Consider the following 71,795-nt stretch of genomic DNA (forward strand, 5'->3'; position numbering starts at 1 on the left):
CCAAAGTCATTCCCAAGGGAATGCAGAGCTGAATAACCACCTAAGTAAAAGGTGAAGAGACTCCAAAGTCGTTCCTAAGGGGATGCAGAGTCTGGGTGCGCGTTTGCGTGAGTTTTTTTACCTTCGACATACATGTGCATACTTCATCACGTCATCTTTTGCATTCATATAAACATACATTAGGCATTTGTAGATCCATCATCATGACATAAAGCATAAAGCATTAACAGGAAAAGCGAGGATTTTTGTTTTCAATGAGAAAATACTTCGTATATACGAAGATGCTTTGACTTAAATGAAATTTCGTTGGTTATAGGAACCTATCTTTAATTTTACTCAAGATGTCCTTCGATGTGAGTGAAAAGAAGGGAAGGTGTTTTTTCCTTCAGCTCAAAAAGCTACACACATAGGTTTCGTCCACAACAAAGCAGACGACACACAGATGAAAGGTAAAATAGCATTACAAAGTATTTACAAACATTTACAATTGTCCGTTCACATTCAATTACAATCCTTTGCCAAATAATACATTTCTCTTGCATAAAGAGTTTCCAAAAAAATGTTTCTACAGATAAGGGCAGCCTCTAAAGCCTTCTTCAAAGGTTCAGACTTAGCTTCAATTCACTAACTTTTGCCACCATCACCCTGAAGAATGACAAAGGTAAGGATAATGAGGAATGTGGTAAGAAAGAATGCAAAACAAAAGAATAGAGGTATAGAGTTGTACTTTGTTGAACAGATTTCAAGCTTCGTTTCCAGCCAATTCTCGGCCGCCTTTTGCCTAGATTTGGGTGATAAACCTGTTGCCTATGCTTCGAGCTTCGGCTGGAATATCAACTAGGTCTGATGGCGAAAGGTTGAAATTTGGTCTGTTAACAGCCCTTGCGTGATTGCACCCAGCTTTTATGAAAGCGGCGACCGTACCACGAGAAGCCACTAGCGCACAGAAGTCACTGTGACCAGTTATGACTTCGTCGAGGACGTCAACCTCTTTCTCGATGCATTCAAGTGGTCCGGGGACATCTTCGGCAGAGAGGCTAGCTTCCTCGGATGTAGCTCCAACTGAAATGAATATACTCTTTAATCGAGCAGTGCATTGGCTTGCAAAGTTAAAACATTTATCGTTGAGAATTCTGAGTGCCTCACTGTGCTTCAGGTTTTTCTCAGCCTCAACCTTGAGTGTCATGTTCAAAGCTTCGATTTCACGGTTGAATTGGTTGGAGTTCTCTTCCTGAAGCGTCTGGGCCTCTTTCAGCTCCTTGCTCAATTTCTTATTCTGAGCCTGAGATTCGACAAGCGATCCTTTGGCTGAATGCAGTAAATCATCTTTTTATTTTAGAGAATCTTCAAGTTTCTTGATTTTATCTTCGAAGCCCTTGACAACAATTTCGTTCTTTCTGTCTTCATCATCTTGTTGCATTTTCAAAGCTTTGCTTAATAACAAACTCTGTAAAAATGAATTAAAGTTAGAATACTTAAGTCAACACGAAGATATCAACGACAACTCACAAAGGGACCTTACTTTAAAGTTCGAGTAAAATAAGTTGCCTATGATGTGTTGGCATCTGTAGCAGCTGATGTCTTTTTCAAGCTTTGGGAAACCAATACTCTTGGACATGCTTATAATTTTAGCACAGATGCGGTCACGGATGCATCCCATAATTTCTTCATCGACCCCGTCGAAGAGCATTGACCTCGACTGGTAGCCGCAGGAAATAGCAAATTCTTTTAGCTCTGATATGTCCTCTTCGAAGAGCTGTTGGCCGCCCAAGTGTCGTAGGTAGAAATTCACACCTTCCGAAGAGGTTTCTTCAATTTTCTTCCCCTTGTCGAAAACTACTGCGCCTACCTCTTTCTCTGCAACCACGTCTGATATAAGTCTGTCGATTTCAGACAACGTGGCTGTGAGATTTTCGTCTTCGGCTGCAATGGTACCTTCGGCATCAGTTGATTTAGCAGCCTTGTCTGCCGAAGCTGAGGGCGGGGTCTGTTCAATGGCTTCTAGTATATTCATCATACGTCGTTTCTTCTGGCCCCTATCTCTCCCCTCGACAACCGAAGAGATTTCCCTTGTCTGTAAGAGGCTAGTCGGTTCCAACCTCAGAGGACTTAGTAGTGCAAATGGGAAAGACTCAGTCATTACCTTCAAAATATCCGAGACCTCAGCACCAGAAGACGAAGGGCTTGCAGTCTGCTTCAGCACATTTTCCAATTTCGCCTTCTCTGAGGACATTTCGACAAGCTTCCGTTTTTTGGGAGATGATACTTTCGGCTCCGGTACAATTTTTCGCTTCTTCAAATCCTCTTGGTCTTCTTTAACCGACCGGACAACTTGCTTACTAAGGATACTAACAATTCTCTTCCTCTTGACTCCTCTGTCCCCTTCATCAAGCCTCTTGTAATCAGGATACTCAAAGTTAAGAGCATCCATTACATGGTTCAGCCTTCGTTTCGGCCGGGTGCCGAATGCAGCAGTCAGTAGCTGATCTTCTTTCTTCGTATAGTTTCTAGGAATTTCATTGCACATGGTTTCTATCAATTCTAACCATTCAGTGCATGGTTCTTTAAATCTTTTCTGAAATTTGAAGTGGTACGATAGAACAAGCTCGTATTTCTTCCCCTCTTCTTTCTTTTTTGGCATTCCCCAGCCGCCAGAAGTTGGGAATGTCCAGTTTGCCAGATATTCTTGTACAAAATCTCTTGTGCTGATATGTTCAACCACAACCCTAAATTCTACTTCAGCTAGCTCGCAAGGAGACCCCAGCTGCATGTTGCACAGGGGCCGAGTCATGACGAAGTTTAGTCGCAGTGGACACATCACCATGCTCATAAGCTTATCCCTTTTCTTCTCGTCTGCCTTGACATAGAACCATTCACTCGTCCAACCAGTGGGCCACTTGGTCCGATAGCCTATCACGAGAGCCTTCGTATCCTTTCGGTATGCAAAGTTGTAGCATCCAAAATTTTTTGTGCAGACCGTCAGCCCTTGCCTTTGTCTGATAATGAAGTTCATGAACCCAGCAGAAACCTTTGGCATTAGCACTCTTCCCTTGGCTTCGGAGAGCCCAGATGTAAACGATAAGCCTAACGATAGCGGTCGGGGTCAGCTGATGGAGATATATCTCAAATTTTTAAAAACTTCCCCTACCATCTCGTAAAGGGGGAACCGAAGCCCCGCCCTGAAGAAGGTCTTGAACACCACAACTTCATATTCCTTTGGCTCTGGAATTATTTCTTCTAAAGCAATGCGAATCAATTCATTATCATTCTCTCCAAAATAACCCAGTTTCTACATCACAACCAGATCCTCTGCTTTTACCGTGGATTTTCCAAATTCAACATGACTAGGCTTAGTTGGGAACAGAATAATATCATCCTCTTCACTTTCGTTGTCACTCTCAACTTTGGCCATAGCTTGTTCAGCTTCGACGTTAGAGGTACCTTCGGCAATAGCTCCCTCTTGTACAACTAGCCCTGACCGCCTCATCATTTCTGATATGGGTGTTGTCTCAGTTACTTCAGTTTCATCTCCCTCACGGGTCACCCTTGCAGTGGGTCTTACTCTGGCCATTTCAATGTTCAGCTTCTTTTAGACGAAGTTGATCTTAAGTGACAAAGTGCTTGTTTGAAAGTACAATGCAGAGAGCTTCGGCTTTTTGTTTAAAATTTTCAACAGCACAACGGTGCAATAGCAATGAATGTTGTGGTAACTTCTCACCAAACTGTCTGTTTATATAGCCCTGCAGGAGAAGAAGGCGAACTGCCAAAGCGTGTATACTGGCTCAGCGGTGGACCGGCCAACGTTCGAAATATTTTAAACGTTTTTTATAACAAGCTCAGGGAATGTGTTTTTCGGGCATTCGGCATTCCGTAGCCTTCATGTTTTTCGGTGATCGAGCTCGTTATAAAAAAACGATCTAGCACCGCGAAGGGGCTACTATTGGGGGTCTTCTTCTCCGTTGAAGGTCCTCAAGACAAAAACACCTTTGGCAAAGTGATACTGAATTCTTCCCTCCTTCTGCTGAAGGTTCTCAAGATGAAGATCTAGCTTAGAAGCAACAACGCCAAGTGCCGAAGCTACCATCAGATTCGGTTTGGATCGAGCAAAGGATGAAAAGACTATATATTCCCTAGTAATTTAAGTTATGCCTATAAACAGATGTTGAGGGTCATGAATGTAATTTTACCCGGGCTGTGCCCCGTACCTATAAATAGATGAACAGTAGCACCGTACTGTTCACGCTGGATTGTAATCACTCCCTTGTGTCTTCACCTTCGTGCAAGCCGAAGGTATCAATGTTATATGAATTTTATTGATATTCATATAAACCTTATGGAATGCAAATATCAATAAATCAATAACTTGTACCTTTTATAGTGATATTTGTGTATTTTGGTCTATTGATAACATCATGAAGGCATGTCCTTCATGACCTTCGTCCAATGGTCATTGAATCCAAAAGGAAACAATGCCTCGAAGGACGAAGGTCTTTAATTCTTGACAATTGTGTTGCCTTGTTCTTGATTCACAGTATTTGAGAATAAGTGACCAACAGGCGACAATGGAACGGAGTTCAAGAACTCTCAAATTGAAGGATTTCTTGAGGAGGTGGGCATCAAGCATGAGTTCCCTTCTCCCTACACACCTCAACCAAATGGTGTAGTGGAGAGGAAGAATATAACTCTTTTGGATATGGTAAGGACCATGCTTGATGAGTACAAGACACCAGGATCGATTTTGGGCGGTAGCGATTAACACCGCTTGCTACTCCATCAACCGACTCTACCTTCACCGAATCCTCAAGAAAACATCATATGAACTCCTCACTGGTAAAAGCCCAATGTTTCTTAATTTAGAGTTTTTGGGAGCAAATGCTTTATTCTTATTAAGAGAGGTAGAAATTCTAAATTTGCTCCTAAAGCAGTAGAAGGCTTTTTACTTGGTTATGACTCAAATACAAGTGCATATAGAGTCTTCAACAAGTCCACTGGATTAGCCAAAGTTTCTTGTGACATTGTGTTTGATGAGACTAATGGCTCTCAAGTAGAGCAAGTTGATCTTGATGAACTTGATGAATAAGAGGCTCCATGCGTCGCTCTAAGGAACATGTCCATTGGGGATGTGTGTCCAAAATAATTCGAAGAGCTTCCACAAGCACAAGATCAACCATCATCTTCCATACAAGCATCTCCACCAACTCAAAATGAGGAAATGGCTCAAGAAGATATAGGATGCACTAAGAGATCCGGACTGGGTGGTGGCAATGCAAGAGGAGCTCAACAACTTCACAAAGAATGAGGTATGACTATTTGCAAAAGAATTTGAAAAGACTTTTCCAAAATATTTGCAAAAACAAGTAAAGTGGTGCAAATGTGGTCCAAAATTTCAAACTAGAAGAAAGCAACCATGTATATTTAGAATTACTTTCAATTGGTTTAACTCAAAGTAACTTAAGCACATCTGTCAAATTGCAAACTAGTTACATTCCTATACTTTATATTTGCTTTGGTTTGTGTTGGCATCAATCACTAAAAAGGGTGAGATTGAAAGGGAAATGGGCTTAAACATTTCCTATAATCGATTTTGGTGTTTGACGTCACAAACCACGTGGACTAACTAGTTTGCCTAGTTGTCATTTATCTCTGGTGCATAAAGTTCAACATAAACCAACAAAAAAATGAGTTGGGGAACTCTATAAAGTTTGGAGCAAAAACAAGTATTGGTGCTGCCAATGGCGCACCGGACATTGTTTGGTGCCCAGGCCGAGGCACCTCGCAAACTAGCCGCTCTCGGTTTTTCTCAGAGTCACTCCGCTATAATACACTGGACTGTCTGGTGTGTCATAGGACTGTTCGGTCAGCCAACGGAGCAACAGTCAACTGCGCCCAACGGTCAACTGCGGTGAACAGTGGACGGTGGATAGTGCAGAAGTCAGAAGTCAGAACTGCAAAGTCAGAACACAGCGGACTGTCCGATGTGCCACCGGACTGTCTGGTGTCGCAGAGGAGAAAGGACTTCATCAGTCAACCGCTCCAAACCCTAACGATCGGCTGACGTGGAACTCACCGAACAGTGAACAGTGTCATGTTCGGTGCACCACCGGACTGTCCAGTGTGCCTATCGACAACAACGACTGGAATAGTGGTTGGGGCTAAAAGTACCCCCAACCACCACCATTCAAGCCATCCAAGTTTTTAGACCTTCACATTCAATACAAGATAAAAAACATACACTCCAAGACACAATCAAAAGATCAAATCCTCTCCAAGCCTAAAAATCAACTCAATTGCTTAGTGACTTGAGAGAGGGTGTTTTGTGTTTTATTTTGTTGCTCTTGTTGCTTGGATTGCTCTCTTCTTCTCACTCTAGTCTTTCTAAGTGCTTTGTAAAGCTAGCAAGAGACACCTAAGTGTGTGGTGATCCTTACGGGGTCTTAGTGACCCAAGTGATTAAGGAGAAGCACTCGACTGGTCTGTGTGATCGATTGAGAGAGAGAAAGGGTTGGAATAGATCCGACCTTTGTGGCCTCCTCAACAGGGACTAGGTTCTTTGGAACCGAACCTCGGTAAACAAATTGTCGAACTTGTGTTGATTTTCACTCAATTTCTTTCATCCCTCTCCTCTCTCTCTTTAAAGTTCTCTTGCTCACATCTTTTTGAGTTTGCTCCCAAAGTTATCCGTATTGATTGAGCAACTCATAGCAAGAGAATCTTTCTTCCGCACTCCGAATTATTTCTAACACTAATCCCGGGTATAGCGTGTGTTCAAAGTTTATAATTTTTAGGTTTCACCTATTCACCCCCTCTAGGCGACTTTCACGCGCACACGCCCGCGTCGCGCTGACAGGTGGACCCCACCTGTCAGCGACAACCCACGCTGGCGCCCGCGTGCTCTCTCTCCCTCTCTCCCTCCTGCTACTCGGTGAGACCGGCCTGTTGGCGCCGATCCGTCCATGCATGCGCCCGTTCTCTCTCGCTGCTCGGCGAGCCCTCCCTGTCAGTGCTGACCGCCCATCCGCACGCTCGCCCTTGCTGGCCTATGGACCCGCCTGTCAGCCTCTACACTTTCCGTAACCTCTTACCTGCTCACTCCGTCGTGGACGTGCCCACGACCGCGTGTTTCCCAGCCACACCCCACACGCCCGAGCCCTTTTCTGGAGCCCGCCCACACTCACTCGCTCCCCTTGCTTAGTTGCACCCTCAGCCGAACACTCTCGCTCGCTCTCTCTCTCTCTCTCGCCCTGCGCGCGCGTCCGCGAAGCTCCGCTGTGGTCCACCGCCCGTTCCATGGCCGTCATCGAGCGTCTGCCGCATCCGTTGCCTCAATGAGCTCCACCTCTTTGCCAGCAACGCGGGACACCCTCTGGTTTGCCCCCAAACCCCTCTGTTTTGCCCGGTCCGCGCTCACTGGCGTTCTCCCCGTGTAGCCGAAGCCCTGCCACCGTCGACCTGAGGCCTCCCTGCGTCCCCGCCATTGCTCAAGCGCTCTATAGTCTCCACTCGAGGTAAGCAACTTCCCCACGCCCCTATTTCCTCGTGTGTTGCCTTGTCCTTCGCGCAATTGCTCGCCGGAGCGGGTCTGCGCCACCGTAGGGCCGCTCCGCCGCGGACTGCGCCCTCTGCTGCCCTCGCGTCGGTGTCGTGCCTGAGTTTGAGTCCGTTGTGTCACCCGAGCGCGTTCGAGCCCTTCCCCAGTGCTCTAGACCCTAGCCGTGCCCTCGCCTCCGGTGAAACCTCGCCACGGAGACGGGCGGCGCCGCCGCGAGTAGACCAGCCACCTAGCCCGTGCTTGCCGATTGGATCTCAAGCGTTCATCCAAGATCGGGTGACCTAGGTTTAACTAGATCAGAGCTAATCCCAACCGTTCATTCCGGATTTGACCGCCCGGATCCGTGCCCTTGCCCGTGCTCTGCAGCTGGGCCCAGCCAGTCAGTCCTGCCTCAGGTCACTGACGCCCCTGGCCCGCCTGTCAGCGCTCGACGCGCATCTGCGCGCGCGCTCGTCCGTGGGATCTGATCTCGGTCGTTCTTTTGCGATCGTGCGATTGAGATGACTCGATACCCATTCGCGTGTAATTTTGTTAAAGAGACCCTCGAAATTCCAAAAATCAACCTTTCGTCCCTCTGTTTCGTGCGCAGGCCCCTATATTCTTGCAGACATACCTTGACCTTTTATTTAATCATAGATTTGAACCTAATTTTGTATTTTAAACTCCAAAACTTGTTTATTTCATATCTTTTGCATATATGAACTCCAAATTGAGTGATTCAAATTGCAAAATGTTCATAAGATTATTCTCTATCTATGTAAATTATATTCATTCACTGTCTGTACACATTAATTTTATGCCTAGACTATAGGTTAGTTTAGGTAATGGTTTAATTATTAATAAGAAAAATAAAAAGGAAAACCCTAATGATGATTAGATGTGTAACTTTGTAATATGTGAGTTTATCCCTGGTAGAATTTTTGTGTCCCATTAAGATGATGCATTTAATTTATGTAATCCATGGAGATAGATGATACTTAGAGAATCACAAACCTCTAAGTGTGCCAGTTCACCCTAAAACCTGAGTTTACCTTTTGGTGTTTATACTGTTCAGTCAAACTTGTGTGCACTTGATTGTATATGGTTGGTGTATTTTTCATTTGTCTTTATCCAAATGTATTGAATGCACGATCGCTTTGTTTAGACAACGAGCAGCTCGTGGTTCCTGAGTGTGTTGCCAAAGCTCTTCCTGAGCAACAACCTGGTGAAGGCAAGTGTCGTCTGACCTATTATGTCCTACTCACTTTATAATTCATTGTTTCCGCATTACTTTATTGAAACCTAAGGATTGACTAGTCTATATTTACCTTATCCTTGTTTACCTTTTGGGTTATCCTGGTTAGCTTTATGCTATTGCTTTACCTTAATCAACGAACATGATGTGAATATTTATGATACGATGATGTTATCCCGATGATGATCTTGTGATACTTTAGGGGACTCAGCTTGTTTCCTGAGTACCTCTCCGTAAGGACCTGTTCGTTGAGTGACCACCCGGGATAACAGTGCAACCATGAGGGTGGAATGAGACACCCTTAGCTGATTAATTAGAGGAACTTGAGGAGTAGTTGGCTTCGCCGTAGGGCCGTCAATGGGGTCCGGGCACAGTACTTGCTCTGCTGAGGCTAATTGCCGAGGTTCTTTCGATTTGGTTTTGTGAGTCACTCTTCATGTGGGGAGAAGTACTATGTTTATCAAACTGGAGAAACCTAACAGGCGGCTATGACCTCTGGGGAATCTTTGTAAAGGCTACATAATGTATCCCTAACCATTCACCTCGGTAGTGAAGATCGGGTCTGTACAACCCAGGCTGGAAAGGGATCATGACTTGTGGGTAAAGTGTGTAACCTCTGCAGAGTTTTAAAAACTGGTATATCAACTGTGCTCATGGTTAAGAGCAGCCTTGGGATCCTCTTTGACTAGAAGAACTTTGGATACTCTTATAAGATGATGATTAATATTGATGATTATAATACTGGTCTCTGGTATTTCCTCTTAGAGGGAGTACTTTTGGGTAATAACTGAGTTTATTACTAAAACTTGACTATACTATTAGTAATAAATACTTGACCAACTAAAAGCAACTAATTAACCTTAACTCCACATACAGCTAGTCCACCTTAGCCAAACGAGACATTTGCTGAGTACGTTGATGTGTACTCACCCTTGCTTTAAAAACCACCCACCCCAGGTTGTCCCCACTGTATTAAGTGCTTAGGAGGAGACGCATACAACATGAAGGACTTTGAGGAGTTCCTGGACTACGACAAGTTCTAGCTATGTTAGTGGCAACCCCCAGTCAGCTATCTGCGAAGGCCTTATCTGCTATGTTCGCATTTCCGCACTCTGATGATGTTAATGACTATGTTAAGTAATGACTCTGTAGATGTCTTGGACATCTTGATGTAATAAAGTACCATTTCCGCTATTTACTTTGAGCAATGTGTGATGATGTCCAATTATGTAATCGCTGTGTATGTTAGTTTCTGATCATGGCACGCACACGGTTCGCATTCGGTTTGCCTTCCAAAACCGGGTGTGACATGGTTAGCCGACTCAAATTTAGAACAAAAGCCACAAGAGGTATCTCCAAATCCAATTTTTTGACCAAATTCTCTTTAGTCAGCAACACATTGTTTTCAAGCAACCACATGAAAATTTCAATTTTCGGAGAAATTTTCCTTTTCCAAATATGTTTCATGTAGGGGTCGTACGTAATATTAGTAAGATTATCATAAAGAGTTTTCACATTAAACTCCTTATTTTCCCCATTTCCAAGCGACATAATCTCCTAATTCTTGAAAATAAAAAACGAAGATTCTCCAGGATTTTTTCTCAATTACTTCTGTCATCATCCCTTAACCACCTTCTAAAATCTAGCTGACCATCCCTCTCCCGGACAGTCTTAACGAGAATATTTTTATCATTGCAAATGTCATATAAGTCAGGTTCAGACTGATGGAAACAGGTGACGCCTAAAAGGGGGGTGAATTAGGACTTCTAAAACTTTCTCTAAACTAGGCCACAAATAAATCCCTAGAGCAAAACCTATGCAAATAATCAATCTAAAATGTACAAACTAGGTTTTGTCTAAGTATTGCTATCTCTACCGCAATGTCTAAGTTTCAATCCTAAACAATCTAAGTATAAAGACAAGATTGAAACATAAATGGTTAATATAAATGCGGAAGCTAAACAACAAGGTAGAGATGCAAACTCTCGTGGATGACGCCGGTATTTTTACCAAGCTATTCAGAACCACGCAAGGTTCTGACTAATACTCGTTGGTGCCCCTACGTAAAGGGAAGCCCACATGAGGGCCAAGCACCACGGCCGAGTAACTCCGTAGAGAGCCGCGAGCCTTCTCCACGCGCAAGTGGTGCTCCGCTTCCGGCTCCTCTCGGACGCTCCCCGCCGTCTCCACTATCGAGCTTCCAGCCGAAAATGTTGTGGGCCTCGTTCCCTGCGGTACACGGTGGCGGTCATGACACAAACTCAGTTGTCACGATCTCGCAAGACTCTCGCCCCACTCGGTATAATTACAACAGTTCACGCAAGAGCCGAGGGGTTGTGTGATTTTTCTAAACTCACTCAACTAACTGGGATTCACCTAGAGCAAGCGCTAAAGTGGTCTAACTAACCTAAGCACTTCGCAAAGCACCTACGCTAACCACCGAGTAATTCTATTAAGCACTTGGGTGTATGAGCACTTGGAAATGTCTATACTATGCCTTGGTATGTTGTTTGGGCTCCCACACCTTCAAATGCCCGGTTGGGGGGTATTTATAGACTCCCCCACACTTCTATCCGTTGGACAGAAAGCAACAACTTTCTGTGGACGGGCGCACAGGACAGTCCGGTGCACACCAGACAAGCATTGTTCACTATCTGGTGTCCTGCCACGTCAGCCGTTCGTTGAGGTCTGTAGCAGTAGACCGTTGGATCTGACCGTTGCCAGACTGTCCGGTGCTATAGCCCGAGAGCGTCCGTTGTGGGTCTCTCTGTGTAGACTGTCCGGGTATCCCACCGGACAGTCCGGTGCACACCGGACAAGGTACTGTTCATTATTCGGTGCACCACGAGGGCGCTAGCTGACTGCCCACTTCATGGATTTCTTTGCTGATTCTTTGGGATTGTTTTGTTCTTGAGTCTTGGACTTTTAAGCTCTTTTTATGTCTTTTTTTTGAGGTGTTGCATCCTCAGTGCCTTAGTCCAATCCTCTTCGCATTCTGTGAACTATAAACATAAACACTAGCAAACACATTAGTCCACAGGTTATGTTGATCATCAAACACCAAAACCTTTTGAGCCAAATGGCTCGGGGTCAATTTTCCTTACAATCTCCCCCATTTTTGTGATTGATGACAACACAACCAAAGTAAACAAATATAACAAACATTTGAATGAAAATATGCAATCTACTTGCTAGGATGCATGAGTGTCCCCACAAAGTGATATTATGGACTTAAGCTTCTCCCTAACTCCATAATTCACTTGCTTCCTATTTTATACCAAAAGACCAAAACCATCTGCAAGATCAAAATTTTAATTTGGTGGTGTTTGGTGTTTGATATCTTTTTCATTGCTTTGATCCCTAACACTTCTCCCCCTTTGGCATTAATCACCGAAAAGGAAGACATGAAAAGTATATAGGAAGCAAATAAAACTTGCCCTCTTAAAAGATTTAACAATTTAAGCACTAAAAGATTACTCCCCCTAAACGCGTGTTCTCCTTTTGGAAGAAATTTCTCCCCTTTAGAGACGAAGAAATACTTCCCCTGACATAGATCTTCTACTTAGGTAAAAGCATGTGAGAAATAGAGGAACAAGACATGATTTGATTAGATTAACTTCCCTTATGCATATGTAACAAAATATGATTTAACAGCATATGCATTTATAGCAACATGGGAAGTATAGGATGTGAGATATAGTCTAACCAAATATTGGAGAAGACATGTAAATGATACCAAATGTAGTCTCAAAGATGCCACTTGAAGGCCAAATGAAGGCCAATTGTAGACTTGTGAGACATAGCAATACTTGTAGATTTGCAGTGGAAGCTTATTGTCTTTCTCTGGGGACTCCATTTTCCTTTCAATGAGACTACTACATATAATAGACTTGAAAATAGGTATTAGTCTCAAAGACTTAGATTATAGAGTAACCTCCCCCTGTAAGTGTGCATACAAGTTTTGAATACTTGTAGCAGACATGCATTTTGATTTGATATCAAGAGAGGCAAATTATCTATAATCCGAGCTTTGACACATATAAGTTAAATGATACCAATTGAAACACAATTGAAGTATTATACCACTTGTAGTACATGTCATATGGGAATATCAATTGATGTATCATTTTCTTAGGAATGTTAAATAAGCTATGTGTCGTGCTTAACATTTTAAACCATGTAGGTTTGCTCAAGAATATGAATTGAAGGTGAGCAATCCTACCATATGATTGACCTAGTATGCATGCATTTTTAATCAAAGGTAAATATCAATCGTAGCACTAGGTATGGAAGGTAAAAACTAGATATTGGAAAATAGATACGCATATCTAAAAACAAGAAATACAACAAATCTAGTTACCTTAGGCATGGGTGGGGAAATTTGGGTCCAAAGTATGCACTAACCCACTTGACAGTAGACTTGATCCAATATGATGCATCCCAAGATATACATCACAATTTTGTCGAGTTTCCAAATTTCCCGTGGTCCTTCGGACTTCTCACTTCCCTCTCGGGATCCAAACCTTCTTGGTGCTTTTCATGGTTTAAATAATTTCCTTTGGCAGTAGTTCACTGTCCGGTGCGTCACCAGGGCGCTGGCTAGCTGCCCACTTTATGGATTTCTTTGATGATTCTTTGAGCTTCTTTTGTTCTTGAGACTTGGACTTCTAAGCTCTCTTTATGTCTTCTTTTGAGGTGTTGCATCCTCAGTGCCTTAGTCCAATCCTCTTCACATCCCGTGAACTATAAACATAAACACTATCAAACACATTAGTCCACATGTTATGTTGATCATCAAACACCAAAACCTTTTGAGCCAAATGGTCCGGGGTCCATTTTCCTTACACAGACATAACTAGAGGTATCTCATAGAGCCAGAGATCTTCCCAAAATCTAATTTTGTCACCCGATCGGGTGATAATCTGTCTCCCAATGGCATAATACATCCTGGCTTTCAACAAGTCACTCCAGACATGAGAGTCAAACGTCTTGGGGCCAACATTCATAATATTGTTCCCATGAATATACTTTTTGTTCACAATGTCTTGCTAAGTCCTCTTTTCATATTCAAGCTTCCACCACCATTTACACATTAAATAGATATTCATCACTCTCAAATCATTGATTCCAAGCCAACCTTTTTTTGTTAGCACAAACTCTGTCCCAATTAACAAGATGATGTTTTTTCCTATCTCCCCAACCTTGCTAGAGGAATTTCTTCCTATTTTTGTCCAAATTTTTAATAGTGGTATTAGGAAGAAGATACATTGACATATGATAAATTGGAGAGTTGGATAAACAAGAATTAATCAAAGTAATCCTCCCAGCACTGGACAAAGAACCCCCCTTCCAGCTATAAAGCCTTTTATCAAATTTCTCTTCAAGTCTTATCCAATCTTCAATACGCAGACAATAAGGGCTAACAGTACCCCAAGATACATCATTGGGAAAGTGCCAATTTGACAATAAAAAGGTTAGCATATTGCATATTAATATCTTCATCTCCATTATTCACAAAAGGATCACTTTTCATAAAGTTGATCTTCAAGCCTACCATCATTTCATAGATGTACAACAACATTTTAAGATTTCTAGCCTTCGATAGATCATTGTCCAGGCAAATGATAGTATTATCGGTATAGCAATAAGATTACTCCATTGGGGATCAAATGCATACCCAAACTTTTTAAAACATTATTTTCATAGGCTTTATCCATCATTTTAGCAAGACTATCAGCCACAAAATTAAAAAGAATAGGTGAGAGTGGGTCTTACTGTCTCACACCTTTGTAAACGGAGAAAGTACATATTTAATATTTTATCAGATTTGAATTTGATTCAATATTAAAAAACGAGATTTACGTCCCTCTCGCTCTCGGACTCGGACCGAAGGAGCACTTCCAGTAATAACAGAGTAAAATAAATAATTATATATCTATACTACCTATTAAGACTCTAAGGGGTAGGCTGCCCCATTCCTGGTTCTGCCATTCCCATTCCGAACTCTTGTGTGTTTTCATTCTCATTCCCTGTCTTTCTCATTTCCTCTCCCCGCAAAGCTCATTCCCATTCCCACGTGCATCCCACGCCTAGCTAAAATTAAATTAAAAAAACACAAATGTGGCCCTAATGAGATTCGAACCCGCGACCTCTCAAGTAAATGTGCTTGTAGCTACCACTACACCACATGTGTGTTTATGTTAATATTTGTTACAGTAAAAATATCTACTACATCTTTCCCAAAGCCCACCTGCTACCCTTACACAATGTGTATTAGTAGATAATTATCAACGAGATTCCCGAATTATATTTTTGGATGGAGAGAGTAGTATTTAAAGAAGAGCCTTGCATGCAACTTCTTTTGTTTGAATAAGTTTTCAACTTAAATTCCTTTTTTATATGTGTGACATTTATTCTCTGTAATATTTTGTCCATGGATCTGACTTGTGAGTCATTTTTATAAACTAACGCCAAAGATGAATCCATGTTTCTTACTTGGAAACCCCGAACAAACACCACTGGCAGGAGGCGCTCGCGTTGGCGTCGCTCATCGACGATGAGAAGAAGCTTGACAACTGCCAGTTCGACCTCTGGAAGCAGTCCTACTTGGCCGCATGCGTCGCTATGTTCAGCAAGCTCCGGCGCAGCCGTCGCTTGGACGCGGTCCAGAGCGGCTACACCGCTGTCCATATTCAAACGAGGGACCTCATAGTCGTTGCCAACGCCGGCGACTCTCGGGTTGTTCTGGGCACCGCATCCGACGACGACGCCGTCACACCATCTAGCTCATCATCCGATGAAGCTCAACCGGCCACGTAAGTCGCTACTGACCGGCCATAAATTCTTGTGCGCTGGGACGGCGGTTGTTGTTGATGTTGTGTGAGTGTCCTCGAACAAGATGTATGTAGAGGAGTAGCACATCTGGAGGTGCAACGGCTAGGTGTACTACCTCGCTGATGAGCCCGGGATGCACTTCGTTTAGCAGCCCAGCCAAAAGTCATCGGTACTCGCCATGTCACGCGCGTTCGACGACTACTATATCAAAGACTGTGGCGTCATCTTAGCGACAGAGGTGACGCAGAGGAGGACCGACAACAATGACCACTTGCCATCGCCGAGGTAGCTTTTGTGCTGGCCTGCCTTTAATTCTCTTCGCAAACGCACACACTTGCCTTTTTATTTAAGCAAACATGTATGGTTGTGCGTGCCTGATGACTGACGATGTACGAGGGAACTTCTACCGATAGGTGTGGCACGTGCTCTCCAATGATGAGACCATGCAAATCATAGTATATATCGAAGTCTGTATGATACTGATGGTTGTAATGTAGTAGTGAAACAGTTAAATTAAAATAACAAAATTTATATATGGCTAGGATCACAAATGAATTATGAAACATTTTCTTATAACAATATAAGACACATCTCTACTAAATATTAAGGGTGCAATGTAGACTGCCCCCGCTCCCCCTCCCTGCCGCGGATCACGCCCCCCGCGATTGCCCTCCCCCCGCCGAGCACGCGCACGACCCCCCGCCGTCGCGATTCCCTCCCCCGCGGATCACGCGCACGACCCCCGCCGCCGCGATTCCCTCCCTACGCGCGCGGGAATCGCCCGCACAGCCCACCGCGACCCTTAAGCCCCCCTCCTCTCTCCTCGGCGCCGGAATGGCGAAAAGCTGCGGCGAGTACACTGTGGAGGTTGCGTCCTCCAGCTCCTCTCCTATTCCCGCTTCCGCGTCTCCATCGGCGGTCAAGAAACCTGCGTCATCTTCCCGACGCTGAGCCTCGCCTTCGACATCGGTCGATGCCCGCAGTGCGCCGTCTCGCAGGAGTTCCTCTTCGTCTCTCACGGGCACCTCGACCACATCGGGGGCCTTCCCATGTATGTGGCCAGCGGGGGCTCTTCAGGCTGCGTCCGCCCACCATCTTCGTCCCGGCGTGCCTCTGGGACCTCGTGGAGCGGCTATTTGAGGTGCACCGCCGCGCCATGGACCAGTCTGAGCTCAACCACAACCTGGTCCCCCTGGAGGTCAGGGAGGAGTACGAGCTCAGGAGGGACCTCAAGGTCAGGGCTTTCAGGACCTATCACGCCATACCCAGCCAGGTGAGATGAATTGGTTCACTTCACTTCTTGGAACTGTGTATGTTGTGAATCCATCTGTTATAATCCTGCAATGGTTGGATGGAGTCTCAATTAAATTGTGTGTATGCAGGGGTATGTGATATACTCGGTGAAGCAGAAGCTTAAGCAGGAGTTCATTGGCCTACCAGGGAGCGAGATCAAGCGGCTCAAGCTATCAGGTGTGGAGGTCTGTCTGGCTTGGTGGCTTTGGAGTTCAAAAATTGAAGCATGGTTTAGTAACTTGTTGAAGGGAGTATGGCCATCCAAGTTTAGAAGTTCATCATGTGTCCCCATTTCAACAAGATGGCCCTCCTCCATTACAGCTATATAATCAGCATTTTTAATGAGGCAAAGACGTTTAGCAATTATAATGGTTGACCTTCCCAACATCAGAACATCTAATGCTTCTTGTACAGCCTTCTCAACTTCAAAATCAAGTCCTCCGGTGACCTCATCAAGCAAAATAATGGATGGATTCGAAAGCACAGCACGAGCAATAGAAATTTTGATTTTATGTTCATCAGTGAGTGTTAGACCAGCTCGACCAACCTACAGAATTTCAAAAGGTGAGTACCAGAGATTCAATGCCTAAGCAGTCTAGCCTTGATAAACAATAAGATATATGGTAACCTCCTTTACCTAGGTTTCGTCCCCCTTTTCAAGTGAACTGATGAACCCATGGGCATGGGCTGTTTTTGCTGCCTCTTCTATCTGATCAAAGGTAGCAGATCTTCCATAAGCAATATTTTCCTGAATGCTCAAACTCAATAAGGCCGGTTCTTGTGTCACCAGACCAATTTGGCTTCTTAACCATTCTACTTTCAATTTTTTATGTTTTCCCCATCCAAAAGAACTTCACCTGAAAAATAATAGTAGTCTTTTGAGTGGAAATAGAAGTGGAAACCAAAAGATGCTTCTCAACGCTCTTACCTAATGTTGGGTCATAGAATCTCTCCATCAGAGGAATTACACTGCTTTTCCCGAGCCATTTCTACCAACAAGTGCCACAGTTTTTCTCGTCGGTACAGTGAGGAAGAAACCACTTAATATTGGGATTTCAGGACGAGACAGGTAGCTAAAGTACACATTTCGAAATTCAATATTCCCTTGCACCTGGGGTAAGGTTGTCCCTTCTTGATTGGTGCTGGAAGTTGAACAACTAATCATCTCATATAGTCTATATAAGCAGCAATGCGCCCTTGGTCGAATGAATAGAAGTTGGTAGCTGCTTGATTCAAACCACTACAAATTTTTTAAAAAAAACATAGATAAGGATACACATGACAGAACAATTTATATAGAGCAAAACATCTGTGTAATAAAGTCGCTTACAGGCCGCTCAGAATTACAGAGAATAAAGCTACCACAACTTCACCACCATCAGATTTTCCATGATGGATCAGATGTCTTCCAACCCAAAGTTGCAAAGCACAAGAGCATGTCTCAAACATCATTTATTTTGCCATCCCTCAAACATCCTTTATTTTGCTTACAAGTTAACAGTACTATTCCTGGTTTGATTCAGGAGGTCTCTGACAATAATTGTGTCTATCTAAACGAGGTGCACCACACTGCTAGGGAGCGAACACAGGTCTGTAGCTTTTGACCCAAATCTTCCTAGAACCAAGACTGTACGCCGCAATCTCTATGGGCATGCAGAGACTGTTTTCTTCCAGGTTTTTTTCTTGTTCTGTCTTGTCACATTTTCATGTGATATTGTTATGCAATTTGAATGACTTGTTAGACAAATTAAGTAGAATTGTATGCCAAAACTTTTTGTACCTTGTTGATGTTAACGTTGGATATTGCTACCCTTTCTTTTTGGTGTCATCTATCCTAAATGTCGAGGTCTGCATCTCTTTCTATGTTCTTCAAATTATCGTGTAAACTGAAAGGGCTTTGGTTCACATTCAGTATCTTGGACTCTTGGTAAATGAATGTGCTGCTAAAATGGTTGAACCTACAGGGTTGATTGTCTGTGGTAATCTCAGGCAAATCCAATGGAGTCGTGCCCCAGTAAAGAGGTGGAGAACTTGAGGGAGAAGCTGGTTGAAGAAAATTTCTACCTAATCACTGAGGTAAGCGGCAGCCAGATCGTGTCACCTACGGCCTACAGGAGCCAATCGTGTCTAAGCAGCCTCACGAGATCGAAGAGCAACAATATAATAGTGCACTCTTACTCCACATACATGCAGACTCCATTGCATCCCTCTGCTGAATACTTGGGTGCACCTTGATAGTCGACATCCTTTTTTTTAGGTTCTCAGATCCAGACTCACATGTATTCCCACACTAAACTACGGAGTCAACGCCTTACTGCTGGTTTTTATTTTCCCCTCTATTTTTCTAATCAGAAACTATCACTACTTTTTTTCCTTTCAAAGCAGCTAGGTGAACAAGGACGAGTACGTGTACTTCTGCTGAAGCTTGACGACCCCGTCCCTAGAAGAAAACCAGCTATCGTGTTCTTGCACAGCTCTTACAAGTGCAAAGAGTGGCTGCGCCCACTGCTTAAGGTGGGTAAACCAACCTCGCTCTGTCCCAACTCTGCACCACTGTAGACTTTTCAGTTGGTTTTCTCCCTGCTGACATACATGCTTATAAAGAAAATCAAACAATGGTTGGAGCTGGATTTCTTTTGTGAATTTTTAGGCTTACCTACAGAAATTGATATCGTTGGAGAAGTAACCCCACTATCATACTCTGGTTGTCCGTTGCATGGATGCTTTATTAGATACTGCCCCACATTTTAACTTCTGCCAAAGCCTATTGGCTAACGTGGTAAAAAATTTAAGCTCCTCAGATGATGTAGTAAGGTAAATACTCATTTTGTGTGTCAAAGTCAAGTCCTTGCCTGATCTGAATTTGTTTAAAATAATATAGTTGACCACTTTATAAATAAAACCATCATCCTTGTTTTTTATTGATTAGATACACCATGGTGCTAGGTAGCAGAATAACTTTATTGGTTCATCTTACAGTGGTCTAAATTGCATTTGAGTTTCCTTCTTTCCTTGAACTGGAAAGGATACGGGGCATGAATCATTTATTTGAGCAAATATATCATTATACCCAATAGCACTAATTGTGGTATTTGTTGTTATTCCTTGACAACATTCTCTTAGTAATTAGTAAACCAAGGAGTATTTCATGTGATAATAGTGTCCACAATTCTTACCTCGGCTCAGTTTTGTAGTCCATTGGTTCACTGAAGTACTCCACATATACCTAATTATCTTGTAGGAAAATGTGTTGTGAAGCAATAAGATCATTTTTTTATAAAAGAAGGAAAACATCGTGGTGAGGCAACAATAGGAGCAGTTAGGTTGATTGCAGATCATGTGGAGCTCAATGATTGCCAGCTTCATCCTGATAGCATTAAGCTATGGTGATTATCGTCTGTCTTATTTGTCATATGTATTTAATAATGTTCATTTTGTACCGTTTTCATGCAGTTTATTTCTAAAAGAAACTGAGCATGAATCAATATCCTATCATTGCTGACTATATAAAGGGATGTTTATCGTAGGTCTTCCTGTCTTTGAGATTTGATGAAGATATTGGAAAAGATGAGATTGAGGAGAAAAAGGTGAAACCAAAGAGGAATAAACATTGGCAAAAATGAGGAGGCTCCAAAGCAATTGCCAGTTAGTAATAAGAAGAAAACCAGACATGAACTGATCTCAAAAGCTAGACAGGAGGTAACATCAGATAAGACATTATTTACTTGAAGGCTGTGTGAGTTTGTATAGTCATTTCCATTGCATTTTTGCAGGTTGATGCAGATATTAGAGCAGTTTCCTTCACTCTTGATCCGAAGGAGAGAAAAGGGATAAAAAAGAAACAATTTCTGCTCTGTTTGAGACTTACTTTCGCATTCTGAAGCATAGATGACCACTTCTAATTCAAGGTCTGTCTTTGGTTTCTTTTGTTGTATCATAACTAATGATTCCTTTCTAGAATTATTTGGTCTGTCTTTTGTTCTGGATTTGACATATGTTGATTTAATGGCATGAAATTTCACTTCATTCTGGAATGAAGTTACTGTCGGTCATTCTATCGTTAAAAATCCAGGACCAAGGTGAATAATGTTATACACTAAATATTTCCATGGTGATAGTTATTGTCTATTTTTTCATCCCTGTCTTGATATTTGTGCCATTATCAATATATTTTGGATAATCTTAGGGATCATTTTCCTTCAATTAGCTTATCTCTACTAACTATTAAGGAGGTATTGTAGACTGCCCCCGCCGCTACCCAACGCCCCCCGCTACCGCATGCCAGCCCGCGCAAAACGTCCACACGCCCGCCTGTCCCCCGCATCCGCCGCGAATCTCGCACGCCCTCAGGCCCGCACACCCGCTGCAGCGAATACCTCCGCTCCCGAACCGCACGCACAGCCCGCACGCCAGCCCCGCGAAACCCGCCGCTACCGCACGCCTGCCGCCGCCGCGAACCGCCCGCACGCCAGCCTACCACCCATATCCGCACAATTCAGCCTCTTTGTGGTTAATCAAATTCACAACAAATCCACAATAAGAAAAGGTCCATTCTTTTATCTTGCCCTTGTTTTTCAACCTAACACATGTCAAGATATTGATTGGCTTCCATACTTTAGGGGCTGATCACATGTTATAATAGCAAGGAAAAAATTCTTATGTTGCTGCATTACTGCATACAAATCTTTGTTGGCACTTGCTTCATAGTCTCTGATGTTGTTCATATTGATTGATTAGTATCTCTTCTCTACTAACTATTAAGCGCTTAGTGTAGACCGCCCCCGCCCCTCCTTCGCCCGCCCGACCTCTGGAAACCTCGCCTCCGCAAACCACCGCGAGAGATCCCTCCGTGAATCTCGCCGCAGCCGTCGCAACCGCCGCCAACCACCCGCCCCATGCCGCACGCCCAGCTATGGAACCCCGCAGCCGCCCCTGAGCAAACCCCGTCGTGTCCCCGAGCACCCCCGCCGCAAACCGTTCGCCTCGTGAGCACATCGCGGCGGTGAAGAAGGATGTGTTCGGGTGGCCGCTCTGGCTCTCCGAGGCCGCCGGCGAGAGATCCCTCTGTGAATCTCACGGCAGCCGTCGCAACCGCCGCGAACCACCCGCCGCATGCCGCACGCCCAGCCGTGGAACCCCGCAGCCGCCCCTGAGCAAACCCCGCCGCGTCCCCGCCGCAAACCGTTCGCCCCGAGAGCACGTCGCGGCGGTGAAGAAGGATGCGTTCGGGTGGCCGCTCTGGCTGTCCGAGGCCGCCGGCGACGCGCTCTACGGCTAGGCGCCCCGAGAGCACATCGCGGCGGTGAAGAAGGATGCGTTCGGGTGGCCGCTCTGGCTCTCCGAGGCCGCCGGCAACGCGCTCTGCGGCTGGGCGCCCCTCGGTGCCGACGCCTTCCAGAAGCTCGAGAAGGTGAGGGCAATCCTTTCCCGCTGTGCGCCGCCTGTGCTTGCTTCTTGTTGTTGCTTCAACGGTGGTAGCAGTAGTTAATTACAGGAGAAGCTCGGCCTTTTCATGGGAACCGGAGGTTGTTGGGGAAAGATCTCGGCTTGCCTTTCTTTGCACCGATTCGTTCGTTCGTGCTTGTTGTAAGCTATCGTCGGTCGCGAAATTCGGCGAGTGATTTGAGCTCTTGCCTTTTCTGGCTGTCGTAATTGAGTTGTTAGCGTATCATCATATCACCTACTATGTCCTACTCGCACGAGAAGAAAAAGAACTCCTTTTATTGCTTTCTCTTAGTCGTAGGCATGAAAGGGAGGAAATAAAGCAGATGATGATCTCAACACATAAACAAGCTTTGAGTTATCTAGAAGTAGGTGTGTCTCTTAAAAAATGCTGAGATGAACTACTCAATTGCTTTTCTTCTGACTTTGAAAATGCCCTCACAACTCCACTATTTATGGTCATACTTTATATGTTGTCCGTGTCACAACTCACAACAACTCGTAATCCGTAAGGGACGAATGGGAAGTCAACTTACATGCGTTCGTATTGAATTGGAACACCTGTCAATGCTATCTTGCGTGGTATTTTCAAAGAAGCGAGTTGTCGTGGTTTTTTAATTAAAACAGTGGGCAGTGTGCAGCAATGTGACCCTGCCAAACAGATAAACAACAATGGGAGACTAGAAAGCAGCAACATGCAAACACACTATAAGCTGTTATATGACTGCAGTTGGCATAGCCAAAATTGACTAAACTTGTAGGGTAACAAAGATAATTCAAACAAACAGAGCATGAGAAGGAAAAATGAAAGACCGACAAACGCTGCAACCAGCGTACTCCATTGCCGGGTAAGGTTAGCCATCAAGCAGCTGCAGAGAGCAACAGGGCAAAAATATGTATGATTCATTAGACCAATAACACATGGTGTTGTCAAGCTCAATATTCAGTAGAATCAGAAGCTATCCACAAATAAGCCCTGGTGTCCGCTCATGTGTTATTTCTCAGCTAGAGACCAAATTCACTGAGTACACATTTGCACATACAATTTACTATGAAGAAAATTACAGATCTGCACATACAATTTACTATCAAGGAAAATACATCTGATGACAACCACCAGGTTTCCGCAGTATACATGTCTTGAGTGATCGCATAAATTGAACAGGCCGGAAGGAATTAAGGCAACGAACCAGGACTGGAGTAAATAGTAATACTGCATTTTGTGCTATTAAGGATGCGTGTTCCATCAGGTGACTTCACATCAAGATCGATTCCAATTTTACTGGTATTACTTGATTTTTTTACTGTGATGTTAGCTGCTTCTGCTGTGCTGTTTTCAATGTTTAAAATGCATTCATTTCCGTATTTTGATACTGCATTTTGTGCTACTAATTTGTGCCATTCTGATCTGACCTCAAGTTCTAGGAGCAGCTAAGTGAAATAATATTGTTTCTAAATATATCTTTTCTTTTGATGCTGACACATGTTTCCACTGTTTGATGGCCAGCTTATGGTTAAATAGAGGATAAGCTTGTATAATTAGTAACTAGCAGCATACCTGTTAGGGGGCACTTGCCTTCTGGAAAGATAATGTCGCAAGCTATCTCCACTATCTTATACTGCATAGGTACTAGGATATTTGACATTTGCAGAAGCGAGTTTTTTTTTCTAGAGTAGTCTTCTAGCTGCATAGGAGTATGTTGACATTGTGCTAACTTAGGCTGATATTTGCTTGCATTGTTCTGTCCATACTGCCTTAATACTGTATATTATGGCTGCATAATGGTATTTTCGGATTGACTCATTTATGCATAATGGTATTATCGTAAATCATATTGCCTTAATACAGAGGATTGGCATAATGATATTTGCTTGTGGGATATGCTTGTAGCCAGTCCGTTCTGATGATTCCAATAGGCTCTTTCTTAGGGTTGGATCTCCTCATGGTTTTCTTTTAATTAAATAAGTATGTGGTGCAGACACTAATTTATATGAATATAACCTATCCATAATTGCTTCACTTCAAGTCTGGCACTGCCATGTCTCTGTATGCTTGATAGTCTGTCTAAACCTTGGAGTAGCAGATTGCCATGGGTTGTTGTATCGATGATGCTTAAGTATGGGTAAGCTAAATAGGGATGCAAGTAGCAGATTATGCTAGATTCTTGCACAGGGAAAATTATGTAGTATTGTGGGGGTAACAAGTAGGTTCCTTTTTAAAGGTACACGTGAGCATGCCTATACTATGCCAGATGCTTGATCAGTTCAAAAACATTTGTGTGTGGGGGAGCTGTTTTATTCTTGTTTATTTATCAGTTCAAACAGATTGTCATGAACATGCTTGATTGCCTTCGTTTGACAGAGAAACCAATAGTATATAAAATCATGGGAAGAGGTCCCCAAACCATGGTGTACTATAGTGGGCCTTTGTACTCTGTATCTAATCATCTAACCTTAGATGCAGGCATTAGTTTATGTGTTGATACCGTCATACGCCGTTGTTTCATAACAACGCCCATCGGACAGATAGAGAGTGACGACGACACTAGCTCACATATGAAGTGCAAAGGTTTTCTTCCTTCTTGCATGTTGGTGTAAAGAGCAGGTAAACCTGCTTGCGCGATGGTACAAGCAGCAGCAACAGAGGTATAGGGAAATTTATGCGTTCGTGTACTTTCTGTTAATGGAATTCTTTTCGATATACCATGTTATTTTTCTTGTAAATAATCAATTGACATTTTTCATACAATTGCTAAATGAAATAGTTTTTGCCATAGCTTTTTTCAAAATTCTTCGAAGAGGCCGCCACTAAATGGCTCCATGAATAAATGGGTGTGAAGTCTTGGATTCTTGGTTTGCTCACAGGGATTGTATTCTCCTACTAGCCACATGATCAGCTATAGTGAGCCTTTGTACTCTGTTTCTAATCATCTAACCTTATATGCAAGCATTAGTTTATGTGTTGATACCGTCATACGCCGTTGTTTCATAACAACGCCCATCAGACAGATAGAGAGTGACGACGACACTAGCTCACATATGAAGTGCAAAGGTTTTCTTCCTTCTTGCATGTTGGTGTAAAGAGCAGGTAAACCTGCTTGCGCGATGGTACAAGCAGCAGCAACAGAGGTATAGGGAAATTTATGCGTTCGTGTACTTTCTGTTAATGGAATTCTTTTCGATATACCATGTTATTTTTCTTGTAAATAATCAATTGACCATTTTTCATACAATTGCTAAATGAAATAGTTTTTGCCATAGCTTTTTTCAAAACTCTTCGAAGAGGCCGCCACTAAATGGCTCCATGAATAAATGGGTGTGAAGTCTTGGATTCTTGGTTTGCTCACAGGGATTGTATTCTCCTACTAGCCACATGATCAGGTGTTTTTCTGTAATGCTCCTCTTTATCTTCTGTAATTTATTATTTATTCCATGTGGACGGTAGTTTCATCCTCCTTTTTTCACATGGATAACTTTCCTGGCAGGAAAGTCCCTCTGTTTTTAGATCCCCCAAGGGTTCTCTTTGATTCCTAATCAATTGTCTGCCATTTGTAGGCTGTGGAGTACGGAGTTCACAAAATCTAGGAGATGAACAACCTTGGGGTAACCCTCTCACTGTCTCATGCCAGCAGCCGCACCCACGCCCTGTTCCGTCTCGCACGCTCTCGCCAACTTGTGGTTGTCCATCTGCCGCCAAGCACCCGGCCCCAGCAGTCGCACTGTCAGTGTTTTTTCTTTTACAACAAGCTTCTGTTCTGAAATTATATTGTCTATGATTTGTAACTTGCTTGGTGGTATCAACAAGCTTTTGTCTGGTCCTTGATCGGGTAGGCGGTCGTGTTGTGCATGGCGGACTTGAGACAATTGATGGTTTGTCCGAAGCATTGGAAATCTGAGAGTGAGCTCCCTTGTATGATTGCTTTGGCTAATTTGGTTTTGATATGCCCGCAGCTGTAGGTGCTGTTATGCTCTTGTTTATTTATTGTGTTTTCTGTTATAGTTATAGAGTTTGATACTAGATCATTTAGTTCAGTGTAGTCCCTGATGAGCTAAGGGCGTCTTCCTTCCATATTTACTTCTTATTTCAACCAAACCAAGATGTTAGGTTTTAGGCCCAGAACCATGCATATGACTGATTGTAAGCTGTAGGCACAGATGCCAATGTGTGTTTTTTTTCGTTTTCAACTTTTAATGACTACATCTCTGCTGAGGGTGGCCGGTGATGAGCAACCTGTCTCTTTATTTATAACAAACTCATACCAAGAATGACATGTGTGTTTGCTTCTATATTTGTTGATCTACTGTATTTGCTTCTATATTCGGAGTTCAATATAACGATTTAGTAATATAAGTCTCGGGATATATTTTAGTTGATCTACTATATTTGTTGTCTGATTGGAATCCTAATACTTTTGTTAAGTTATTTTCGTTGACCTAATACTTTCAAGTAACTGCAGATTGCTTCTGTGAAAATTATACGGAACAAGCAGACTGGGCACTCAGAAGGCTATGGTTTTATTGAGTTTTCCTCTCGAGCTGCTGCAGAACATACTCGATGAACTTCAATGGGCAGATGATGCCGAATGTTGAGATGACTTTTAAGCTGAACTGAGCTTCTGCTAGCACTGGTGATAAGCGTGGAGATAGTGGTTCTAATCACACAATATTTGTTGGTGATTTGGCTCATGGTGTTACTGACTCCATGTTGGAAGATGTGTTCAGGGCTAAGTACCCTTCAGTTAGAGGAGCTAATGTTGTTGTTGATAGGATGACTGGATGGCCCAAAGGATATGGTTTGGTGCGTTTTGGAGATCTGAATAATGCATTGTGAAGATATACATTTGTGCTTATTTGATCTGAAAAGGGGACAACTTTTAGATATAGCATAATAGGATATGAAGATGAAAGATCTGTACTTAGGAATTTGTTCATTCACTTCGTATGTTGGCACCTCAGTGTATTAAGTGTTAATGTTACAGTTATTCTTGGATCAACATCATTCGAGTATTTGACTATTGCTTGTCACGTGCACCTGTTATTCTTGCATCACTATTTTGAACCAATTTTTAAGCTACCGTAGCAACGCACGGGCACGCACCTAGTTATATATATAAGTTATCATGGTATTGTGTGTTTCCGTTGCAACGCACGGGGCACTCATCTAGTAACCACAGAAAAAGGTAAAAAGCTTCATTCTCCATTCCCCCCCCCCCCCCCCCCCCCCCCCCCCCCCCCCCCTTCACAGCATCTTCTCTCTCTCCTCTTCCTCTCTCCTGACTCCGCCGCGTCGCGATCTCCCCACCTCTCCTGCCGCTCCCACCTCCCCGCACTGCCAAACCCCTCGCCCCCCCCCCCTCCTCCGCTGCGCTCCGATCCAGTCTGCCGCGTCCCCGGCGGCGCGCCCTGAGCTCGTCGCCCCGCGCGCACGCGAGTTGCCCTGCCCACCCTGACCCGCGCAGGCGAGCGAGCCCCCATTGAAGCGCGCCGCCTCCCCTGCGCGCGGCGGCAGGGCTCGGTGAACGAGGCCAGCGGTCCGCGCGCGCCTGGCCGTGATGGGGCGGTGCCGGCGCCGGGGCTGATGCGGAGGCCGCTGCCATGTCGGACGTCTCGTCGGATCTCGGCGGCATCCGGGCGGGGCCCGTGGAGCGTGACATCGAGCAGGTGCATGCCGCTAACCCTTCTCTGGGTGGATCGATTTTTCCTCCCCCGTCCCTGGTTCCACTGCGTGTGCAACTGAGATGAGGATTGGTAGATCATCATCCACCGCTTACGTCTCCTCCCGCGTGGCGCGGATCGATTTCCCCTCCCACGAGTGGATTGAAAGATCATCATCTATCACCTACGTGCTCTCCGCCCGCGTGGCGCGGAACTTCGGGCGAGCTCGTGCTCTTTGTGCGCCGACCTGAAATGGTGCTTGATTACGGCGGAATTCATGGGCGTTGTGCTGTTTTTCTTCTTCTTATGTGCTACAATGGAGCTCAGTCTGGATATTCCAGGCCGCTATTCCCCTTTCTCTGCTGAAATCCCGGGAGCTAGAATGGTGGTTGACTTGTTGGTCGTCCAACCACTAATTCGGGTGTTTAGAGGTCAAGCTGGGACTATTATACTTCCCATTCCCTGTTTTCTGGAGCTGAGGGGATCAGTCATCAGTGGGATGCTTTGGTGAACAGCAGATTCATTCTGGGAGCGAGGGCTCTTAGTTGATAGTTTAGTTCTTTCACTTGCACGCTCGTGCGTTCTCTTGCTGTGTTGGCCTTGGTGCTGTGCTTGTTCATTCTGTTCTAGCTGCTACATGACACTGAAATTGGGTGAGATTTTGATGGATGTCGGATTGGGTATCATGGATTTGTGAAGAATTGTATGAGGATGATTGTTGTGGATTTGTGGTTTTTTGGATCAAACTCCTGTATATTTTAGAGAGGCATGTCCGACCCATGCCTTGCAAACGGACAGTTTAAGCTGACTCTACCACTGTAGTCATATACTCCTATTTTTGGCACCAAGGAGGGCGATGCAGTGTGGGGGTTTGGAATCAAGCGATGATTGATTTGTTTTTTTCTTTATGTACAATATATGTCCAACATTCTGTTTGTGGCAAACTTATTAGACAGAGTGAAGATAAGGCTGGGTCATGATACTTGAATACAACCAGCATGCTTTAGTTGATTACGCCGACAAGTGACAAAATGGCATTTTCATTTGTTTCTTACCCAATAATGCATTCACATTTTTTTTTCTATTAAGGGTCTGCATTGATCATACCAGATGATGTGTAACGTAAGAGCTGCTGGGCACACTGATCAAAACTCTGTTTCAGTTCTGGAGTTTATAGTGAGATGCTTCATAAGCTCCCTTCCAAGTGCATCTGACAAGATGCTAATAATACAAAGCAGTTAAAAAACAAAGGCGATACAGGAAAATGTCATGCATAACTGAAAACATCACAATCATTGATATATTCTTATCAAACCAGCAAGCTTAGTGGCTGTAGTTGCAGTCATCACTAGAACTCGACTAGTGTGATAGGGTTTCTTTTGGTTTTATTCTTTGTTGTCGATAGGAAATCATAAAAGAAATGCACACATATCAGTCTGATGCTTACTGAAAAAGGTTGATATGAAGCATGAGCTGTATGGCGTCAGCAGCAAAGCAAAAGTAGCAAAACAATGTTCAATGTTCCATATTGTATATTGAAACATTAGCGCTGGCACTTGCTTTTGTACGTCTCTAGTGTTCTGTTTTATTATTATTGTTGTTATTATTATTTCATCAATATTATAAAATGAGTGATTCACCTCTGGTCTGTTTTATATCTTCAAAATGTAAGTATGGAAGTTGCATGCTCCTAGTTGCTTGTTTTTTTTCATATATTGATGATTGGATATGTTGATATTTGAGGCTTGACAGCATCCTTTTTTCAGGCTATCACTGCTCTCAAGAAAGGAGCATACTTACTGAAGTATGGGCGTAGAGGAAAGCCAAAGTTTTGTCCCTTTAGGTTATCCAATGTGAGTCTTATTTGGACTCTCCAACTTAACAGTGTTTCTGTGCCTTCACAATCACCTGGCTTATAAGGTGTATTTTATACGTTTTTGGCTCCTTCAGGATGAATCTGTACTGATATGGTTCTCAGGGAAAGAAGAGAAACATCTAAGGTTGAGCCATGTATCCAGGATAATTCCTGGGCAAAGGACTGTAAGTTAATGTTCTTAGGAGTTAGGAGGCCTAGACTCATTTTCTAGAAGATTATCCTGTCTAGCAATTTCTCCGTAATAATAAGTTGCTTTGGTCAGCAAGCTTCATATTAAAAATGTCTTGATACTTTTGTGAAATTTAAAATGACTAGAAGAACTCTTGTATATGTATATATGTCTTGCTACTTTTGACGCATATAACAAGGAGTTTAGGATTCGTGTCAGGATAGGGTTGAATTTCATTGTTGATGAACAAAAACATATGTTTTCTTAAAGTCTTCCATTTTCCATTTGTGACGAACTTGGTTGTCTGATTTTACTAACTAGACCTTTTTTGGATAATTCAGGCAATTTTTCAGAGGTATCCACGGCCTGAGAAGGAATGCCAGTCTTTTTCTCTAATTTCACATGATAGGTCATTGGATATAGTAAGTTTTCCCTGGTTTATATTTTTATATGTTATATCATTGTTGGCTCTGTTGCTACAGGTCTTCCTCCTTTCTTACTCTTAGTTTTATATTTACACAACAACATGATTTGCTTTGTTCATTAATATCAGATATGCAAAGATAAAGATGAAGCTGAAGTATGGTTCGCTGGGCTGAAAACACTGATTTCACGTTGTCACCAAAGAAAATGGAGAACTGAATCTAGAAGTGATATCCTTTCCTCTGGTGCAACTAGTCCGAGGACTTACACACGACGGAGTTCTCCTTTGAGTTCACCTTTCAGCAGCAATGACAGCATCCACAAGGTTTTACTAGCTCCATTGTATTACAATCCTAACTAGATGACTAAAAGACTAAAATAAAATATTCGAAATTCAACCCTTAGGGCTTATTCGGTTTGATGCTAATCCATATGGATTGGGTGGGATTGAGTCGGTTTAAACCAATAGTAAGTTAAAATCCACCTCAATCCACCCTAATCCCCTCCAATCCACATGGAATGACCCAATTATGCTTGTTGCACTCTTGGAAGACGGGGTTCTTCACCAAGGCCAAGATAGACTTGCTGTCCATCCTGATCTCCATCGCTTCAGTGTCTTTGCCAAGGAGATCACCCAACAACCGAATCAGCTAGAGAGTCTGAGTAGAGGCAGAAGTGGCAGCAGCGTACTTTGCCTCGCAACTGGACAAAGTCACCACTTGTTGCTTGACCGACTGCCAGCTGATCAAGCACGTCGAGGAAGAACAGAGTCCCGCTCGTGCTCTTGCTAGTATTGATCTCATTGGCGTGGTCACTGTTGTTGTAGTGTTGGGACTTGGGACACCTCGGGTAGTGCAAGCCATAGTAGGAGGTACCCACAACGTAGCGTAGGATCCTCTTGACGACATGCTGGTGCTCTGTCGTTGGTCGCTGCATGAAGTAACAGGCAAAGCCAATGGCGAACGCCAAGTCCAATCGCGTATGGACGAGGTAGCAAAGGCTGCCCACAATGCGATGATACCGCGTCACGTCCGCCTACGTCTTGTTGTCATGGCTTAGCTTTAACCCCTCCATGGGAGTGTAGGCTAGGTTGTAGTTGGTGCGCCCACCAGTGTTCTTAAGGCGCCTAGGCGAGCAAGTGCACCAGACAACCGCCTTAGCGCCTAGGCGACGCCTAGGTGGGTAAGGCGAGCAAGGCGGCCAGTTTTGCCCGAGCGCCTAGACGCCTAGGTGTCGCCTAGGCGACGCCTTAAGAACAGTGGCGCCCAACCAGCTTGACAACGCGCTTGGCGTAGACGGTCTGGCGGAATGAGATGCTGGAGTTGCCCTAGTGGACCTCGATCCCTAGGTAGGAAAGTGCCCCCAAGTCGCTCATCTGGAAGGCGGCCTTCATCATAGCCTTGAACGCCTCCATCTCTCCTTGGTGTCGGTGATCACCAAGTCGTCGACGTAGATGCCTACCAGTAGGGTAGAACCTTCTTGCCCCGTTGGTAGACAACAACCTTGTGAGCGCTCTACTGGAATCCCATATGCTTGAGTGGAGTCCAGCTCGGCGTTCCAAGCTCGAGGTGCCTGCCACAAGCCATAGAGGGCCTTGCGTAGGTGGAGAACCTTTTTCTGCTTGTTGGGAATGATGAATCCTAGCGTCTAGCAGGTGGACCTCCTTCAAGCCGTCATTGAGAAGGAGGGCTTGACGTTCATGTGGTGGACAGGCTAGCCCTCCTGGGCTACCAGTGCGAGGACACAGATATACTCCATGCGTGCGATGAGTACAAAGGTGTTGTTGAAGTCGACTCGCTCCTACTAAATGAACCCGCACGCCACTAGACGTGCCTTGTGCTTGATGACCACCTCGACCTCATCCTTCTTGAGGCCGAAGACCCATTTAAAGGTGATGACACTGTTAGACTACAACTAGACTACAAAAAAGGTTTGTTAGGGTTTTCCTCTATTTCCTTGTTTACACCTATTGTAATGGGCTTTGGCCCACCTAACTCTTCTATTTAATACACTCCCAACCTAGGATTAGGGTAAGGGTTTTACCCAGTCCAACAATATCCGCTGCCTTCTATTTTAGGTGTCTCTTCCTGCCAGCTATTGGGTAGAGGTCCTGAACACCGCTACCCATATTCTGAACCGCCTCCCCTCTAAGGGCTTGTTCGCTTTGGAGTGGATTGAGGGGGATTGGAGGGGATTAAATCCCCTCCTATACAAATTTGTATAGGAGGGGATTTAATCCCCTCCAATCCCCCTCAATCCACTCCAAAGCGAACAAGCCCTAAGGCGGTTAGTAACCCGCTCCCCACTTAGCTCTGTTTGGCACAACCCCTCTTCTATTCTCATCTTCGGGTCTTTGGCTGTGCCCGCTATCCCAACACCTCCGCCACTGTTCCTCACAAGCTCTTCGATTGTCACGATCATTGATAGCCTTGAGGTCAAACAACGTCTCCATCGCTAAGGCGATCTACGTGTATATCTTGGGGATGAGGAGGAATTTCTCGATGACTTTCTCCTCATCACTGTACCACGCCATATGCCGCATCAGGTTGGAGAGACAGAGCAAAGTCGTGACGTCCTTGCGTGGCCTGAATGTCAGTAAAAGCTGACTCTATGCAGCTTCTGCTAGGTGGCTATGTGGGCGCGGTCGTTGTTGATGCATTCCTGGGTGATGGTGTCCTAGGAGTTCTTGACAGTCCTTTTCGCGAGGACACGTGCCATCTCTGATGGAATCATGGAAGAACAACAAGGAGGGCCTCATGATCCTCATGGAAGTTGATGTTGTTGTACCACATCCCACACCTGTCATGCCTGCAACTTCACCTTCATCACCAAGCTCCACTCGTTGTAGTTGGTATTAGTGAGCATGTTCCGCTGCCGGACTCCTTGACGACGGACAACGGGGGAGTCACACCAGCCATGGCGACCATAACGTCTCTCTGGGGAAGGAGAAACATGGCGACACCTAGGTGGCATCCGCATGCATCTGCTTTGTGCCTCTTCCGTGTCTACTTCTGCACACAAGGTAGTAGCAGCGATCACCGCGACCTGGCGCACCATCTTGGCCATGCGCGTAGCCATTGCTTCCTCCTCCAGCACCGCCCGTGTGTCCGCGCCATGTGCAACTTGTGAGTCTGCCTCCCGAGCTGCCGCTGCCTTTACGCGCTGGTCATGCAACCGCTTGCCGCCGCCGCCCACTGGAGGTGGTCGACTCATGGGAGTGGCTGGGCCGGTTGGACATGGTGCCACAGGTCAAAACTTCATAGTGAAGAATTAGACTCTTCATACCATTTGTTAGAGATAAACACATGTTTTTGAGCTGATTTTTCTATTTCATTTAAACTGCTCAAACCATGGCAGGATTGAGGTACATATAAGGTAGCACACTTGGAACTGGAGAAAGCTGCAACATATTATAACTATTAAAGTAGATGCTAATCAAGATAAGATAGATGATAAGGTGCTGACTGCTGACATATGCACCAACTACTACTTGACTAGAAGCTGAAATCTAAGATAGGCACAATACTTATTCTATCAGCTAGAAAGGAAATATATTTTAAATTGCTAGTGTACTTAATTACTTTTAACGATTTCTCCTTCCCTTCCCATTACTTTGCATTATATGTCCTCTTTTGTGGTATTGCCATTTTTTTAAAATGATCTTTGCCAATTATCTTATCAGGATGGCAGTGACAACTACCGACTCCGTACTCCATATGGGAGCCCTCCAAAGAATGGATTGGAGAAGGCATTTTCTGATGTCATGTTGTATGCAGTTCCTCCCAGGGGTTTCTTTCCATCAGATTCTAATGCTGGATCAGTCCATTCTATGTCTTCTGGACAATCGGATAACACAAACGGGCACTCAAGAGGCGTCCCAATGGATGCTTTCCGAGTTAGTTATTCAAGTGCCGTTAGTTCATCTAGTCATGGTTCTGGTCATGATGATGGTGATGCTTTAGGCGATGTTTTCATATGGGGAGAAGGAACTGGGGAAGGAATTCTTGGCGGTGGTGGTTCAAGAGTCGGAAGCTCCTCAGGTGCAAAAATGGACTGCCTTGTACCAAAACCATTAGAATTTGCCGTGCGACTTGATGTGCAGAACATATCTTGTGGAGGAAGGCATGCTGCACTTGTTACTAAACAAGGTGAGATATACTCATGGGGTGAGGAATCAGGGGGACGGCTTGGTCATGGTGTTGATTGTGATGTGTCACAGCCAAAACTTATTGATGCTCTTTCTCATATGAACATTGAGCTTGTAGCATGTGGAGAATACCACACTTGTGCTGTTACACTATCTGGAGATCTTTACACATGGGGGGATGGCACATTTAAATTTGGGCTTTTGGGTCATGGAAATGATGTCAGTCACTGGGTACCCAAGCATGTGAATGGACCATTAGAGGGTATACATGTTTCGTCAATTTCATGTGGACCTTGGCATACAGCCCTAGTAACTTCCGCTGGACAGCTTTTCACATTTGGTGATGGATCTTTTGGGGTCCTGGGCCATGGAGATCGTGAGAGTATCTCGGTCCCCAGGGAAGTTGAATCTCTCAAAGGGTTACGTACGGTGCGGGCAGCTTGTGGTGTTTGGCACACTGCTGCAGTTGTAGAAGTAATGTCTGTGAATTCAAATTCTAGCAATTGTTCTTCTGGTAAGATATTTACATGGGGTGATGGTGATAAAGGTCGCTTAGGTCATGGTGACAAGGAACCAAAACTTGTCCCAACTTGTGTGGCTGCTTTGGTGGAGCCCAATTTTTGTCAGGTTGCTTGTGGGCATTGCTTGACAGTAGCCCTAACAACTTCTGGGCATGTGTATACAATGGGCAGTGCTGTCTATGGTCAACTTGGGAATGCACAAGCTGATGGCATGCTTCCTGTGCGTGTTGAAGGCAAGCTATACAAAAACTTTGTGGAGGAGATTTCATGTGGTGCTTATCATGTGGCTGTATTGACTTCTAGGACTGAGGTGTACACATGGGGAAAAGGTGCAAATGGCCGGTTAGGTCATGGCGATACTGAGGATAAGAATACTCCTACATTGGTTGAAGCACTGAAAGATAAACAAGTCAGAAATGTTGTTTGTGGAATTAATTTCACTGCAGCAATATGCATTCACAAATGGGTATCTGGAGTTGATCAATCAATGTGCTCAGGTTGCCGTCAGCCATTCAACTTGAGGAGAAAACGCCATAATTGCTACAACTGTGCTCTAGTATTTTGTCATTCCTGCAGCAGTAAAAAATCTCTGAAGGCTTCATTAGCGCCTAATGGAAACAAGCCTTACCGTGTCTGCGATACCTGCTACAGCAAACTGACAAAGGGACTTGAGACAGATATGCATTTTTCAGCGAAACGGGCTGCTACCGTACCAGGATTCAGTGATACAATTGAGGAGGATCTGGAAACAAGGTCAAATGCTCAACTATCAAGGTTGTCGTCAATGGAATCTTTTAAGCATTTGGATAGCAGATATTCCAAGAAAAACAAGAAGTTTGAATTTAATAGCACCCGTGTTTCCCCTGTGCCCAATGGGAGTTCACATTGGAGTGGACTAAACATTTCAAGATCTTTCAATCCTGTATTTGGATCTTCAAAGAAGTTTTTCTCAGCATCAGTTCCTGGATCAAGAATTGTTTCTAGGGCAACATCACCTATTTCAAGAAGAACAAGCCCTCCACGATCTACAACACCAACACCTACTCTGGGTGGCCTAACGTCTCCCAGAGTTCCCACTGACGGCAAGCCAACAAATGATGCATTAAGCCAAGAGGTTCTGAATTTGAGATCTCAGGTACACATTTTGATGCTATTTGATTGATATGTTGATATTTGTATTTTGCTTTCAGTAGTTGCAATTTAAATATAGTGGAGTTTAGCTGAAAATGTGCTCGATTTCCAGCATAAGACAGCAGTGTTTTTTGTGTTGCTACACTGAACTTTCGATTTTAAGTTCTGAAAGATAGCTTACAATTTTTTTTTGGTTCTGCTTGCCCCCTGCAACCTTGTGTTGTAGATATATACCATTTTGTTCTGTAACAGTAACAGAGTATGGATAATGGAAATTCATTAAAATTTAGTAAATTGTTGTCTGCCTATTTGATACTATATGGCGCACCAACTGCCCATGAAAATTTAGTAAGAGTGTGTTTGGTTGGAGAGTCAACTAGAATGGAGCGGCTCCATTCCAGTTTTTGAAAATGGAGCCGTTCTATTCTGTGTTTGGCAAGCAGAACAACTGCTCTATTTTTTTGTTTGGTTGAAGAGTAGAATAGAGTGGAGCCATTAGGAGTTTTGTCATTAGGAGTTTCAAGATTTGAACCTCACTTTTCCTCAAAGCTAAGTATAACCAGGATGAGAGGACTTGCTGCTCATGTTAGCTCTTGACTTAACAGGTGGAGAGTCTTACCAGGAAGTCTCAACTCCTGGAGTTGGAGCTGGAAAGAACTACCAAACAATTGAAGGAAGCTATTTCCATTGCCGGCGAGGAAACTGCAAAGTGCAAGGCGGCAAAGGAAGTAATCAAGTCACTCACTGCACAGGTAAGGCTTGCATTTTTGTCTCTCTTTTTTATGCCCACATAAGTTTATTAGAATAATTTCAATACTAGCATTTAGGATAAAGGCCTTTGAGCTATGTTGTATATCCCATATTAAATACCTCCTTCATGTTAGTATGTTACAACCAGGATACGGTACTTGAATAAGGGCCCCTTTGGTACGGCTTCTTCCCACCAGCTTCACGTGTGGTTTCACTATTTTTTTAAGAGCCGTACCAAACAATGTTTTTACGTATGGCTTTAGGTGGGAAGTACTTTTCTGTTTTCTATTAGATAGGTGAAGTCCAAAAAAGTGGCTTCTCCAGCTTTGGCTCCTGTCTTTGGAATCAATTATTGGCTATAAGATTCCACATTTAGATGTGGCCCTGTATACTCATGGCTAATTGATATTAAACTAATAATAAAGGGGGAAATTACTATAAATTAAGGATCGAATCGGATTATGATCTATTCATTTTTGAACTAAAATTAATTAATGGCCCTAACTTATTGTGAAGAAACATTTGGATCATGATGCATTACCACCCCTATTTGTAACTCGTGTCACTTATGACAGCTATCTTCTGATGGTCAACTCCATTCTTTATGTAACAGTTGAAGGGGATGGCAGAGAGATTACCTGGAGGAGCAGCCAAGAACACTAAGTTGCCACCTCTTCCTGGAATTTCCATTCCAAGTGACATCTCGTCTTTGGCTATGGAGAGTGTGGGCAGCCCAAGCAGCTCCGGAGAACAAATCATAAATGGTCATAATGGATTGCTTGCGTCTAATGGACCAAGTTCTGTTAGGAATAAGACAAGCCATCCAGAAGTGGGTAAGAATGGAAGTAGGCCGCCTGATGCTGAATCTTGCCATGATGCTGAATGGGTAGAGCAAGATGAACCAGGTGTTTACATTACTCTCACCGCGTTGCCTGGAGGCGCCAGAGATCTCAAGCGGGTTCGGTTCAGGTAGATGCGTTTGAATCCTGCTCATGCTCATTAGGAGCTAGTTTCGAACTTACATCGTGTTCCTGTTGAATTCTCAATGTGGTTCAGCTCGTGACTTGTCATTTATTTTTGTAACTATAGCCGGAAGAGATTCAGCGAGACACAAGCAGAACAGTGGTGGCAGGAGAACCGGGCGAGGGTATACCAGCAGTACAATGTCCGCGTGGTTGACAAATCAACGGCCAGTGCCGACAATGACATTGCAGCTAACTGACACTAGACTGACCTGGAGAAACATACCTGATTACAAGTGGAGCTGAGGCCATGTACCCTACCTACGTGAAGGCTCTCTAGTCAGTCAAGCTGGGTTGCTAACGTGGCTACCATTTTACCTAGGTGGTTTTCGCTCCCAGGAAAACAGGAGGTTTTTTTAATCCGGTTTTACATAATTCTTTCTCTTACTCCCTTCTCTTTTCTCCTTGTGTGGAAAGTAGAGTGCTTGAGCAGAGGTAATGTAAATGCTTAGTAGAAGCAGGCTAATCTACCTTGTAAATGCATAAGCAAGCATCGATTTTAGAATGTCTTGGAAATTTTCTGATATGGTTGCAAATGGCAAATCTGGGCTAAGTGGTGATGGTCCCTGGCGGTTGTAGTAGAACCTGTATGCATGAATCTGAAGCAATCACGAGGGCTCAACACTTGAGTCCGATCCCATCTGATTGGCTTAGACTGTATCCAGCAACTTACTTATCCCATAACCATATTTAAACTTCACTCCGCGAATAGTGTAGTTTACAGTGTAAAATAATGTTTTTGGGTAAACTATATGTAGACTGTTGTAGACGGCCTTAAGCCATTCTCAACGGTAGTTTTATGAGGATTTTGTTGGGTACCCAGGAACAGGGTACTCGAAATAAGGCCTATAACCTCCTAACCGACCAAGTTCCTGCCAAGCAAGACTGTGAGGCGGAGCGACCGACCATAGTCCCGTCGAGCAAGTCCGCGAGGTGGAGCGGTCGACAAAGTCCTCATTGAGCAAGTCTGCGAGGCGGAGCGACCGACCAAGGTTCTTGCCAAGCAAGTCCTCAAGACGGAGACCCAAGTGCAGCGCCACGAGTCCACGCTGACTGAGACAAGACGTGCCCCTAGGCTATGGCCAGACATACGAACGACAGATCAAGGGCGCGCCGAGAGGTCGCTATCAACATGGCTACACATCCTCAAGTATGACCTCACGCGCACCCCCACTGCCTCGAGGGACCAGTCGACCCTGTTCTATATAGAGGACCTCAGCACCAGAGTTTCTACAATGACCCAAATAACGAATAGTACACAACAGATACACCATACTGGGTGTACGTCTACGCACGCCGGTGAGTGAAGCGAGCTCGTGACAACAGGAGAGACCGCACGACTGCACCATATGACTGAGCTGCCCCCCTCCGCGCACTACTATGAAGATGTCAGCGAGAGACTCACTACAGGGACCTGTTTGACGAGTGGACGGGACACTACGCCATGATGGGAGTATGGCTACGCACGACCCTATGGATGACGTCAGAAGAACTACACCGTCCAGGAACAACAAACCTTGCTCTGGCTAGCAGAATACAAGTCTCCAATGTAAGGTTTTGCCCTTGAGCTATAAAAGGGTAGGACCCCTTTCATCTACACGAGAGCACACCAGTTGTAACACACCTCCAACAATACTACGATTAGCACAACACTGGGCTAGGGCGAAAGCTTGAACTAGTATACACCCACCGTCTCAAACCCTTATCCGAGTCCAAGCGACTCACCATTTGGAGTGAGTCCACGTTAGCACCCTTGCCGAACACAAATCTTATTGTCTCCGATTTCCAAAACCACGATAGTTGGCGCGCCAGGTAGGGGACTCGTTAGCGTGCCAAGAGACATTTTCCACTTCGATGGCTAGATCATCAGCGTTTACCGGCGGTGAGGCTTTCGCCCCTAGAAGCCACGTCATGTTCGGTTCGCTCGACTTCCTCGCCACCGCCACCGGCGAGCTCCATCTCGCCAGCCCCGACGTGCCTATCACCATGGGCACACGACCCACACACTCCACTAGGAGCAAGGCGAAGAAGCGATGCCTTAAGAGGCGCGACGCCGCCTTAACAAGCACAATGACAACATCAAGAAGAAGGTGGCAGAAGCCTCGTCTTTGACTCTGGTGGCCGTCGTTGGCCACCAGCCAACATCTGTCCTCGACTTGCTCGAGGATGATTCGAGCCACAACTCAACTAGGGCCAACTCTGACACCGACGAAGCGCTGGAGAGAGCCTGTTTCGTGGCAACACCGCCATGAAACGACAATGGCAGGGAGACAATGAGTCCCCCATCCAGGAGGAAGAATATCATCGCCAGTGTCAGGCGCACATTCTTGCCCGCGAGGCCACCCTCCGACAACAGCAAGAAGACCTTGATGCTCTTGTCCGTAAGCTCGATCGTGTTTATGGCTACATTGAGCAGAAATACCTCAAGGCCGAATGACCTCGGGTGAAGAAGATTTACGACCATCTTGCCGAGAGCAATGACGGTGCGTAGTACTTCCTTAACCCCGGATAGAACATGGCAGCAGCAGCCATGATGCTTCGGTCCATCCCCAAGCCTGACGAGCCAGAGGTGAGGGCGATGTACTAGAACCTCTTCAACCTGGTGGAGAAGGCTGCGGTGCAACAGGCCGAGACCGATCTGTAGTGAAAGGGAAATAGGGTTAACCTTTTCTCACAATTAATTTTGGTGGTTGAATGCCCAACACAAATATATGGACTAACTAGTTTGCTCTAGAATATATGTTCTACAAGTGCATAAAGGTTCAATACAAACCAATAAATATTCAAGTTAGGGATCAAATACAAAGAAGCAAAAGAAATCAGAGTGTGCTGAGGAACGGCACACCGGACAGTCCGGTGTGCCACCAGACAGTGTCCGGTGTGCCAGGACCGTACAACTCAAACCAGCCACTCTCGGGTTTTTCCAGGCGCCCTCCACTAATTCACCGGACTGTCCGGTGCACCACCGGACTGTCCGGTGCACCAGCGGAGCAACGACTATCTGCGCGCAACGGTCGACTGCAATAGTGCTGACAGCGCAAACAGTGCGTGGCAGAAGTCAGAGCAGAAGTCAGAGGCGCACCGGACACTGAACAGGACCTGTCCGGTGCCACAAGAAGACAACAGCGCCAACGGTCGACTGCTCCCGAACCCTAACGGTTGGGTGACGTGGCGGCGCACCGGACAGTGTCCGTTGGCGCACCGGACTGTCCGGTGCGCCCATCGACAACAGCCTTCTCCAACGACTTGTTAGTGGTTGAGGGCTATAAATACCCCCAACCACCACAACTCCAAGCATCCAAGTCTTTGAAGTTTTCATTCAATACAAGAGCTAGTGCATTAACTCATAGACACAAATCAAAAGATCAAAGCCTCTCCAAGTCCCAAATTCACTCCAACCACCTAGTGACTTGAGAGAGTGTCTGTTCGTGTTCTTTTGCGCTCTTATGCTTGGATCGCTTTCTTCCTTCCTCATTCTTGTTCTCAAGAGACTTGTAATCAAAGCAAGAGACACCAAGTGTGTGGTGGTCCTTGCGGGGTCTAAGTGACCCGTTTGATTAAGGAGAAAGCTCACTCGGTCTAAGTGACCGTTTGAGAGAGGGAAAGGGTTCAAAGAGACCCGATCTTTGTGACCACCTCAACGGGGACTAGGTTCTTTAGAACCGAACCTCGGTAAAACAAATCACCATGTTCATTCGCTTTATTTCTTGGTTGATTTGTTTTCCAACTCTCTTCCGGACTCGGATTTAACTCTAATGCTAACCTCGGCTTGTAGTGTGTGTTTTAAGTTGTAAATATCAGATTACGCCTATTCACCCCCCTCTAGGCGACTTTCATGTAGAATCCCACCAACACGGATTGCTACTACACGCGCACTGCCTTCTCCTGGAACAGGGAGGCAAATCCCTCCCAATCCGTGAGGGACCATGTTCCCGGGAAGAACCATATCAGGGAGATCCGCGATGCTCGATACCTCCTAAATAATGGGAGCCAGGAGCAGGAGGAGGTAGTGCAGCCGCGCGAAAGAGGCGCGAACGATACCCAGACCTCCTGGGGGCCGTACGCCTTCGAATGTGCAATCCTCAAGGCACAGTTCCTTGCGAAGGTTAGGGTATCGATGAATATATGCAAATACAACAGATCTTCGAATCCAGGTGTATGGTTGGAAGATTACTGCCTCGTCTGCCGCATGGCAGGGATCAAAGATGACAACCTTGTCATCTAGTTCTTCCTGTCCACCTTGCGGAGGGGGCAAGGGCCTGGCTTGAACATTTACCAGTCGACACCATCCATGTCTGTGTCGACCTCTGAAAGGCCTTCGCCAGAAACTTCCAGGGCACCTACAAGTGCCTTGGGAGTTCCTGGATGTAAAGCCTAGAATTTGAAAAAATATTAATAAAATAAAGGAATAAGAATACCAATGATAACAGTTCTAGAATTTTTTTTGAAACCTTTGGAATATAGTAGGACATATCCTCTTCATAATCAATTGAGAATATTAAACTAGTTAAGTAACCAATAAACAAATAGAGGATGGCACATCTCTTGTTGATGATGTGGTTATGATGCATTTTATTGAAAACATGAATTTGACCTCAATTTATAAATGAAAAATGGGAAATAAGAACAGAAATAGTAATAGTGAATTGTTACTTCTAAAATGAGAAAATGGGGGAAAATAAATAATTTTAAAATAGTAGAATCTATATTTACATTATAATTATATATTGATAGTTGAAATCTGAAACTCAAAATAGAAATTGACTTTGGTTTGAATACTTGGAATTGGAATTTGAAAACAAAGCAGAAAAATTTATAAAAGAAAAGATCAAATCAGTGTTTGGGCTGAAAACCCCACTGCCGGCCCTAAACCCTAATTTCATGCGTCGGCCCACAACCCCTCACCCATATTGCGGCCCAACTACCAGCCGCACAACCCACGCTCGATGACTTGGCACTGACCCACGGGCCCCGGTGGTCAGCCTCATGGCACCCCGCGTGTAAGCTGGTGTGTCATTGATGCATGGGACCCCGTGGTCAACCCGTCTCTATCCTGTGTCCGTGCTGCGTTCTGTTCCGGGGATCTCGCCGTGGCCACGGAATCCATGCAGTGGCCGAATCCCCGCTTCTGTCGCGTTTCCCCTCCGCCTATAAAACCAACCGAGCACCTGGAAACTCCCTTCATCCACTCGTGAGCCGCCACTCCATACCACCACTGTCACCATAAGGAAGACAAGAGCTGCTCCCCCACCAACTCAGCGCCACCGTCGATTGCACCCATACACCGCCGTTGGGTTCCGTGTGCCGTGGCCCAGAGCTTCTCCAAGCCTTCACGAAGGCGCTCGTGGATTTCTAGGGGCGTGATTGGAAGTCGTGCAATAGCAATTTCTCGCCGGAGCACCTACGCAACTGTGGTTCCACACGTCCCCGTGGGCAACATCATCTACGACTCGGTCATTGGTGAGAAACTCTTCTGTCAAGCTCGCCATGTCCGCAGGAGGTAGGGGGGTTTCAACCAAGTTGTTTTGGGGCGGGGCACTGTCGCGCGCAGGGTTCATGCCGCCAGCGGATCGTGCCCTAGTGGGGCTTCTCTTTCCCCCCGCCGTGTGGCGCCATCGGTTAGGGAAGAAACACCTAGGAGCGTTGGATCGGTAGCCAATAGCCACGATTAGAGGTTGGGTACCGTTTCACCCGTGTGATCGATAACCCTTGGATCTGGATTGTATGGATTTGGGCGTGTGGTGTTATGATGGGGTCGACTTCTGATCCATGTCGTTGACCCACTCATGGACGATTGGGATTAGAGCAATCCTTACCGGTTCGCTCGGTTGGATCTGACTCGCTGATTCAGAATCCAACGAACTAGATTAAAACGTTGCTTACCGTTTCGGTGGGAATGGTCCTTGGCGTCGAATCGTGATCTAACGGTCTGAATCAGGCCCCAAGTCAACCAGTCATGGGTTTTGCTAAAGAGCCCTGCTCTTTATCCATATCAACCCGCCGTCCTATTGAAGCGCAAAAGTAATTACAGAGCCACCCATCTTCTTTTAGATAGCACCCTGGGCTTTGTTAAAATTATGTCAGCAGTCCAGAATTAATAGAGATATTCATAATTAAATCAAAAATAAATTTTTAATATAAAAATAAATCTAGAAACTTATTTAATTCATAAAAAATCCATTCTAACTCCGAATTGATCCATTCCAGTGGCATTAATTTTGTTTTAATACTGTTTATCACCTAGTAACTCTGTTTAGGCATGAAACATAGACTAAAGTTGTCTACTTAATTTATTCCATGCCAAACACTTAATTATTCAGAAAATCATAACTACCACACTTTAACTTCGATTTAACTCGTTCTAGTTGCGTTAGCTTCATATGAATATCTATTATGCAATAAGAATATTAACTATACCATATTGCATAATTTTATAGTTAGATATATATTTAACCTATGTCTACTAGATTAACTCTTTTAATCTAAGATAACATGTCCATAATTATAGTTTGATTAAAATATGATCTCTAGTTAAGTTATAATTAAGATTAAAGATGAATTAATTATTCATAGAATATTCTCTCATATGGTGTATACTAATCAATTTATAATATAGTTTAATCACATAGAACTTTCATAAATCATAACTCTTTAACTGTAACTCTGATCTTGGTGGTTCTCGAACCCACGATCTCGTTACGACGCGTAGAATATTATTATTCAGTTTGTGTTTATGTTTGGTGTGATGATAATTTTTCCTATACACTGTTTGTTTGTATTGCTACGACTAGCGCGAGGTTACGAGTCACCTGGAGAGCAAGTTGGTACCTGGAATCTCAAGTCCCAAGCAAGTTGTGTCCCTAATCACTTCTTTTTACCCAGTCATGTTCTTATTAATCATAATGATCTGCATAGGTTAATTTTGATGGGACCCAATAGGTTACCCTAGTTTGACTATCTTTATGCCTTGTTACCACTGAACTTTTGGGTAGTACTTGCTAGTGCTATATGTGGATTTGGGCATTGAGATACTCATTATCCATGATCATAATTTTATTATCAGTTTGTTATTTACTGTTCATGATAAGATCATTATGTTAATTGGAATATGGAGCGACCACCCAGGAAAACAGTGCTACCACAAGGGTGGTATGGGACACCCTTGGCTGACTAATTAGGAAAGCTAGTGGAGGACTACCTTACCCGAAAGGGGCAAGGGCAGTAGGGGAGTGGTCAGTGTAGGGAGGCCATTGGGTTGATTTTGCTGCGATGGCGGTCAGGCGAGGGGTCCCTGCATTGGAGCTTCCTAGAAACTGTACCGGGTTTTCTGAAGCTAGTTTAACTTTGTAAAGGCCTCGTAGTGTTACCCTGCCTCGCCTCCTAGATAGAGGTGTATGGGAGTCGCTATCCCTTGGCGGATGGGTAACATGATTTGTGGGAAAAGATGCGCAACCTCTGTAGAGTGTAAAACTGGTATATCAGCTGTGCTCACGGTCATGAGCAACTCGAACCCTCACATGATTAATTTATGGAACTAAATTCAATTTTTCATATGCATTGCATCGTAGGTGTTGTTATCACTTTTGTTCTACTACTTAATTGGGTTTGTATTTACTTATACTTAGTAACTGCTAATAAAATTTTGACCAACTTTAAAAGCAATGCTCAACTTTAACCATCCTCTTTGGTAAGCCTTACACTTCACGTGAGCTCCCACCTTTGGCGAGTTCATGCACATTATTCCCCACAACTTGTTGAGCGATGAACGTATGTGAGCTCACTCTTGCTGTCTCACACCCCCACAGATCAAGAACAGGTACCGCAGGATGAGGCGCATGGAGGATACTGTGATGAGTTCGTGAGAGGTCTAGGCTGTCGTCGCCCAGTAAACTTTGGGTTGCTAGATCGTTGTCTCCTTATGATGTAATTATTTATTTATTTTGTACAGAACTCCTATTATATAGTAAAGATGTGACATTCATTTCTGTACCACTATTCATCATATGTGTGAGACTTGGTCCCAACACACCTGGTGATTATTTCGCGCTCGGGCTTTGGACCCCTAAAACCCGGGTGTGACACTGGACCTCAACAGGTGCACCCAAAGAAGCGGGGAAAGCCTTCGGGATTACATTCGGAGGTTTTCCTAGAAAAGGAATGAACTTCCCGACACCTACATGGTGAGCACCTTCACTTACGGCACAACCAAAGAGGCACTCATCCATGAGCTTGGGAGGGGGCGACCAAGGACAACTACCGACCTCCTCTACATAGCGACCAAGTTCGCCGACGGGGATGACGCAGTAGGGGCAATTTTTGGCAAGGGAAAGAGCCCGCGCGACACCGACAAACCATGCAGTGAGAAGAGGGAGCGTTGGGAGCACCCCGACAGACACCGGAGGAACCATCACCCTCGACGCGGTGAAGAAGAAGTTGCCACCATGGATCGACCATCCAGGCAGAGTTCCCCATCGTCTTTGACCATCGTGACCACAGAGATAGGATCTCGCACCCAGGGACCCCCACATCGTTGAGCCAATTGTGGGCTCAAAGCGCCTATCCAAGGTGCTCATAGACGGGGAAGCAACCTCAATATCATGCATATTGAGACCTTCGATGGTTTGGGGATCGCATGCTCCGCGCTGCGACCCAGCTCGGCGCCATTCCACGGTGTCGTCCCTGGCCACCAGGCCTACTCGCTCAGGCGAATTACTCAGCCTATCACATTTGGTGACCCTCCAACTTCCGCACTGAGCAGCTGTAGCTTGAGGTGGTGGACTTCCCGGGGATCCTACAACGCTATCCTTGGAAGACCGTGCCATGCCAAATTCATGGTCGTGTCGAACTATACTTATCTAAAGCTAAAGATGCCTGAACCAGTGGAATCATCGCATCTTCTGCTTCATTCAAAGCCGCGTAAACCTGCAAGCAGGCCAACTGCGAGCTCACCTCAACGCTGGCACATCGAAAGAACAAGCTGAGTTCTAGAAGTATGCTCCTCCAGATGCCACCTGGGCATCCAGAAATGTCTCTGAGAACTTCGTGCATGATGAAGACAAGGGGGCGTCCTGACCAGCACCACTGACCTCCCCAAGAGTGCATGGATTAGCGTGATGCTCCTTTACAATTAGGGAAAAGCACTTGCCACATCAACAAAAATAGGTCAGTGCCCGTGCGTTGCAACGGAAACATATAATACCTCGATAACTTATATATATATATATTATACTGTTATAAGTTGGAGAACGACATCCACGAGCCGTCTGGGATGACGTCGAAGAGAAACTCAGGCCTGTAACGCACGAGAGACCGCCCATTTGTGAGACACTTGAGAAGGGCAAGGTAGTCTCATGAAAGGAGCAAGGTCTAGGGGACAACGGTGGAGTGGCGGCGCATGGTCACGGGGTGGAGGCCTTGACGACAATGGTGTGCGGTCGAGAAGGTGCGCGTGGGAGCCGTCAGAGGGACGGTGCAGCGGCTGGCAGAGCCGCGTCGGGGCCGGTGCCTGATGTAGCTCCGCCTGCCGTAGGGGGAGGGAGGGAGAGGCTTTAATCAGTACCAGCATCTACTGCTTGTACAATGTTTTGTCTCTATGGATTGCAGCTGCAACAGTCCGAACAGATGGCTTTAATCTGAAGCGAACAACCTATCTTGGCTGGGAGCATCGACATCGCGCCTTGATGGCGGTAGCAGCGGGCATAGGGGTCATCGTAGGAGAAACGGCGGGGGCATAGCCTTGCCCCTATGGACGCACCCCTTCCACGCTTAATAGTATAGTAATGCTTAATAGTAGGGATTACCATGTTATCATTTTTTGAAATCAAAAGGGTGGAGGGCGAATGCGATTACGTCCTATATATATATAACCCGAGTGACCTCTCCAAATTAAGCATTCCTCCGTACTTCCTACCTTTGTTGTGTTCTTCACTTCTTCTCGACCCTTGGGATCCGTAATTCGGCCGGTTAGGTAACACGGCGACATTCTGGGCGCAAGATGCTTGAGCCAAGCCATAGCAGAGACGTCACTCCAAACAACTTGGATTCAATGGATTTCATGAATCAGGTCCAAGAACATTCGACCTTCACCTGATTTGGAGAAACTTTTAAATTCAAAAAATCTCCAAGTATTTTTTTCAGTCTATTACATTATCATTATCATTTATGCTTATACGCATTCTATAGAGCCACCCATACGGTGGAAAGGTTACTGCAATACAGGCAGTCCAAGGAATCTATACAAATACAACTTCTGGTACGACGGGGTAATACTAATGCATAGTTACACTACAATAGCAATGCAGTGCTGAACTGCAGATTCCTGAAGACACTCAGGCGTTCAATCCACAGTCTCAGGAGAAGATGTAGACCTCCTCAAACGATTTCCTACCAAAAATACACACATTAGTCTAGCTGATCAATGGATTGTACGTACATTTGTTAGGGGGTAAGGATACAGAGACTCACGATTTTTTTCCGGTAAATGTTGGGCTGTAGTTGTAAATTAAGTTATCCAGCACTTTGTCGGCAGGAGGCCTGTTTGGAGACTTGCGTGCTTGGCTGTTCCACGACACGGAAAGGGTGAGCTAGGTAAGCATGAACTCCATTTTTCTTTCACCACTCTTGCAAGTTTCATCAAACCAAGGTCCTTTCTTGCATATGCTTAAACCAACATGAAGTACTGCCAACTTGAATTGTATAATAATAGAAGTTAAAGCCTACAACAACAAACCTGATAAAATGATTGGCAAAATGTTGAGTAACCTGTATTGCATCTTCGTTGTGTGGGATCATTGGTTTCCTCCACTCAAAAATGGCTTTCTGCATCAAATGAGGATAGTTTATTGTGGCATAAAGCCACTTGTATTTGGTGAGTAGCCACAATTTGATATATTGTGAATATAATCTAGGAATAAATACAGTGCACAAGAGAAAAGGAAGAACCAATAAGAACACTAAATGTGGAACTCCTGAAACAGCTACAACTAAATTACCTCAGGATGCCATTGCGTGCAAGTGATTGGATAATTATTGGCTTGTACAGTTGAGACATAGACCTGATTTGATCAATATAGTTATTGTTTTCCGAACCATGTGGAAGCTAATGCACATACAATTCAGAGTTTCTACAAACCTACATTTGCAAACAGTATATAAAAAAGTCCATTCATTTTAAAATGTTGACCTCTTAATCTTTTCTGAAGTTTGTTGTTGAAGTAGAACACGGTAGTGGTAGTACTATTAGTATCTTCTGCACAAAATGACACATGATTTAATTTCTACAAAATGACTGCACTTATTCATGTTTAGGAGTACAGACAACTACTTGTGATTCTTTAGTACAAAGGGAAATGAATTCACATTCTTTGAGCCAGGTTATTGTAGCCTACAAATTCTATTGGAAAAAGAATTCTCAAACTTGGTAATCATAGGGCAGCGAGCACTGAGCAGGGGGAAAAGGTTTCTAGATGGATAAACATGTTTTTTGGTAGCTAAGATGTTCATTAGCTATGATGACTATTTAAGTTGTCATTGCTAATCTTGAGTTTTATCCTTCAAAACTATGTTTTTCTAAGGCAGTTGTTTATGCATCAATCTGCGGTATAGACCAGTGCTGGGAAAATAGCCGAACGAAGATGGTCATATCATCTCTAAAGGGCTAGGAAGAAAGTGGAGTTACCGAGGTACAACAACATCATTTGTGTTGGCATCAGCACTATCATCTTCATCATGTCCACCTCTGAAAAGTTTTCTAGCAGTTTACTTGGCGGGGAATTTGCGAGTCCTGGACGTAAGTTGTTTTTAGGACACATATTTAGTATCTCACACAATATGGGATTAAGAGAAAACAATCCTTCATGACATTCATTATATACCTTAGCAACTTCAAGCACAATACAACCAAGATCCGAATGCTTCCTGAGATAATGTCGAACCTCATGTGCTCCATCAAAGTATGAGTTGTTCGTTAACCCAGTAATCTGCCAAGGTAACATTAGTACGCATAAAAAATTAGTAAACCAGATTTTTTAAAGCTGGCTAATAAAATCAGCGGCAAGCAGATGTTTACTACAGTTCTACTTGTGCGAGATTGTATAACATTATAACGTATAAATACACATGAGATATAACACAGTACTGGTACAGATTTGCAACAAAATCACTCAACAGTGAACATATAAATTGGTCAGTTTGACAGGACTATCTATTGGGAAATTGCTATGAAAAAGAGAACTATTATTTTCTACCAGTATAATTCTATAAAGTGCAAATTTAAACCAAAGGGTAAACTAAAGTAACAGGCATACCCTGGCAAACAGATCTTCCCTCATACATGGTACCAAGTACTTCCAAGGCCGGATATCTAAAGTTCGGACAACACAATAATTTGTTAACACACGGGTACTCTTTAACTTCACAGAAGTTAAGTTTGGGTGCACAAGGAATCTAGCTACAACTTCAACTAAGAACTCATATGTGCTAAATACACGATCAATTGGTTTCTTAGTATCGTTACAACAGAAGTTCTCTCCTTTGGCAGCTTAGAAGTTAAGCTATAGTCATCACGGCTAACAACCAGCTTGTAATCAGGATATGGCTGATAAGAATACCAAAATGTAATTAAAAATTGTAAGCAATTATCTTTTGATTGCCTGTTACAAGCATGGATATGAACAATCAATAACATATAACCAAAAGACAGTAGGGCAAAGCAAACTAAATAGGCTTCTTTTTCAGCGGAAACGAACTGAGCATAAGCTACCTAGTAGAATGTTTGATATTCAGTCCCAATTCTTGGCCATGAACCAAATAAAAACAAAATGCATCATTAGCTTGAATCAATTGCCATCAGATTTAGATGCTCAAATATATTGTCATGTGCTAAATCAAAACATTTGGAGTGAAAATATGGAAACCAGAGTACAATATCTTCCCCATATTTCCAATGGTCTAGCTCACTGTTGATTCGGTTGTGCGCCTCTCATGTGCCTAAAAAGAAACCCACATGACCTAGTGGTTAGCTGCTAAGAAAAAATCGATAAGGAAATTGTTACTGTTTTTGAAATGGGGGGAATGAGTTCATTCCACCAAATTTGTGGAATGGACTCATGATGATGCACCACATCATTCTCGAATGGATTTATTCTTTAAACCAAACACCCCTTAGATAATGAAATGAGTATCCTTTTTATGACTATTCAATGAAACAATTTTCTTTCCCAATAAGTAATGAGATGGGTTTGAAGTTGGCAACTTACAAGAAGATAGATCGCTATAGTAAGCATGAAGATAAGCATAGGATAATCTGGTATGAAACAAAGAAGCCATTTTGGCTGTCCATTTGGCATGCTAGACCTAAAAAAGCTTGGTCACACTGTAGAAAAGCAAAGGTATTTGAGCAGCATTTTTAGTTCAGTTGAATTAACTATTGATATATGAGAAAAAAATATCATAGTTGACCTTATATCCAGCATGCTATACAGTTATATAGGAATATATTACTGCAAGGCTAAATGGAAGTACCTCCAATAATTAGGAAAAATATATGTAGCAGTGACACAAGAATCATACCTAAGCCAAATATGGATATGAGAAATACAAGTCTCTAGTATAATCTTGCCAAGCCATCTGTCACAAATAGAGATTAATACTTCGCGATCGAGTAAGCCAAGAAAACACAAGAAGAATGTAGGTAGTAAAAGATCTAATGCTTACACGAAAAGAGCCAAAGAGGCACTCCTCAACTGCTAGGTGCAATTGCGCAGGAAGATATAAACATTGTAAGAAACATAGTTCATTGTAAACTGCAACAAAGCATATTGCAGGCACGTGCCACATGTTCTGGATGAACCCAGCGTGAACCATGGGATTAAACATCTTGATGGCCTCGTTCACAGAACCCTCATAGCCACAACATGCAGCCTGCATATTTGTATATTTCTAATTTTTTTGCATTCCATACCTATTTATGATGACGTATATGTCCTTAATGCCAAAAGCCACTTACAAAAACTTGAAAGTTTCCTATTTTATGAAACTCAATGAAATGAATCATGCACTCACACTACACTAAAAAATAAAAAAACCCCTACAATATAGGTATAACAGATTTTTGATAAGCCAAAAAACTTTAGGATGGTAAGTGTTTGCAACGAAAAAATTATGAAGGCAGAGAAACAACAAACTTCTGTGTTAGGTGCTGTAAACAATGAAAACTGTTAAATATGTTCATATGTACCATGGAATTGATAGAACAATGCTTCAGGAGTAGTTTCTTGTACTGACAGCGCTTAGAATTTCCGATGAGCTTATTCATTAGTTTAGGCAGTGAAAGACATCTGAAACGGAAAAAACTTTGGAAATTAAATTAATAAAGTCAATAAGAAAAAACATTAGAGAATGATGAGTAAACATGGATGTGTAATCTATAAACATATGATCCTTAATTGGGAGGGAAAATGATGAGTAAACATGGATGTATAGCCTATAAATACCAGTAGCTTAGTGGGAAAAACTATTGATTAATGCATTCCAACCAATGGTTGTATCAACATCTAGAATGTGATGTTTTAATCACCTAGCAGTAACTACACACACTTATATTAGGATCTGAAGGTTCAGCAAAAAAACTATACTCGTTGCCAAATATATCACAATTCTCAGTTTTCAATACCGATACTTTTGCATATGCTTAAAGAAGGTTAAGGGTGTTGGTGTGTCAATCTAGAATGACTGCACCAGTGAAATGTTGGGTTTAATTTAAAACTGTTTATCCATGTTGCCTTATATTCTTTTACCGATGGGACACAATGGGCAAAATTTCTATTGTTCATTCGAAGAGGCCGAAAACAAAACAAAGGAAAGCAGCCAGAAAATCACAAGATATTTCTAAACAAAATCAAATCTACCACAACAGATAGAACAAGTAAACAGGTAACTGACTTAGTTCACAACTATCCTAATAATCAATAATAAACCCAAAATTCTGAATTGTTTTCGTTGTATGTAAGTCAAAATAATAACCAGTGTAACACATGACACATTTATATATAACATTGTTTAAGGTCCATCTCAATTCAATAGGATAACCCTCAACTTTCAATCCAAAATAAAGTTTATCAACCATAGCGAGTATTTTTTCCAATGCAGTGCCCATACACTCTTTAAGCTCTAAATGTTTACTCTATTTCTACATATTCCATGCGTGTATGTCACCACCCTACTAATATTGAACAGGAAGTTTAAGAAAAAATACAATGGCAAGCACCAATTGATCTACCAAGTTCCACAAAGATTCAAAACCCCGGAACTAAATGTGGTACCGGAACTGTAAACAACATTTAGATCAAACATACTAAACATGCATCGCTTGTTACAAAAAAGGAATCATATTATACAGACTGATGCTACTGTAAAACCAACGAATAAGAAGAGTAATGTCCTGAAATTTTTTGTGGATGCAAATTGGCAGTAGATGAACTGCTAGTAGATGCCCTCCAATTGTGCTGATCACATCCTGAACAACAATTCCTCGTGTCCACAGCTGATGGAGCAATGGTGGTGAAGTTGAGTTTTAAACAGTCAAGAATGTGGCTTAGGTTGAATCACCGTACTGTTCTCCCAGTAGTGTTAGGTTTTTGACCTAATTAGAATTAGGATCCCATTCATGGCCAATTTGATGTATATGTTAGTGAGCTATTGCACATTACTCATGATTTATAAACTTTACCTTGTATTTTTTAAATAACTGGCATGGGGTTGGCCAATTGTTGTAGATAGAGAAAAAATATCTTGTGTGACTTGCAAATCCAAGATAATGCTACCAACCAGAGTATGGATTATATATATTTTTTGTTTTATCTGCCAACAATGATTGTGTTAATCCCATTGGAAAGCACTAAAAAATGATCGAGTTGATCCCTTAGTGTACAAAGGATGATTGCATAGGCTTTCCTAAATTTTTCCATGGACAATATTCTTAGGTTCTCTGTTTCCTTCTCTTCACAACATGTGTTCATGTATGCATGTGTTTTGTTTTATCTACTGAAACAATCATGTAATCCAAAAGGAAGGGGAAGGAGAAACTAAGAACAATAGGCATGGGAGGCATTGGGAAAGAACAAATCTGCCCTTTGTGTCTGGATCAAGTTAAATGTGGTTGGATCAAAGGTATTACCCATATTGAGATTAAGGCATCAAAACTTGCAGGCCAGAGGTGAAATATATAGGAAACGAAAAATACAAGCTAGCAACCATTGAATAGAACATGCGAAATTTGCTTGCAAGAATGAAATAGAGCTCTGACAAAACTGAACCAGCACATCCTGGATGCAAATTGGTAGTAGATGAACTGCTAGTAGATGCCCTCCAATTGTGCTGATCACATCCTGAACAGCGATTCCTCGTGTCCACAACTGATGGAGCAAGGAGGTGGTGATGAAGTTGAGTTTTAAGCAGTCAAGAATGTGGCTTAGGTTGAATCACCGTCCACTCGATGTTCTCGGTGGAGCGCGTGAGCGACGCCCGTCCCGTGGACCAGCCTACGCCGCGCATGTCGAAGGTGACGACGGCACAATGCCTTCCGCCATCCCCCGCAGCATTAGTACTAAAATATTGGACAATTAATATCCTGATGCGAATTGAGTAGCAGATTTCTCACTCTAAAATGAAGATACAATACTAAAAACATTTAAGAAATAATATTGGTAAAATATATGTTCTAGAAAGGCTGCAAGTTGATCTAAAAGGATAATTTATGATTGTAAGATGTCCAAAAACTAAGAAAGGAAACACTGCATTTAATCTGGACTTACAAGTAGCCAAATTTAGGTACGACACTGAATTCTGGAACAACCCAAACTTCAGTTATGTGAATTAAGTGTTCTCTTGTAGATCAACAGAGCAACAACAATCTTAAATTTAAAACGATATTCTACAACACTTCTAGTTAGCAAACAAAAATAACCCCCGACTTGGCTCAAACTCTGATCTAAGTTGAGGTCAACTTGGGTCCAGTCTGAAGTCTGAACCAGCTCTTCAAGGCCATTCAAGCTGACCTTAAGTCCTGATGAGCACAACATGAGTATGAACAGGATTAACAAATGTAACTAAAGAACCTCAGGACAAAATTTGAATGTTAGGCTGACCTTCATGCAGTACTATTCCTCACCCAAGGTAAAAACACAAGCTGCAACGGAAATTGATAGCTTTGCACACCTGAGAGCAAGACTCATTTTGTCACTATGTCCTGCCGTGGCTTGCTGATGCATTCTTGACATCTAGATAGCCAACTTTCCCTATTCTAACATCCATGCTACTCCAATGTTCAGAAGATTTAGCATACCTCCAGCATTTGCCTCACACACAGGAATCTGTCCGGCATGTTCGACTTTGGCTCCATCGCCAAACTCTTGCTGGTCGCCTGTGGACACCACACACAGGTAGTACATGTCATACATCAACCCGTAGTGCAGTACCACTTTGAAGACTACATATGTTCTTGCTGGCGATGAACGTGCCGTGCAACCCGTATGGGACGCGGCCCGACAGCTTGACGGCGGCTTCGGCCCGCATGTCGCGGGCGTTAACGACGAGCATTTCCGACGCGCCGCGACCCTCGTCGTGCACGTAGCACAGCACGTAGCCATCGTCCTCCGCGGCGCCCGCGGGGGCGTCGAGGTGCGGCACGAAGCAGGGCTCGCCGCCGTACCGACCGTCGCCGTAGATGAACTTCTCGACGGTGCCTGCCTCGAGGTCCACCTTGGCGAAGCCCGACACCTTGGGCCACGGCTCGGCAATGGCGAGGTAGGCGTAGCGCGTCCTCCTGCCCAGCAGCTGCCGGTTCACCATGCCGGCCTCCAGGTTCACCTGGTCGGCATCGCTCAGGACCGCGCGCCTCGAGGACGTGCCGGTGCGCGGGTCCAGCCGGATCTCCGACAGCACGCTGCGGAAGCTCTCCTCGCCGGCGGCGGACTCGTTGAACACGGCGTCCGCGGGGGTCATGCAGGATCCGATCACCACGATCTCGCCCGTGGCCTCGTCCTCCCACGCGTTCCAGAGGTGGAAGCAGAAGCAGTCGGGGACGTCCACCCACCGCAGCCGCGACGCGTCGGTGGCGCGCTTCGGCAGCACCCCGAACCGCGCGGTCTTGTTCCTGTCGTACACCACGGGGGAGCCGCCCAGGACCATCTCCTGTAGCTTGAACACGATCTGCTGGTCCGGGATGATGGCGTGGTTCTCGGTGACGGCGAAGTCGTTGTCACAGACAGTGCTATGGTGACTGGTGGTGTTGCGGTGCAGGAGTAGAAGCCATAGCAGGAAAGGGGTAAGCCTGGTGTCTTTTGTTAGCTGTTGATTAGCTGTCATTAGCTGTTTTCTGTTATCTGTTGATTAGCTGTCATCAGCTGTAATGGTGATTACTCTGTAATGGGTTAGCCTTAGTAGAGATCTATAAATACTGTAAAGACTAGCTGGCAAAGATATGAAATAACAGAACCAAATCCACATACCTCGTGTGCACCTGAGTCTGTCAGGTGTTCGTCGGAGAACCTCACGTCGCGGTGACTCTGCCGCGGCCACGGGGAAACGTCACAGTGGTATCAAAGCCGACGATCTTCGGAGACCGTCACTACGGCGCCGTCAACAAAACCGTCCGTGCAGACCCGTTTGCTGCTGGAAGCTATGGCCGGAGCGGAGCTGAAGGGAGAGGAGCGTTGGGATAAGATGATGCGGGTGTTGGAGAGGGTGGATCGGCGATTGGAGGCGCTGGAATCAGGGCAACAGTCTGCAAACGAGGCTGCGCGAAAGGCGGAGGAGGAACGTGTCATCCTGGCACGACAGGTGGACGAGACAGGGAAGACGGTTTCGCGTCTTCGACTGGAATGGATGGCGCAGGAAATGGAAGGTATGGAGTCTGATCCTGAGAGGGAGAATCGTGGTCGACGAGAGTTTGGTAGAAGAAATTTGGAGGAGAGGGAGCAGTATCAGTTTGGAGGGAATAGAAATTTGGAAGAGAGGGAGCAGAACCAGTTTAGGGGAAATAGAAATTTGGAGGAGAGGGAGCAGTATCAGTTTGAAGGGAATAGAAATTTGGAAGAGAGGGAGCAGAACCAGTTTAGGGGGAATAGATATTTGGAGGAGAGGGAGCAGTATCAGTTTGGAGGGAACAGGAATTTTCGTTCCATTGATTTGCCAAAGATGTCCTTCCCAAAGTTTCAAGGAATTGAACCAGGGATATGGATCACTAAGTGTCTTGAGTACTTCATGATCTACCAAATTCCAGAGTTCATGTGGGCATCTTCTGCTTCTTTACACATGGAGGGAAGGGCTGGTAGGTGGATGCAGGTGTACAAAATGAGACAGGGGTTGGGTGACTGGTCTCATTTTGTTCGAGCTGTACAGGACAAGTTTGGTTCTGAAGAGTATTCTCAGTGTATGAGGGAATTGGTTCATATGACACAGAGAGCTAGCTTGGATGAATATATTCAGGAGTTTGAGGACAGTCGATATGCAACAATGGTGCATAATCCAAGGCTGGATGAGACTTTCTTTGTGTCCCAGTTTATTAAAGGGTTGAGGGGAGAAACTAAGGGATATGTGATGTCTCAGTTGCCTAGAACAGTTGACAGGGCCATAGCTCTAGCCCAGATCCATCAAGAGGTTTTGGAGAAGGGAGGATACAAATTTCAGAAAGGTCTACAGTCAAACAAAGGTCTGGGAGGTACTGTCAAGTTAGATGTCAAAATGGGTGGAGGATCGTCAGATATGACTAAGGAAAGACAATTGAGGGACTTCAGAAGATTGAATGGTTTGTGCTTTGGATGTGGGGAGAAATATGAACCTGGGCATCAAGCCAAGTGTCCTAAAAGGGTGGGTCCTCAGCTGCATAGTTTGACTGTGGAAGATATGGGACTGCTGTTATCAGATGAAGTTCTGCACAATTTGGATCAGGAGGACCAAACGTTGGAGGAATCCTACAAGCTCTCACTAAATGCTATCAGTGGGACGGATCAGGAGGGGTGTATGAGAGTGAGAGCACTGATCAAGAATCAGGTGATGGTGATTTTGGTGGACTCTGGTAGTTCCACAACTTTTGTCAGCCAGAAGATGGTGAACAAGTTGAATTTGCAAACTGAAAGCTGTCAAGCTATTAGGGTGAAAGTGGCTAATGGGGAGATGATGCAGAGTTCAAAGAAGGTGCCATGTTTGTCCTGGTGGGCTGGTGGACATACTTATAGTACAGATATGAGAGTGCTTGAGTTGGAAGCATATGATGCTATTCTGGGTTATGATTGGTTAAAGGTCCACAGTCCCATGGAGTGTGATTGGAACAATAAGGTATTGACCTTTGTGGACAGAGGGGTGCAGGTGCAGTTAAAAGGGGATGGGAATGAACTTAGGGAGGTTTCCCAGGTGACAGCGCTGCAGTTGACAAAATGGATGAAGGGTAATGAGGTATGGGCTCTAGTGATGCTAGAGCAAGTTCCAGTGGAGAAAGATGACAAGGTGCAAGAATCTTTGGAGTTGTTGCTAAAAGAGTTCGAAGATGTGTTTGCAGTACCCTCTGGATTGCCTCCTTCTAGAGTGTATGATCACCATATTCCTCTGGTACCTGGGTCTATTCCAGTCAACTCTAGACCCTATAGATATTCACCCTTTCACAAGACAGAAATTGAAAGGCAGGTAGCTGAGTTGTTGGCTGCTGGGTTGGTGGTGCCTAGTGTCAGTCCTTTTGCATCCCCAGTATTGTTGGTGCAAAAAAAAGATGGCAGCTGGAGATTTTGTATAGACTATCGGAAGCTGAATGCCATAACTGTTAAAAACAGATTTCCTATGCCCTTAGTTGAAGAGATATTGGATGAACTAGCTGGAACACAATTTTTCACTAGCCTGGACATGACTGCAGGGTACCACCAGATCAGAATGGGGGAGGAGGATGAGTATAAGACTGCATTCAAGACACATTTGGGACATTACCAGTTTAGAGTGATGCCTTTCGGTCTCACCAATGCACCAGCAACATTTCAATGTGCCATGAATTCTGTGCTGGAGCCTTTTCTAAGGAAGTTTGTCATGGTCTTTTTGGATGACATCTTGATTTACAGTGCTAATCTGGAAGAGCATTACTATCATCTCAGGCTAGTGTTCACCAAGCTCAGGGAGCACAAGTTTTTCTTGAAATACAAGAAGTGTGCATTTGTGAAACAAGAGTTGAAGTATTTGGGCCATGTGATTTCTAGGGAAGGAGTTGCCACTGATCCCTCCAAAACGGCAGCTATGTTGGACTGGCCTCAACCTAAAAATATCACTGAATTAAGGGGTTTCTTGGGACTCACAGGCTACTACAGGAAATTTGTGAGTGGGTATGGAGTGATAGCCAGGCCTCTTACCAGATTATTGCAGAAACAACATGGGTTCCAGTGGTGTGAAGAAGCTCAGACCGCTTTTGAGGCTTTGAAGGTAGCTATGTCCACTACTCCCGTGTTAGCATTGCCTAGATTTGATCTTCCATTTGTAGTGGAGACTGATGCATGTGATCTGGGACTGGGGGCTGTGCTTATGCAACAAGGCAAACCTATAGCCTATCTCAGCAAGGCTTTAGGGGAAAGGAACAGGCACCTGTCCATATATGACAAGGAATTCCTAGCCTTGATCATGGCTGTGGAAAAATGGAGGCAGTATTTACAGAGGAGTCCTTTTGTGATTAAAACTGATCACAAGTCTTTAACCTTTCTGGGGGATCAACAACTGCAGTCTGACCTACAAAGGAAGGCAATGGCTAGATTGATGGGTCTGCAGTTCCAAATTGTATACAAAAAGGGCAAAGAAAATTTGGTGGCTGATGCTCTCTCCAGGGTGGGAACTGTGATGGCATTAGCTGCTGTTTCGGAAGTGCAACCAATCTGGGTGCAAGAGGTGATCAACTCATATGTCACAGATGCAGAAGCCCAAGAGCTCATCACACAACTGTTGATTAAGAGTCCGAATGAGGAAGGGTTCAGTTTGCAGCAAGGCATTATCAGGAGGGAGGGGAAGATCTGGATTGGGTCTAATTCTGCCCTGAGAACTAAGTTGATTGCTGCTCTTCATGACAGTGCTGCAGGGGGTCACTCAGGGATGCATGCAACATACCAAAGGGTCAAAGGAGTGTTCTGGTGGAAAGGAATGAAGACAGATGTCATTCTGTTTGTGCAGCAGTGTGCAACTTGCCAGCAGGCCAAGGCTGAGAGAACTCATCCAGCAGGACTTCTCCAACCTTTACCTATTCCAAAAGGGGCATGGGAGGATGTCACTATGGATTTCATTGAAGGTCTGCCGAGGTCTGAAGGGTTTGACACAATCATGGTGATTGTTGATCGCTTTACAAAGTATGGGCACTTCCTTCCACTAAAGCATCCTTTTACTGCTTCAGGGGTGGCTCACATTTTTCTGGAGCAAGTAGTGAAGTTGCATGGGTTGCCTAAATCCATAGTTTTAGACAGGGATAAGGTTTTCACTAGCTCTTTTTGGAAGCACCTGTTCCAGCTCATGGATGTTAAGTTACTTATGTCCACTGCTTACCACCCACAAACGGATGGACAGAGTGAACGTGTGAACCAATGTCTTGAGATGTATCTCAGGTGTGCAGTCAATTCCCAACCCTCAAAGTGGAAATCTTGGTTGGCCTTAGCAGAGCTCTGGTATAACACCACTTTTCATACAGCTCTTGGTTGTACTCCATTCAAAGCTCTTTATGGGTATGAGGCTCCTGTGTTAGCAGTTCGGTATACAAGTGTGGTGGAGGACCGGTCTGTGCAAGACTGGTTGGCTGATAGGACTGAATTCTCTAGTCTGCTCAAGGAACAATTGGCCAGAGCACAGAATAGAATGAAACAGCTGGCTGACAAAGGAAGGATTCACAGGGAGTTTCAGATAGGTGAAAAAGTGTTGTTGAAGCTTCAACCTTATGCTCAGCAGACTGTGGTGAATCGACCATGTCCCAAACTAGCTTTCAAGTTTTTTGGACCATACACAGTTGTCGCTCGCGTTGGGCCAGTTGCTTATAAACTGGGGTTACCTGCAGATGCCCAAGTTCACCCGGTGTTCCACGTTTCTCAGCTCAAGCCTTTTCATCCCAATTATACACCGGTATTCACACATCTGCCCAGGTTGGCTGATCTCTCTAAAACAGGGGTAGTTCCTATTGCAGTCCTGGATCGTCGTTTGGTGCGCAAAGGCAGTCAGGCTGTTCCACAAGTTTTGATTCAATGGTCAGACATTCCAAAGGAAGCTGCTACCTGGGAAGACTATTATGTGGTAAAGAACAGGTTCCCCGATGTAGTCGCTTGGGGTCAAGCGGATATTGAAGCCGGGGGAGTTGTCACAGACAGTGCTATGGTGACTGGTGGTGTTGCGGTGCAGGAGTAGAAGCCATAGCAGGAAAGGGGTAAGCCTGGTGTCTTTTGTTAGCTGTTGATTAGCTGTCATTAGCTGTTTTCTGTTATCTGTTGATTAGCTGTCATCAGCTGTAATGGTGATTACTCTGTAATGGGTTAGCCTTAGTAGAGATCTATAAATACTGTAAAGACTAGCTGGCAAAGATATGAAATAACAGAACCAAATCCACATACCTCGTGTGCACCTGAGTCTGTCAGGTGTTCGTCGGAGAACCTCACGTCGCGGTGACTCTGCCGCGGCCACGGGGAAACGTCACAGTCGTGCATCATGGTGGGCGCGTCCACGGGGATCTCGACGTCGGGGGACTTGCGGCCGTCGGCGGTGAAGTAGAAGTACTTGAGAGACGGGTGGGGCGGTGGAGGCTGACAAGCGGCGGGGGCGCAGGGCACTGGAGGCCACGACCGCGGGTGGAGGCGAGCAAGCCATGGGCGGGGGCGCAGGGCTGGATGTCGCGGCTGCGGATTAGGGTTTCCATGGGAGATGGGCCTCATACAAATTGGTAGATGGGCCTCACACGGTGCATGTGTCTTTGTCTTCATGGTTTGCAAGGTAAAATTAGTACCACATTGCCCACCAATTGGTGTTGAAACCTGTTTATATGTCTTCCTGTGCGTGCAGTAGTACTATTGTTATCACCAGATGTGTTATGGGATCATGCACAGTAGTACTATTTTTTGTACAAAAATGTGTTATGGGCTGAACTGAGAGCATGCACGGACCAGTAACAAGCGGGCCCTACCTGTCAGAGACCAAACGGCAGAACACAAAAAGGCAGGCTACTATTGCAGCCTTAATAAGTAGTAGAGAAAGGTGCAAGCGTAGCGGCGAGGAGGTTGCACAAGCTTTAGGGCCTTTTCGCTTCTTCAGGAATGAACTTGGATTCAATCCAGCTCATCAAAATTTATATAAATTAGAGAAGTAATCCAGCTAGGAATCATTCCAGGGCTCCAATCCGTGAAAACCGAACAGGGCCTTAGGCAGCCAGGGTTTGTAAGGAAACTATTCCACCTAGTACCAGATACGAACCCTGTACCAGCTAAGACAAATGAAAGAAACTCGGGGGATGTATGTGAAGCAATTCAAGTCCACGAATGAGCACAAGCTCCTTTTTCTATTGATCCCACTCACAAAAAAGCAGAACGCGACGACCAAGTCACAAGAACCGAGCAAGCTGCCACATTCTGCTCGAGGCTGGGAAGCAGGCACCACCTCGCCACTATCACAACACACACAACTTCCTAGACATCCTGATCCATCCTAGAAAATCTCACATCAGAAGGCCTCAATGGATAAGGCTACGAAGAAATCAAAGCAACCAATCACAAGAAGGAGAGCTCAGAGGAAAAGAGCGACATAGAGTTTAAGACGGACAATATCACATGCCAAAGGGCACTATCCGATCATTCGAGAAGTTCATTACAAAACATAAGTACAAAACGTTAGTAGAGGTGCCGACTAAACATCGGCAGACGAAGCATCGACGGATGGGCCACTAGCGGGCGGATCCAAACTTAGGGCCCGGTCAGGAGGAACTTCACGTTAACCTAGCTGTCGGCGTTTCGGCCCCGGGGTCCCTAAATCGACGAGTAAATTGTCGCTGCATGCCCTAGCCCAGATGGGTTGGCGCGAGACAGAACACAAAGGGGGAAAACCGCGGCTTCGTGTTATCCTGCGCCAGAGCGGGTGCGCTTGCAGTAGGGGTTTACAAGCGTTCGCGAGGGAGAGAGAGAGAGTCCCGCGCGACCACCCTCCCGTATGAGGGCCCTGCCCTTCCTTTTATAGATGCAAGGAGAGGGTCTAGGTGTACAATGGGGGTGTAGCAATATGCTACGTGTCTGGCAGAGAGGAGCCGGAGCCTTATGTACATGCCAACGTGACTGTCGGAGAGGTGCTAGGGCCCTGTGTACATGGTGTCGTGGCCGTCGGAGGAGCGTTTGAGCCCTGTAGAAGCACATCTGTCGGGGCTGTTGGGACCTTGCTGACGTCTCCTTACTTCCGTAAGGGGCTGAGAGCCACCATCGTCATAGACGCACGCGGGGAGCCATCATTACTTGTTACCGGGGCGAGCCTGGATGGGACGCCGGTCTTGTTCCCTCGTAGCCTGAGCTAGCTAGGGGTAGGGTAATGATGTACCTCCTGCGGCATGGTCGGTCCGAGCCCAAGGTCGGGCGAGGCGGAGACTCCTCCTGAGGCTGAGGCCGAGGTCGGGCGAGGACGTGATTGCTCCCGAGGTCGAGGTTGAGGCCGAGCCTTGGGTCGGGCGAGGCGGAGACCACCTTCTGAGGCCGAGGCGGGGGCCGAGCCCTGGGGTCAGGCGAGGCAGAGACTTCTCCTGAGGCTGAGGCCCAAGGACGGGCGAGGCGGAGCTTCCTGTGGCGCCTGAGGCTGGACTTAGCTGCTGTCAGTCTCATCCTGGCGGGTGGCACATCAGTCGGAGAGGGGCGAGCGACGCTGTTTTCCAGTCAGGTCAGTCAGTGGGAGGGCGAAGTGACTGCGGTCACTTTGACCCTGCTGACTGAGGTACGCGTGTCAGGATAAGGTGCCAGGCGATCCTTGCATTGAATGCGCCCGCGACACGGTCGGTTGGCGAGACGATTTGGCCAAGGTTGCTTCACTACGAAGCCTGCCCGAGCTGGGCTTCGGGCGAGTCGAGGGAGCACCCGTTGCTTGAGGAGGCCCTCGGGCGAGGCGTGAATCTGTCTGGGACTACTGTTCCTACCCGAGGCTGGGCTCGGGCGAGGCGTGATCGCGTCCCTTGAGTAGACGAAGCCTTGACCTGAATTGCGCCCATCAGCCTCTGCAGTTTGCGCTGATGGTGATTACCAGCCGAGTTTAGGAGTCTTGGGGGTATCCCTAATTATGGTACCCGATAGTAGCCCCCGAGCCTCAAAGGGAGTGTTGGTACTCGCTTGGAGGCTTTGTCGCACTTTTTTGCAAGGGGACCAGCCTTTCTCGGTAATATTTTGTTCCGGTGGGTGCGCGCGAGCGCACCCGCCGGGTGTAGCCCCCGAGGCCTCGGAGGAGTGGTTTGACTCCTCCGAGGTCTTAATGCCTTTCGTGACGCCTTGTCCGGTCTGGTCGTTCCCTCATGCGATCTGATCGTGGTCCGGGTGCATGGTCAAGTTTCGAGTTTTCAGGCTGGTTTGTTGACGCTGTCAACGGTTCGGCCGGAGCCGGGTTTGCGAGAGCAGCCCCTGAGCCTCTGCATAGAGCGAGAGGACGATCAAGGACTGACTCGGCTTTTATCATACGCCCCTTCGTCGCCTTTCCGCAAGGAGGAGGGGGGAAAGCGCCATGTTGCCCTCGGAGGGCGCCGAACATGGTGTCTCCAGTGAGTTGCTAACGGGTGATCCGAGTGGACGCCCGTGCCCCGTTCGATAAGGGTCGGCTAGTGGCCCAGAGGCGCGCTCCAAAAGTACCTGCAGGTGATTTGCCGGACCCGGTCCCGTTCGATAGGGTCCGAGGGCTCGATGCCTCCCTCTGATGGGATTCCGTTACAAAATCGCTCCTGCTGGTCTCGGAAATGTCTTAGGGTACCTCGAGAGCGTAGCCCTAGCCTCGGCCATGTATTGGGTGTACCCAAAGTCATCCCTCGTTCTGTGTGCTCTGGGGCGGCTATCGAACCCTTTGAGGGGCCAGCCTTCGAACCCCTGATCAGTAGTGGGCACGGAGCCCGAGTGCTCTGAGGCGGCTGTCGAACCCTTCCGAGGGGCCAGCCTTCGAACCTCTGATCAGTAATGAGCCTGAAGCCCGAGTGCTCTGGGGCGACTATCGAACCCTTCCGAGGGGCCAGCCTTCGAACCCCTGATCAGTAGGAGGGCTCGGGGCCCGCTTCCTTCACGGAGAAGGATCCCTTTCGAAATATCCCCTTTCTCGGTCCCTGTAGCAAGAGAGAGAAAGTGGAAGAAGAAAAGGGTACGAAATTAAACGATGTGGCACACCTTTTTTGACACGGTCATCATGGCGGAGGTGAAACGTCGCCCGCTTCGCCTGCCAAAGGTGTCGCTTGCCCTGCCACGAAGTTAATGCGACGGGACGGGTGGTTCACGGGGCAGCCGTTGCGCGAGCCGTTTGAGGGACGGAACATGGGTGCGTCGTCTTCATGCCGTGGGAGAGGGCTCCCCTGCTGCTCCAGGAGGGGACGTGAGCCTACAGACGATTTGACTGCTGCTTCCGCTCTGAAAGTCGCCTAGAGGGGGGGTGGATAGGCGAAACCTGAAACTTAAAACTTTATCCCCCAACTAGATCCCTTGATTAGTGGTTAGAACAAGATAAACAATTATCGGAGTATAAAAGCTAAGTCCTTTGCTTGTAAAGAATGTTGCTTTGAAATAATGCGGAATTGTTAATCAATACAACTACTAGATGTATGGATAGTAAAGCAAGAAGGCTTAGATGAGAAGAGCAATAAGTCAAGTTTCTTTCTTGCGAAGTTTTGCTTCACTAAATGAGAATTTAACTTGAAGCAACACCAAATGATATTGACAAAGAATAGCGCAAGAAAACTTAGAGAAGGGAAAACAAACAAATCACAAGCAATAAACACAAATGACACGGGTGATTTGTTTTACCGAGGTTCGGCCCTCGAAGGCCTAGTCCCCGTTGAGGAGTCCACTTAAGGACGGGTCTTTTTCAACCCTTTCCCTCTCTCCACCGATCACCCAAGGATCGGCGAGCTCTTCTTCTTCTCAAGGATCACTCTCGATCCCACAAGGATCACCACACTCTTTGGTGTCTCTTGCTAGCTTTTACAAGCCTCCAAAACTTTGGAGGAAGTTCGATGGGAGTCAAAACTCCACGCACAAATGAACACAAAGATGAAGCACACACTGTCTCTCAATGAATCTCACAAGGCACTAATGCTAAACACAAATGAGTAGCTCTCTTTTGCTTGCTCTCTCTTTTGTGGCACTTGTGTTGGTTGTAGTGGTCTAGATCTTGTGTATATGATTGATCAATGAATATATGTGGTTGGGAGGGCTTGAGTATGTCAACTAGATGACTTGGAATGTTGCTTGGGCTCTCCCCTCCTTGAAGTGGCCGGTTGGGGTGGTATTTATAGCCCTCAACCACCCATATAGCCGTTGGGGCGCATCTGCCAGAAATTGCACTGGCGGACGGTCCGCGGCTAGGGCCCGGACGGTCCGCGACCCTCCAACGGTCGATTCTGACATCTTCAACGGATACTTCTGACAGATCAACGGTTAGATCAACGGCTATCTGCCTCGGTGACACCACGCGGACGGTCCTCCCTTGGTCCCGGACGGTCCGCGCCAGCTATATAATTCCTTTTGCTCAACTTGTCACCTTCGGGCTGAACCAGGTCTTCACCTGCGGACTATCCGTGAATTATAGCCGGACGGTCCGCGCGTTGTAGCTGGACGGTCCGTGGTTTATTCGGACTGTCCCTGATTTATAGTTCCTGGTCGAAGTCAAAGCGGTGTCGCGGACGGTCCGGCGCAAGGGCCCGGACGGTCCGCGCGTGGCCTGATTTTCCAAAAAAACTTCTCCTGTCCGGAATAATCTACGGTATTCCGGACAGTCGATTTAGTAGTTGTAGATGAACCTTTGGCACCTGTAGAGCATATAATCTAGAGCAAACTAGTTAGTCCAATTATTTGTGTTGGGCAATTCAACCACCAAAATCATTTAGGAAAAGGTTTGAGCCTATTTCCCTTTCAATCTCCCCCTTTTTGGTGATTGATGCCAACACAAACCAAAGCAAATATATAAGTGCAGAATTGAACTAGTTTGCATAAGGTAAGTGCAAAGGTTACTTGGAGTTAGACCAATTTACATTTAATGTTTAGATCAGCTTGCACCAATTGTTTTGTTTTTGCAAACTCTTTTTGGAAATTCTTTTCGAAGTCTTTTGCAAATAGTCAAAGGTAGATGAATAAGAATTTTGAGAAGCATTTACAAGATTTGAGATTTTCTCCCCCTGTTTCAAATGCTTTTCCTTTGACTTAAACAAAACTCCCCCTTTTTGAAATCCTCCTCTTAGTGTTCAAGAGGGTTTTGATATTAATTTTGAAGAGGGTATATCAATTTGAAATTATATCACAAGTAAGATACCAATTTTGAAAATACTTCTTTAAAAACCAAATTGAAAGACTATACCAATTGAAAACTCATATTTCAAGACCTTTTAAATTTTGAAAAATGGTGGTGGTGCGGTCCTTTTGCTTTGGGCTAATACTTTCTCCCCCTTTGGCATGAATCGCCAAAAACGGATACTTTGAGTGAAATATAAGCCCTCAATAAAGTTGTCTCCCCCTTTGGCAAATAATATATGAGTGAAAGATGATACCAATGTGGAGAGCTAGTGTGGAGTGATGACGAAGGATAAATGGTACCGATAGAGTTGAGTGGAAGCCTTGTCTTCGCCGAAGACTCCATTTCCCTTTCAATCTACGACTTAGTATAGAAATATACTTGGAAACATATTAGTCGTAGTCATGGTACGAGAATAATAAGATATATGCATTTGTACCAAAATGAAAGAGATATGATCAAAAGATATGTCAATTAAGCATGATCATAGTTCTATATAATATAGATTGCTCCCCCTAAATATGTGCCTTGATAGGAATACATATTTTGGCCTTGAAATGCCAATTGCACATAATGAGGTTAATGAGAACATATCTATACCATACAGAATGTGAAGTGCATTGTGTCCTAGTATAAGTATGATGCTCATGACAGTTTATGCACTTATGAAAGCATGTTATAAGAGTCTTAAGCATTTTCCCTTATGGATTTCAAAGAGGCTTAAGGACCATCCACCTTTGGAATAAAGGCAGCTTATCCTCGTTACAAGGTTAAGCTTTAAGCTCTTTGACAACAAGATTACTTCATCTAGTTTTAACAAAGATACATAAATGCAGGAATAAAATGTTTGAGAGTCTAAACTAGGTATGAAGCAGGGAAAAATGCATGGACATGCTTTCTCTTCCTTTTATACAAGATATGTAAGGAAAGTATAGAAAGGAAGATTTTAGGTACAAGTTTGAATGAGAGAAAGTAGTTTTACCCTTTTGTACCTTCAAATAGAGATGCTCTCTTCATTGTGCTTTGTCCTTAGTCTTAGTTGCTTAAGACCTATACTCAAGACAATATATGGAAATATTTGCACAAGAGAGAGTTCTACAACTAGTGATCCTTTTCCAAGTCATGATTAACATATACCAAGTAGATCACAAATTGCATAAATACATCATGAATTCTCCTTTTAACTTAGTGCATATCAAGATGACAATTGAAATTACTAATTGAAATCAAATTGAAATTATATGAGACACTAAGAAGCATAAGTGATAATTGAAGTTATTCAATGATCAAACAACAGATGTGATCAAAAGAACAACATAGGCATTAGATTTTTAATCAAGCTCATAAATGGGAGAATCCGATAAATATGCTACTTTAACATTGAAAGCTACAATCCTTGATAATGGTGACATTATTTTACCAAGATGAATTGAAATGAAGTAGCATGCTTTATGAGAAACCTTCTTCTCATGCAAGAGACTATATGAAATTACTAAGATAAAGCAATAGTCTCAACATAATCAAGATATAGGAATGGACTCCCCCTAAAGATATGCATCAAGTAATTGAAAGAATTGAAGCATTCACTTTTAAAGACATAAAGGGAGACCCATTAAACATCTTGATCAAGGCTTATAAAATTTGCAATAAACAACTTAAGCCTTGTATTCTCATAATGAAAAAGATTTAGAATGCGTACAACCACATCATTGATTGTTGTGAAGATCTTATTGACCAAGTAGGTGTTGTTGTTCTTGATGTTCTTTCCTTTTTCATTTTAGTGTCCTCCCTTTGTAGTTGTCTCTTTTTCCTTCCAGACTTATTGAAAATACTCAAGAGAGATGTCAATAGCGCAAGGGAGTATATGATGAATGATGATTTCTTTTAGAAAATAAATATGAACAATTCATCATCCATAAGTCACACAGACATGAAGTAAAATCCCTAGCATTGGTGCACATCATAGGAAAAGAGGAATATGCACTATTTAACCATTTGATCAATCATAGGAATTTACTTCTTCATATTGAGTTTATTAATCATTACTTAGAAAACAAGTCAATATGAGAACATTTATAGCAAAGGTATGAAATAGATTCTAATGGACAAGTGCATTAATGAGATTGAGGTTGAATGTACATCTTAGCCAATTAAAATTCAATAAGGAATCTATTTCTTCATAAAGATATAATTATAGTAAACAGTCATTGATGGGAACTATATTTGGTTAAGAGGATGAGTTCCCATACCTTTGCTTTTACCTTTCTTCCTTTGGGTGAAGATCAAACCCTTTGAGGCTTGTGGCATTAAACTTGCACTTACACTCTTGTCGATTTTCATAAGTAAGCTCAAGTGAAAAGTTAATGGGAACACAAGCACTAGTTTCCCTTTTTGTAATCATTTTGATAAGGAATGAAAAACTGGATTACTAAAAGCATGGAAACTTCATAGCATGAACTAGATTATCCATAAAAGATGTTATGCTCAATTTTAACTTATAAAACAAGCATAACCAATCCTTTAAGATTAGGGGAATAAATCTAATTCATGATATGGAAAGCGATAAATGTAGAAGAAACAAATCCAATTTAAGCAATAAGACATACAACATAAATTATTGGATGGATTTTCCTTGATATGATGGATTGCGCTTTTCCATAGAGAAACTTATTCTCTAAATATGAGACTACTTGGGTTACTTAGATAAAAACATTAGTCTCACAATTCTAGACATAAAGAAAGATTCCCTTTTATAAGTGTCCTAAAGATTTGAATTCCTTACATGACACCTTATTCCTTTAAGAGCATGGAATCTCTATCTATATCTAGATCATGGCAATAATAGGATAATTAAAGATAAAAACATGCCATGGGAACTTTGCAACAAATTAAAGTATGTAGATTGCCATAATATGAGAATGATGAATATGCAATCTACCATATGAGAGGAATTTCTTCAAAGAATGGTGACATAATTTTAAAAAACTTCTTAAGTGCTTCCTTTTTCTATGTGACTACAAAAGACACATAAGAGATGATAATTTAAGATGTTTGCACTTAAAAGCATAAGTGTTACCGTCCTTTGACATTCCTCCATGTTGTAGGCCTTGATTTTCCACACATGATGATTCTTTATTTCCTACAACATTAACATCTTCCCGAGATGATATGGGTTTTGAATATAATAAATTGAAGTAACCTTGGGTCAATCTTGAATAAGAAGATCATTTGAAGATTGATAGCTTGAGTTGATGAGAATTGAAATAACTCCCTCAAGCACCCCAAAGCTTCATATCATCTCCTTCTCCTACAAAGCTTGTCAAGCACATTTTGGTACCCATCGCTTGATGGGTCCGTTAAGGTTAGTAAACAAAGATCTAGGAACCCAGGTGTCTTTTGTGCTAGCGCTTGGTAAACTCGTTACCTTTCTAGCACAAGTTGCAATCTTGGGTTGCCTAGTTTTATATGAATCAAATGACAAGTTAGGAGTGAGATTTTTACCAACGGGACAATCCTTGCATTGATGTCCCTTTTTCCGGCATGTGTAGCATAGGCGTTTTTGAAGTCCTGAAGATTTCTTCTTTCCTTGTTTGTTGCTTGCTACATGGTTAGTAAAAACTTTCTTTTCTAACCTCATGCCTTTTTGCTTAAAATAGGGACAAGATTTAACTAAGTGTCCCTTCTTTGAGCATATAAAGCAAAGTCTATCATCCTTGTTAATAATCAAGCCATTTTTTATGTAGGGACAGGACCTAATCAAGTGTCCCTCTTCAAAGCATTCACTACACTTCTTATTTTCATTTGAATGAAGTGTAACTTGATTATTACCTTGGATGTTACCTTTTATGGAGGCATGGTTGAGGCTTTTGGGAGAGGTGTTGATTTTCTTCTTTTGCTTCCCCTTCTTGGCAATCCTCAAGTCCTTGACATTTTCTTCAAGGGATGTAGTGCATGCCACGGTTGTTCCCGTCTCAAGCTTCTTCACCATGTGATCACGGTTATCTTGAGAAGGTTGAGCAATGCACTTCCCTTTAAGTTGTGTCAAGCTCTTCTTTAGCCTCTCATTTTCTTCTTTGAGCTTTTGATATGTGTCTTCTTTTGTTCCTGTGAATTCTAGCTCAAAAGAAGATTTGCTTGTCGACGGACAACAAGCATTAGCACATGGTAATGTAGTATCAATATGAACATATGTGCATGAGTGAGGTTGTTGGAATTTTAAGTTTTCTATTACAACCTCATGAGCAATGTTTAATATGATATGA

At 44.4% G+C, this 71,795-nt stretch overlaps 2 protein-coding genes, 2 long non-coding RNA genes and 1 pseudogene across 5 annotated transcripts; 3 read left to right on the plus strand and 2 right to left on the minus strand.

Annotated features, from left to right (window-relative positions):
- The first annotated feature begins 15,407 nt into the window (after positions 1-15,407).
- On the plus strand, positions 15,408-18,880 carry LOC103652264 (nuclear ribonuclease Z-like; annotated as a pseudogene).
- A 3,252-nt stretch (positions 18,881-22,132) lies between these two features.
- Positions 22,133-27,413, plus strand: LOC103630395 (uncharacterized). The gene is made up of 4 exons (XR_002268109.3): positions 22,133-24,998; positions 25,130-25,733; positions 25,908-26,250; positions 26,810-27,413. It is a non-coding gene; the product is annotated as an uncharacterized lncRNA (long non-coding RNA).
- Positions 27,414-27,583: 170 nt separating this feature from the next.
- On the plus strand, positions 27,584-38,612 carry LOC100280426 (uncharacterized). 2 transcript variants are annotated; one of them, XM_020549698.3, is made up of 9 exons: positions 27,584-28,013; positions 29,774-29,860; positions 29,958-30,047; positions 30,394-30,474; positions 30,606-30,800; positions 34,158-36,278; positions 36,880-37,026; positions 37,638-37,993; positions 38,114-38,612. In XM_020549698.3, the coding sequence occupies exons 1-9, from the start codon at positions 27,948-27,950 to the stop codon at positions 38,244-38,246; spliced, it is 3,276 nt and encodes a 1,091-aa protein (XP_020405287.1). In that variant the 5' UTR covers positions 27,584-27,947; the 3' UTR covers positions 38,247-38,612. The 2 variants fall into 2 exon arrangements, with proteins under 2 accessions (XP_020405287.1, NP_001146821.2); NM_001153349.2 differs by lacking the exons at positions 27,584-28,013; positions 29,774-29,860; positions 29,958-30,047; positions 30,394-30,474; positions 30,606-30,800 and having other exon boundaries at positions 34,713-36,278; positions 38,114-38,571.
- Positions 38,613-48,517: 9,905 nt separating this feature from the next.
- On the minus strand, positions 48,518-49,131 carry LOC103650727 (uncharacterized). Its single transcript, XR_002268427.1, has 3 exons — positions 49,038-49,131; positions 48,776-48,864; positions 48,518-48,603 (listed from the first exon to the last, which is right to left on the minus strand). It is a non-coding gene; the product is annotated as an uncharacterized lncRNA (long non-coding RNA).
- A 5,370-nt stretch (positions 49,132-54,501) lies between these two features.
- On the minus strand, positions 54,502-62,018 carry LOC103652265 (9-cis-epoxycarotenoid dioxygenase NCED4, chloroplastic). The gene is made up of 6 exons (XM_008677887.2): positions 61,742-62,018; positions 55,536-56,300; positions 55,388-55,465; positions 55,028-55,108; positions 54,858-54,888; positions 54,502-54,649 (listed from the first exon to the last, which is right to left on the minus strand). The coding sequence occupies exons 1-6, from the start codon at positions 62,016-62,018 to the stop codon at positions 54,502-54,504; spliced, it is 1,380 nt and encodes a 459-aa protein (XP_008676109.2).
- Between the last annotated feature and the right edge of the window lie 9,777 nt (positions 62,019-71,795).

This window comes from Zea mays, chromosome 3, assembly GCF_902167145.1.
Source record: "Zea mays cultivar B73 chromosome 3, Zm-B73-REFERENCE-NAM-5.0, whole genome shotgun sequence".
Classification (NCBI taxonomy): Eukaryota; Viridiplantae; Streptophyta; class Magnoliopsida; order Poales; family Poaceae; genus Zea; species Zea mays.

Coding starts and splice junctions, on each gene's coding strand:
- LOC103652265 (XM_008677887.2), bottom strand. CDS start 62,018: ATGAAGACAAAGACACATGCACCGTGTGAGGCCCATCTACCAATTTGT. Junction 56,301..61,741: donor GGACGCGCCCACCATGATGC/ACGACTGTGACG, acceptor CTGTCTGTGACA/ACGACTTCGCCGTCACCGAG. Junction 54,889..55,027: donor TGACCTCAACTTAGATCAGA/GTTTGAGCCAAG, acceptor GGGTTGTTCCAG/AATTCAGTGTCGTACCTAAA.
- LOC100280426 (XM_020549698.3), top strand. CDS start 27,948: ATGTCGGACGTCTCGTCGGATCTCGGCGGCATCCGGGCGGGGCCCGTG. Junction 30,048..30,393: donor TAATTCCTGGGCAAAGGACT/GTAAGTTAATGT, acceptor TGGATAATTCAG/GCAATTTTTCAGAGGTATCC. Junction 30,801..34,157: donor GCAATGACAGCATCCACAAG/GTTTTACTAGCT, acceptor TTATCTTATCAG/GATGGCAGTGACAACTACCG.